General features: G+C 41.2%; 1 protein-coding gene across 1 annotated transcript; it reads right to left on the reverse strand.

Moving 5' to 3' along the window:
- Positions 1–3,099: 3,099 nt before the first annotated feature.
- Positions 3,100–59,376, reverse strand: ADAMTS5 (ADAM metallopeptidase with thrombospondin type 1 motif 5). The gene is made up of 8 exons (XM_040227668.1): positions 58,085–59,376; positions 45,768–45,900; positions 33,204–33,371; positions 23,179–23,462; positions 20,904–21,087; positions 20,145–20,320; positions 17,813–17,988; positions 3,100–10,066 (listed from the first exon to the last, which is right to left on the reverse strand). The coding sequence occupies exons 1-8, from the start codon at positions 59,198–59,200 to the stop codon at positions 9,499–9,501; spliced, it is 2,805 nt and encodes a 934-aa protein (XP_040083602.1). The 5' UTR covers positions 59,201–59,376; the 3' UTR covers positions 3,100–9,498.
- Between the last annotated feature and the right edge of the window lie 12,713 nt (positions 59,377–72,089).

The following is a 72,089-nucleotide window of genomic DNA, read 5'->3' on the forward strand; positions in this document are numbered from 1 at the left end:
CTTCCTACTTTTGCATTCCAGTCGTGTATAATGAAAAGGACATCTTTTTTGGGTGTTAATTCTAGAAGGTCTTGTAGGTCTTCATAGAACTGTCTAAGCTGGTCTAAACCAATAGCTTTTCCAATACTCCACACTATATTTCTATAAGTGCCATATCAAATTGCTATACACTTGGCAGCCTAAAACACCACAAGTTTATTATCTCACAGTTCTATGGTGAGATAATGATAGATGTTTAGACTTAGAGCTGGACCGTAAACAAGGCTGAGAGCTGAAAAATTGATACTTTTGAACTGTGATGCTGGGGAAGACTCTTGAGAGTCCCTTGGACAGCAAGGCAACCAAACTAGGCAATCCTAAAGGATATCAACCCTGAATGTTCATTTGAAGGACTTATGCTGGAGCTGAAGTTCCAATACTTTAGCCACCTGATGCCAAGAGCCGACTTATTGAAAAGACCCTGATGCTGAGAAGGACTGAGAGCAAGACGAGAAGGGAGCGACTGAGAATGAGAGGGTTGGATGGCATGCATCACCAATTCAATGGACATGAGTTTGAGCAAACTCAGGGAGATAGTGAAATACAAGGAAGCCTGGTGTGCTGCAGTCCATGGGATCACAAAGAGCCAGACATAATTTACCGACTGAAAAACATGATGCTCAGCTTGGCTCAGTTGGGTCTCTGGTTTCAGTGTAACCAGGTTGAAATCAAGGTGTCAACAGAGTTGCCTTCCTTTCTGGAGGCTCTGAGGAGGACTCTGATTCTGAACTCCATGCTGTTGCCAGTGTCTTGTAGGTGTAGAGCTGAGGTCCCTGTTTTCTTCCTGGCTGTCAACTGGGGGGTCGTTCTCAGCTTGTAGACTCTTTCTACACTCCTTGGCCTCTGACTCCCTCTCTCCATCTTCAGAGTCAACAGTCATGCATGGAATCCTTCTCATTCTTGGAATTTCTCTGACTTGCCCTTCTGCCTTTCTTTCCTGCCTTTAAGAGTTCATATGATTACTTTGAACCCTTCACCCCACCCCTGGTTAACCCAAGATAACCTTCCTCTCTTGAGTTAGAGAGGGTAGTAGCTTTAATTACATCTGCAAAATGTCTTTACAGCAGTATCTGGATTAGTGTTTGATTGAATGATCAAGGGATGGGAATTACGGAGGGACATCTTTAGAATTCTTTTACAACATGTCATCCTAGGAACTAAAGATCTGTCTTGGAGCTAAGGAGCTACCATCCATCTGCTTTGGTTTCCTTACATCCTTGTCCTTTTGTCTAAAATGTCAGAGCTCCCTGTTTAAAATATTTTCATTACCTGCTTTTCCCCACTTGCTAAGATATCTTTCACCATTTTCTGAATCCCTTTAGTGACGATTATCTACTTGGTTGCTATCCATTTCTTCCTTCTTCCCTTCATTTGGCAAGTATTTATTGAGTATTTATTTTTGCCAGGTAATTTCAGGCTAGCTGAGGAAATGGCAGTGAAGAAACAAACAAAAAGGCTGTGCTCTCAAGATATGTTTTGAGTTGGCCAAGAAGTTCATAAGATCTTGCAGAAAAACCTGAAAGAACTTTTTGGCCAGACAAATGTATCAAGAAAGGCCCCAGAGAATCTAGGAATTAAAGATGGTTTGGACTTTTCACATGCCTATAGTTCTGTTTTGAACCATCTTCTTTGTTCATTTTACTCCTAATCTAAAAAGTACCCTCCGGACCACTTTTACACTTTCTACTTTGCCTGAACCAGCTCAATATTAACGTGAAGGAGTTTGTAAGATTAAATACCAAGGTGCTTTTTCCCCTTCCAGCCATTTACTGGTTTTCTAAATCAAATTCTCTCTCCTTAAACAACAGTTCTTTGTACACTCTAAGCTCTTGTCTCTATTCTCACTGTTTGCCCAATTCTCCACAGTTTCCATGCCATTTTAATTGGAATTTTAGGATTGCTCTTGTTTTTACTCAAAGGCCCACACATCAAGTCATTTAAATTCTTCCCCTCACCCCCCACCCCCAGTTTCACGCATTCTTCCATGTACCCTGCAACCCTTCTCTCAGACTCCTAGTACTTTAAGAAGCCAATAACTGATGACAAATATCTAAGGTTATTATACTAGTGCTTGGTCCTTGGCAGCAGCTAGATGACCACTGACAATTGTTATGATTTGAGGGCCATCTGCAGTGTTGGTATCTTAAGACCAATGTCCTAAGGCTCATGGGGTGGAAAATCTGGGAGACAGTTTGTGAGATATTTACTATTGGGCCTGACACAAAGACGTGTTCAATAATCTTAAATTACAATATACCAGACTTTTAAATGTTTAAGTGTTTTAAATTATTTCTTTCAACATTATACATCCTACCAAGAAGAAAATTTAAAGTACAATTCTGAACTATTTGATAAGAGAGAGAAATTCAGTGTTTGCAATGTACACTAGTAATGATTTCAGTTTTAGAAGGAATTCATGTCCTTCAGAATCTTAATGCTATAAATTTGATACCAAATAAATAGCCTTTTGCTGCTGCTGCCAAGTCGTTTCAGTCGTGTCTGACTCTGTGCGACCCCATAGACGGCAGCCCACCAGGCTCCCCCGTCCCTCGGATTCTCCAGGCAAGAACACTGGAGTGAGTTGCCATTTCCTTCTCCAATGCATGAAAGTGAAAAGTGAAAGTGAAGTCGCTCAGTTGTGTCCGACTCTTAGCGAACCCATGGACTGTGAATGTTAATGCCTTTTACATTTCCATGCAGGCATTATTATTTTGGCTCTTTAATTTTATAGCTAGAATACATTTATCTTTATAAAAGTAAGGCTGAAGTAGGTAGGTTATGTTGCTTGTGGTTCCAATTTAACATCAGAAGTTTGATACTAGACAGATGTAGGGGCTGATGGTCTGGTAAGAAGAACTTGAAGCAAAAGTTCATTATAGTTTAAGATAGACAAAGTATTAAAGGCCTGTGCCAAAGTGAATGAGAGATGGTAGAAATTATACAGAACCTGGGGCTTCATTAAATCCTAGCTTGGTCCTATTCCTGTTATGAGAAAATTAAGAATAAATAGACAGTAGTTTCTACCTCTAAAACATATTATATGCCATACATACTTTAACCTATTTTACAATTTACATTTATTATGCCCACTGAAACCACAAAACCAATGTTTGATTTTACAGTTTAAAGTCACACATAAGGAAATGCTTTACAAAATAGATATTGTTCCTTAATGAAAACTATTACAGTAAAGGTCCCAAACATCTTATTTCAAGTGGTTTACCTGAATAACAGAGCTGTTGTGGAAGGTAGGCTACAAAACACAGTAATGCTTCCAATAGTTGTTTCAGGTTTGAAATATGCCAAAGCTGAAGAGACATTGTAAACAAGACCCGTCTTAGTTTTCCAAGATCTTTTTTTTTTTTTTTTTGACTTTCCAACAGCATTGTATTTACTGAAAATATGCCATCACTTCTGGAAAATTGAGAGTAAAAAGCAGCTTACATTTTACTGCTTGTATACAGCATGTAAATCTTCAATATTTTACTCTGCCTTGAAAGCATCTTTCAAGACTTAAAAATATCAGTTCTATACCTATTTTGGTTTATTACCTGACTTGACTCACAGACACTAATATAGAAATCAAATATCTGTGGCCACTGCCCACATCAAATCCAACATATTCCTGCAATCTGTTTAGTTATCTGCAGTCTGTTTACAAAGCACATGCATGATTTCCTCTGATGAACGATCTTATTAAAATGTAAGCAGTATTTGTCAACTCCTACATTTATGTTACGCTGGAGTGTGTAATGCAAAAATACCATCCAGAGACAATATAAATTTCTTAATACAAAGTCTAGTTTCACAAAGTCACACAGTATGATACTCTATCTTAGATATACTCAGCATGGGGTGAAATGTTTCTAATATGTTGTAAATTGTTACAGAAAACATGGAGATAAAATAGCCAAGTGTACAGACATAAAATACTGCAAAACTTGAAGTCCAGCCAAATATACACAAAAGTTTCTTTGTGAACTTGAAACAAGTTTGTTTGAAAGGAATGCTGATGGCTTAGTACATGATGGAATGTGACTCATCTAAAACTGGGCTATGGTGACCTGATGCTTTTCAAGTTTGGATGTCACCTGAAATAACCTCAATGTACATGGAGCTTCTGTCACTAAACCCTGCCAATGTGAATGACCATTAGGTACAATTTCCCAAACTTTGATTATCAAGTTGTGCCCAGCCTTGACAAAAAGACTTAAAGAGCTCTTTCTTTCTTGTAAACCAAGAAATCACGTAGAATAAAATAGTAACTCAGAAATACTGCATTTGGCAGTTGTGTCACTGAAAGTGCTAGCACCTTGATAAAGATTGCAATTGTTCACTGGATGTGCCAAAGGAAAAGTAAAAAAAAAAAAAAAAAAAAAATCCCTGTTTTATTTATAAATCACAGTTGTCCTCACAGTGTTAGACTTGGACCATTCTGCTGTGGCAGTGCCTTATAGCAAGATGTGGGCGGGTGTGCTCAGTCATGTCTGACTGTTTGGCAACCCCATGGACTGTAGCCCACCAGGCTGCTTTGCCCATGGGATTTTCCAGGCAAGAATACTGGAGCGGGTTGCCATTTTCCTACTCCAGGGGTCTTCCCAACCCAAGGATCAAACCCGCAATAGGATGATGGGCCATTATTAATTTTTTTCACTTGACCTATGGCAGTGCACATGGACCAGTTGGTGGAGATGTGAGATATGCACCACAGAAAGCAAACTTACTTTTAGTGTGAGAACATTAAGAGAGTGTAAGTTAATGTATATATATATATTTCAGTCCTATTCCATTTTAAAACCAACATATTCTAACAAGACATTCCTTTATCTTTTCTAGAAAATCTGTATTGACAACTATGATATCATGGCAATATGATAGCCAGATGGAATACTTTCCTGAACACTATGTATATTTTCATTTTATGAATCACTGATACATGGGTTGGTGTTTCAATATGTTCTCATATATTAATTGAGTAGAACATTCAGTGTGCAGTATAGATTGATGTGTTTAAGAGCTGTAACTTGAAAAGTCATTTCTGTAGTTCATGCTAGTGAAAGTGAAAGTGAAACTCACTCAGTTGTGTCCGACTCTTTGAGACTCCATGGATTATTCAGTTTATGGAATTCTCTAGTCCAGAATACTGGACTAGGTATTTCCCTTCTCCAGGGGATCTTCCTATCCTTGGGATCAAAACCCAGATCTCCAGCATTACAGGCAGATTCTTTACCAGCTGAGCTACAAAGGAAGCCCTGTAGTTCATGCTAACAGGGAGCTATTAGAAAGATTGCATTTTTCAGTGGGCTAGTTGATTTGCCCACTTAGTTGATCTACCTGTTTGATAACCTAAAACTACAGGTTGTTGTCAAATTAGAAAAATAATAGATAAAACATAAAAGTTCCTTTTCTGTGTGTCTATATGATAGATCACCTTGACCCTGCACTTGAATGGCCATTTCTGTTGTCAAGGTCATTCATGTAGAATAAAATAGTAACTCAGAGGTTACTTTGTAACTTTGAAATGTTAAAAAAAATATATAAGGTGTTTCTATGATTTCAAGTTTGACTATTAATAGATTAATATTAGTCACTGATCATGCAGATAAGATTTCATACTCAGCCATAAACTATTAGCAAAATCCAGCGGTTGTTAAGTTCGATCTTATTTCACAGTGAACTTTAAGTTATAGCACAAGTCCTGAACTTCTTTGGATCTGGCTACTGTCCTCTCCTAAACCATTAAAATGACCTTGTTAATAAAGGAGCCAAGGGGAGAAACATCAGAACCAAAGACTGATCTGATCAACTGTGTGTCCAAAGGTGCTTTCCCAAATCCTATTATCCCTCCAAAAGATTAACTTGTAATAGTAAAACATCATATCAACGGAGATCCAGAAACAGTTGTGACTACAGAAACAGTTATGCAGAAACAGTTATGACTATGAACATCTAAATCATTTAAATCTGATTTGTTTACTCTCATTTATAAATTCCTAAAGATGCTGAGAGGAAATGATATTAACGTTAAGAAGGGTTTCTAAAGCAGCAGAAGGCATTATTTTGCTTTATTATCATTGATATTATTTGGAGGTTGTGATATATCAACAGCTCCTTGTCCAAATTTGTCAGTGAAAGTGTATGGACCTGATTCTGAATTGTCTTAGCTTCTACTCGAAGCTTCCATGCTACCTATATACTCTAGTTTTAAACTTAGACCTTAGTTCCTTGAATAAATGTGTTTCTTAGCTGAGGTTTGGGAAGATTAGGAACCCAAAGACCTGTTAACATAACTACAAGTGATGAACACTACTAGCCATGGAAGATTAAACTTAAAATGTCCTTAGAAAGGAAAGGGACAGTATCAGAATAAGAATACATGAGGAATATACACATATACACCTGTTTCACACAGAAAGCTTTCAGTAAAAAAAAAAAAAATACAAAAGCAACCAGTGCCATATATTATGTAAACTCACAAAGTGTACTTTATACACAAACATGAAGCATAAATTAAAAAGTAGGACAACAGCAGAACATCTTAAATATAGAAGAATTTGCACATATTTTTGTTAAATAAGAATAAATAATTTTATCACACAAATTCACATACCAGTTGCAAAAACAATAAATTACTTTTTTTTTCAGTGCTGCAACTTTTTTTGTCTGTGATTAACCCCTTCATTCTTAATGTGCTAAAACTGTTTCCACAGGAAGGCAGAGGAAATTGAATTGGTTGAATAAATTAAAACAATGTCCTTAAACCTCTAAATAACAAGGTAGGGCTTCATTTGACATTTTCTGTTCCAGAAGAAATAAATTTTTTTTGTTCAGGGCTCCCTTTTATCTACTGAAACAATCTGGAGTGTTTAGTTTTGTGAGTGTGATTAGATTCTTACTAACCTGAGCATTTTCAGACAAACTCTTTTAAACTCTTTTTTTTTTTTTTTTAGGAAGTGGCTTCTAGCATCCTGAATTTTATACTCTTAATTCAAGATGCAACTACGGAAAAAATAAAGGCATAACACAACTTGAAACTGAACTAAATGACTTTACATATAGTGAGGATTTTCCCTTTGCTCATCATTCTCTGTGTCTACCCAACACTCCATTTCTCTAAATTTCAGTTTCCAGTTTATATATTTTCTCAGGAGTTTAGACATACATTCCTTAGTCAATCTACTGATACCCATACAAGAAAAAAAAAAAAAAAACTAAAAAAGCCCCTTAGATAGAAGCATGGAATAGTGGTTTATTTATTTTAAAGTCTCTAGGATTGCTCCTACGAGAAGTGTAAAACTTCGGTATTTGGGGAAAATTGGAATCATTGATAAATCATATTTTAAAATCTATGAATATAGTATGGAGAAGCAGAATAGGAGACAATCACGTTTGCTCTTCAATAATTTTTTAATGTTACTGCCAATACAACCACAAAAGATTAAAAAATTGCCATAGCTGAATTACTTGATTCAAGTTATTTTGAATATTGGAAAAAGTAAAGCTGGTCTGTTAATTCTCTCGGCATAGTCAAATGATCAGTGTTATTTTTATTTTTTCTACTGATGTGAACAGCTTTGCTCTCAGTGCCTCATATCTGGTACCTTCATCAAAAGGTTACCAGTCTTGTACAGGCCTCCATTATCTCACTGTTTCTTGATTACGAAAAAGGACCATGTCTAAACCAAAGTCAGCCTACAAAAACCCAAAAGATGATTAACACTTTTGATTTCTTGAGAAAATACTTGAAACACAGAGACATTCATTCCCTTGGTCTACTGGAATGAATGTGCTATGCAAGATCAATTACATAATTCTTTTATATTAAAAATATGTTATGACAAAAATAAACTCTCATGAGCTTAAGAAACCTCAAGTAGTAGTTCCCTAATATCCTTATAAGCAAATCTCTATAATAGGGCACATTTGGTAGGATTATTAGAAAATTTCATAAAAGCAAATTGTTTGTGCTATTTCACAAAGAAAAACCAAATAAAATAAAACCATGGCATAGAGGGATGTGGTTTATTGCCTATGAAGTTTCTATGCAGGTGATTGGAAAAATTTTTCATGTCTAACTATTCGAACTCACAATCTGCCTAAACAGGCTATGGAAATAGGAGCAAACTTTGCAAAGGCCATCACATTTCATCACTCACTGGTACAACCAAATGCTTTCTAACTGGGAACAATCTTAACAGTATCAGTATACTTGGATTTGAAAAATAATGCAAAGAATTATTGCCCATGGTGTGGAAACAGTCTTGTTAATATTAACCTTTTTTTTTTTTTTTTGGCACTAGCCACATTAATGATAACCACTTCTACATGTGGCTGACTACCAAGTCAACAAGTCCAAAACATCATAGGTTCAGAACCCTTGAACAAAGCAAACAAACGAGCGAAAACAAAACGTACTATAAAGGCTTGCTGGTAAGAGGTATACCACTGTTGACCGTGATTGAAAACTTTGCTGTGTGTTCAGTATGGATACGACACATTGTGAGATATCAGATAGGAGCCACAGAGAGAGAAAGCAGTTGTGAAAATATAACTTGAAAATATGGTGAAGCAGGTATTTTCTATTTGTTTGTTTTTACTTTTAAATTCTAACAGGAGGAAATTAATTTTCAGACCTTTGAATACTGATGCACACACAAACACTTCTACCTCCTCACGATACATTAATTTGTCTGGCTGCCTGAAAAAATACAGGCAGTTAGTGATTTAAATAAATGGACCCCTGCGTATATTTAAATGACTAGATACACTGAGACCTTTTTTTCTTTTCAGAATTTCTCAGAAAATGCTTGCTGTCAAAATGGTTTTTGACAAAAATTATATCTCCCGTAGTCTGAACGTATAACTAACTCTTTTTAAAACAGCAGCAAGTTCTTAATTTCCAGTAAAACATCCACAGCTCTTTCTGGAAACTGGAAAGAGTGGAAATAGCTGCAGACCTACTTTGGTCAAATACTTTTTTTTTTTATAGAAATATATATATATATATTTTAATAGAACCAAGTGATATAAAGTGACATACCAAGGAAGAATGTATTTACAAACAATAAAAATAAGCTGTTGTGTAAATAATATGCATGAAAATGATTATGATGCCTTTGAAGACATTCTATAAGAGGTAGGTGACGAGGGAGAGACTGCTCTGCCATCTTCGAATGTCCCCTGATTCTACATTCATCCGTGTTTCTGCAATCTCCTCGGCCCAGGGGATGTTCAAGAACTCGCAAGTGTTTCCACGTTCCAAGGTCACCACTGTCCCACGAAGCAGTGCACACCTTCATTTTGGTCGCTGAGGGCAGATTCTGCCCATAATTGGACTCCTCGTTGACGATGACACCGCAGGGTGTGACTTTCTGCGCTTTAGGTGGACCCTGTGTTCGCCACGCCAGCATCCACGAGCCATCCTTTCAGTCGTCCCGGCAGACGGCCATAACCACAGGGCTAACACTTCTTCAGCAAACACTGCTTAAACGCGGAAGGCCTCTGGGAGAGGAGACATCCCTTCGCCAGCTTCCGATTCCCGTCCTGGCACTGCACTGTCCTGGTGTGCCAGCCCGTGTCACAGGTTCGTGAACAGGCAAGCCAGGGGCCCGTCACCCACTGCAGCTGCGAGGTGGGCGAGCCCACTTTATTGCTGCCCTGGCTGGTGACAGAGTTTGCTTTTGGAGCGGACTTCTTGGGAACGAAGAAGCTGTAGCGGACATCAAGGGCTTTTGTGGGGTCTGTGGCAAGAATCTGCACGATGAGAATTTCCTTGGTGGCCGAGTAGCCCATCCCGTGCAAGAAGTCGTCCCTGTGGCTCCAACCGCTGTAGTTCATAACGGTCCCGTTGATGTCGATGATGGTTTCTGAAGTGGAGATCATGTACTTGCCATTGATCAGGTACTCACCGTTTTTCTTCTTCAGGGCTAAGTAGGCAGTGAATCTGGTCTGGTCTTTGGCCTTGAACTGGCGGACTTTTATGTGAGTCGCCCCTTCGGGGATCCTCACGACGTCAGTGTATCCCTTACTGGAAGCAGGGATGTCGGGCACCGGAGAGAGAAGGAACCAGGGCGGGGCGGGACCGGGCGGGGGGATGGAGAGGCGGGAGGAAGTAAAAAGAAAAAAAAAAAGTAAGAGACTTAACAAATAGATGCACAAACAGAATTTCTCTAAAAGTGTGGAAGACCCGGGTTTCATCCCTGGGTGGGTATCAAAGGGAATGGAGAGAAGGGAATGGATACACACTCCAATATTCTTGCCTGGAGAATTCCATGGACAGAGGAGCCTAGTGGGTTACAGTCCATGGTGTGACAAAGAGTCAGACACTAACTGAATGATTAACACTTGCACATCACCTTATCTTAGTGCAGTTTTAATGTATTAAAATTTAAAATTTTCAATTTATTAAAGCTTAAAATTGGTTTCAAACGTTGGTTTTCTTATAACAAGATAAAATTATAGTTAGACTATTATATGGTATACATTTCTTTAAACAACAGGATTTTTTTTATTTTTAAACTTTTCTCTTATTATTTTTGGCCACACCATGAGTCATGAGGGATTGTAGTTCCCTGATCAGGGATTGAACCTATGCCCCCTGCAGTGACAGCGCAGTCTTAACCACTAAACCATGAAGGGATGTCCTGTATACATTTTTATCATGATGTTCAAAATTTACAAAGCTACTCTATGTTCTTTTTGGCACAAAATGGGATACAGGTAAACAGAAACCAACAAAAATCTACCCTCAATTAATCTCACAGAAATCTTTCAATTAATGTTCCTCAAGCTTGTATACACATTAAGATCACATGTGGATCTTTGAAAAAGTTCAAAGCCTGCAAATATGAATCCTCATCTTTGGGTGAGAAAGAGCAGTACTTTTGGAGTTTCTCCCACTGTTCTAATGTGCATACTAGTTGAGAAACCATGGGGTTAATTATTTGTTAGACCAGAGGCAGCATAGAGGCTCTGATTCTGTTTCTACCCAACACTCTGGATTTGCTGGGGCAGGACAGAAAATAAAATATAAAATTCTGTAACTGAGTAACCACAGCTTACTGGTATCAAAAGGGGGGAAAAAAAGAAACATTAATGCCTTAGCAAATTTCCCAGAATTATTAGGGTCTGCAAAATTTTATGGTGGACTTACTGAGGCTTTTATGCTGAGCAATAAATGAGATAGATTTCTAATGATCCATCTTCTGCTCAGGAAAGTGGGCAAAGGTATAAGTATCTCTGATACCCATAAGTTTGCAGAAAAGGCTAGGATGAAAGTTAGCTGAGCACCAAGGCATTACACCAGTGCAGAGGAGGCATCTTTTGCCAAAATCTTTGTCTCTGTAAGTAATTAAACTAGTGTCTCCATATGTTTTAGCTTCCTAGCTATTTAAATATAAACAAATACTTTGCTTGTGCAGTTTGACTAATGTGTATGAAATTTACTTATTTACTTTCAAATTCTTACTCAAGTTTAGAGGATATGGGGCAACTGATCCATATATGGAAAATGCAAGTGTATTTCCCACTCAAGCATTTCCTCTGAGTTGGAGAGAAGGCTTAGTCCCAGGGAAGGCCCCTTTGTACTGGGCATCTGATCTTTAGTGATGGCCAGGCAGGTGGCAGAACTTCTTACTGTCCTGAAGAGAGAAGATGCAATGCTGATGATACGGCTTACCTATTCAATTTGGTTTATTAACTTTATTTATGTAGTACATTTTGGATTAGATTCTGTCACAGGATCTTTTTTATTTTTTTTAAGTGTCTAATAGTAAGAGATGAGATGTTTCTACAATAGCTTCAAACAAAGCCAGGAGAAAAATATTCCATCTTACCTAAAAAGGCTTTCACCTTGATGAGGGTGAAAGAAGAGAGTGAAAAAGATGGCTTAAAACTCAACATTAAAAAAATGAAGATCATGGCATCTGGTCTCATAATTTCATGGAAAATAGAAGGGGAAAAAGTGGAAGCAGTGACAGAATTTATTTTGGGGGCACCACCAAAATCACTGTTGACAGTGACTGCAGCCATGAAATTAAAAGATGCTTGCTCCTTGGAAGAAAAGCTATGACAAACCTAGACAGTATATTAAAAAGCAGAGACATCACTTTGCCGACAAAGGTCCATCTAGTCAAAAGGTATGGTTTTTCCAGTAGTCGTGTATGGATGTGAGAGTTGGACCATAAAGAAGGCTGAGCGCCAAAGAACTGATGCTTTCGAACTGCAGTGCTGAAGAAGACTCTTGAGTCCCTTGGACTGAAAGCAGATCTAACCAGTCAATCCGAAAGGAAATCAATCCTGAATATTCATTCGAAGGACAAATGGTGAAGCTGAAGCTCCAATACTTTGGCCGCCTGATGAGATGAGCTGACTCATTGGAAAAGACTCTGATGCTGAGAAAGACTGAAGGCAAAAGGAGAAGAGGGCAGCAGAGGATGAGATGGTTAGAATCACCAACTCAGTGGGCATGAATCTGAGCAAACTCCGGGAGATAATGAAGGAAAGGGGAGCCTGGTGTGCTACAGTCCATGGGGTTGCAAACAGTTGGACATGACTTAGTGACTGAACAACAACAACAACAAAATCATACATTACCGTGTGCAAAATAGCCAGTCAATGGGAATTTGCTGTATGACTCAGGGAACTCCAACTGGGGCTCTGTAACAACCTAGACGGGTGGGATGGTGAGGGAGGTTCAAGTGGAAGAGGACATATGTCTACTCATGGCTGATTCATGTTGATATTTGGCAGAAACCAACATAATACTACAAAGCAAGTACCCTTAAAAACAAATAAATTTTTTAAAAAGGAAAGCAGAAAAATTCAATGTGTAAATGAATTACACTGCTAAATCTAAACAAAACTCAAATACATGTTTGGAAAAAAAAAAAAAAGCCTATCGGGGAAGATGTATTAAAGTAATCTGCCCAGGTTCACTAGAGTTAACTAGGACATTTGACTCCCAATTTCTGCTCCTTTTACCACGTCTCTGTGCATGGAACCCTTAGCTCAGTCAACTGAATTTATTAACAGTTAAATGAAAATATGTTCTGGTGATGTTCAGAGTTTAAGTGATACCAAACAGAGTGTCAAGAAAGTTAAAGAATGTCGGTTGAGAGAATCAGACAGCACAGACTTTTTTTTAATTCTCGTTCTTGGAGTCTGACTCATACTCATGAGAATCAGTGGGAATTCAGCCCCGTGCAGGTCTCCAGACTGAGTAGCTCCAGGCACTGGGCAGTATGAAGATTTCTTGATGCTTCAGTAAAATAGGATTTCCTTTTATTCCTTATTTGTTTTCTTTCACCCTGATTGGTATCATTTAAATTCTGGGCATTAACCAGTTTCCTTGGTCACCATGAATGAACACAGCTGTTTTCATGTAAGTATGAAGTGTGGATGGCACGGCAAGGAATCTTCTTTTTTCTTTATACAAATATCCCCTCTTTTTTGGATTTCTTTCCTATTTAGGACATGAGAGCAACCTAAATGTCCAGTGGAATGGATCAAGAAGATGTGGTATATATATATATAAAGGAATATTACTCAGCCATATAAAGGGACAAAATTGTGCCATTTGCAGAGACGTGGATGGACCTAGTGAGTCTCATACAGAAGGGAGTCAGAAAGAGAAAAACAAATATTATATTAACGCATATAAGACTGAGCAACTTCACTTTCACTTTTCACTTTCATGCATTGGAGAAGGAAATGGCAACCCACTCCAGTGTTCTTGCCTGGAGAATCCCAGGGACGGGGGAGCCTGGTGGGCTGCCATCTACGGGGTCGCACAGAGTCGGGCATGACTGAAGCGACTTAGCAGCAGCAGTGGAATCTAGAAAAATGGTACAGATGAACCTATTTGCAAAGGGAATCTTCTTGTGTCCACGGCTTTCTCCATAGTACTAGGAAGAGCACCTGCCATGAAGGAATACATGCATTCTTACATACTGCACACGCTGTCGTGGAAGTGACATTTTAGCAGGAGTGGGGGAGTTAGATCCCCAAACAAAATTATGTGACTATATCTGTTGATAAGAGCTGTGGAGAAGAGAGGAGAGTAAGAAGACAGCAGAACAAGGAGGAAGGGGGAGAAACCCTCCAATTCATTTAAGGAAGTCACTGCCTGGGGGCGATAGGGGTTACATTTAGCAGACATTTAAAGGAATTCTAGAGGAAGCATTGGTTATATTGTCAAAAACTGTTCCAGGCAGAGGAAATAGTGCCCATGCTCCTGCCTGCCTTGTTTGAAGAGCGTTGGGAAGTTGGGAAGTCCAGTATGTTAGAGCAGAGCAAGAGAAGAGGCCAGGGAAGAAGAGACTCAGAGCAGGGCAGGGACCAAAGCTTTTGGCATCACCCAGGTTACAAAACAGCCTTGTACACTGACTCTAAGTGAGCTGGCAGTCACTGAAGAGTTGAGCCCAGGAAGGCCACCATCTGACTCAGGTAGGAAGAGACCATGAAGACCCATGGGCTGGAAAGCCACCCTTGAAGACTGCGGGATTGATACAGCCCAAGAGGATGACCACTGGATGGTGGTGCTTGTCCTCCCGGTGGTGAGGGGCAACCAGATTCTGGGACATACCTTGGAAGTAGGGCTAAGTGGATTTGCAGATGAATGGATGTGCGGTGTGACAGAACATGAGGTGTGAAAGACGGCTCAAAGTTTTAGACCTAGGCAGTTAGAAGGACTGAATTGCCCTTTAGGGACATGAAGAAAATTGAGAGGAGTGAATTAAAATTAGGATCATGTTCCTGAAGATTTTTGAACTTAGTGAAATATTTTAATATGCTAATCTCATTTGATCCTCACAGGAACATTTATTTGCAAGATAATTACTATTATTTCCATTCTCTAATTAAAATAAATAAATTTACATTAAAAAAATAAAAAAATAAAACCATTCTACTTTCAAGGCTGTTAATAGGAAAGAAGGTGAGTGATTCCTCAAGACCATGTGGCTAGGGAATTACTAAGTCAGAGCTGGATTGCAAATATTCCAGCTCCAAGATCAGGGTTCCTTTTTATCAGTCAACTATGTCAAGATAATTTATTCAGGATACTCAAACAGATCGTTTGCATCACATATTCTAATCTTGGTCAAATCAGTTTTCAAGAATTTATGGTGCATCCTGCTTGTTGCTATCATGAATACCTTCATCTTTTTGTGTGACAGCAAATATGTATTTATTTGCTGTAAACACATAAAAAACCTAAAAGCTAAATTTAGCTTAGGCTTGCACAGAGTTGGACACGACTAAAGCGACTTAGCAGCAGCAGCAGCATTATGAGTCTTATAAGTTGATGTAGGAAGAATGCATAGCATATAGTACATAAGCTATTAAAAAAATAATTTTATTTCTCTTTTGGTTCTGAATTTTTTCCCTTCCTTCTTTTTTTTCTCTCTCTCTTTCTGTCTCTTTCCTCTTTTTTTTTTTTTAACAAATAGCCTGTGCATCCTATTTTTACGATCTAAACTATAGCCTCTACTGTGGCATTCCTCAGTCATGTAAAACTGCATAAATCTTAAACTTTCAGAGTCCCAAATCCCTCATTTATAAAGCAAACATTAGACTGGATCTTTTCTAAGGTGCCTGCACCTTTGAAATATACTGAAATGCAGAATATAATTGGACTTGCAGGCTTTTTGACCCAGATGGTCCAACACCATTAGATGAATAATTATAATATCACTAGCAAACAAGATTAGGAATGAATATTTTAATACGGAATAAATTCTCAAGCCATATTTTTTTTTATCATAGCAAGGATTACTTTTAGTTTTTTTACATTATGATGGCATGCAATTTGTTTTAAGAAACGCTTCTTGTTGGCTTGGCTTGTATATTCCTCTCCAGTTACAGACAACACAGCACATACATCAAGAATACAGATGTACCTGATCAATGTATGTGTGTGAGTGTGTGTGCACACTCAGTCATGTCTGATTCTTTGTGACTTCATGGATTGTAGCTCACCATGGAATGGTAATCCTACTTTGTCCATGGAATTTTTCAGGCAAGAATATTGGAGTGTGTTGCCATTTCCTGCACCAGGGGATCTTTCTGACCCGGGGATCAAACCCGTGTCTCTGGCATCTCCTGCATTGGCAGGCAGATTCTCTACCACTGTGGCACCTGGGAAGCCCCATCTGACCAATACCACATAGCGTAAGGATAGTCTTGGTGAAGAGGAAAAACAATTCTGCATTCCTGCAGACTCTTTAGCTGACTCAGTCATCCTAGCTGAGAGTATAATATTTCATGCCAGAAACTGGTTACTTTCTAAACTTACATTTTTAAAGCAAGAGTGTAATCAAGGACCATGAGAAGGAGCAGGAAACAGATATTATGCTTCATAGAGTAGATAGAAACCAGGGTAATGCACTCAAAAACAGGCTTGCCCTCTACACCACTGCAGATCACTTACATTTTGGTTTGAGAAATGTTTTCTCAAGAAAAATACAGGCCAAAGAGAATTTATTTGTTTTTTAAAAAAAGTAGTTAAGATGGAAACCAGTCATCTCTTCCTAAATTGTGTTTCAGGAATAACAGATCTGCAAGGTATGGCTCAAGTGGAATGTCACAGATTTTTTCTTTGCCTTTTTCACACTCTACAAAACCTGGAGCCACGGCCATTGTGATTCCATCTGCTTTGAGAGGTGCCACAAATTTCCAGTTGGGATCCGTTTCACGTCCTTGCCTTCCCTTCTCATATTCATGAAGCATTACTAAGGAGAGGCTGGCTAAACCTCCTCTGAGACAGGCCTGGGACCTGGGACGCTTTGCTGCAGTGCTACAATGCTTGCACCTGGACATACCTCTCCTCCAGCAACAAAACTCAAAGAAACTGTATGGGATTAAAAATTAACTGCATGTGCGATCGTCTGTGTGTAGCTGGGGCAAATTCTGGGCCCCCAAAATATGAAGAGATCAAAAAACCCAACTGCCGCTTTTGAAGAGCATGGAGCAAAAAGCAGGGTACTGTGCCCGCCCCCCTTCACTAGACACCACCAGAAAGTGAAAGCGTTAGTTGCTCAGTTGCGTCCAACTCTCTGCAACTCTATGGACTATAGCCCACCAGCCTCCTCTGTCCATGGAATTCTCCAGGCAAGAACACTGGAATGGGTAACCATTCCTTCTTCTCCAGGGCATCTTCCCGACCCAGGGATAGAACCTGTGGTCTCCCGAATTACAAGCAGATTCTTTACCCTTTGAGTCATACCACCAGAAGGGTGAGCAAAATACTTAGGTCCCCCTTTCTACCTTCATCCAGTATAAAGAATGAGCTCTCCCTCCTCAGGGGAGCAAGCAAGCAAGGGAACATGTTTCTTGTTGTTTTGCTTCCCCTTGTATGGGCCCCAGTAAAGCTTTTCCTGAATTTCTTGTATGCTCTCTAGTCAATTTCTATTGCTTGGAGGAGGTCAAGAACCCTGGTGGGTAACACGCCCACAGATAGCTTAGGATGTAATGAGTCCTCCTTTATCAATTTTGTAAGAGTCTAAAGTCATGTGATGCAAAGAACTGACTCATTTGAAAAGATTCTGATGCTGGGAAAGATTGAAGGCAGGAGGAGAAGGGGACAACAGAGGATGAGATGGTTGGATGGCATCACCGACACAATGGACATGAGTTTGAGTAAACTCTGGGAGTTGGTGATGGACAGTGAGGCCTGGTGTGTTGCAATCCATGGGGTTGCAAAGAGTCAGACATGACAGAGTGACTGAACTGAAAGTCTTGTTCAGGTCAGTTAAGGGTGGTTCTCTCACATTACCTTTTTTTATTGAAGGTTCCAACCACCTTTGTGCAACTGGAGTTGTCTCCCCCACAGACACCACACTTGTCATGCTGCAGCTTCGAGCCAATGATGCCATCACAGCCTGTCCGCACACACTTGCCCCGGACACACACGGAATTGCTGTATGGCTTGCATTCTGTTCCATCGGTCACCTGAATGACGAGAAACACCTTAGGGATGGGAAATACTGGCTCTGCATACGTGATTTCTTTGATAAAATCAAGTTTTAATTTGTGACTTTTGAGTTTGATTGGAATAGATTTTATATCAGAAACTAAACTACCAAAAAAAGAAAAATAAACAACGCCCCCCCCACCCCCCGCAAAAAAGCCATAGTTTCCAGGAGTATTGAGTAGAAAATCTTTGCCGTATTGGTAGGAAGAAGAACTGGAGAACTGGGATAAATCAGGGTTGTGCCCTTTCTTTCTTCTTTCTTTCGTGAGCTTAATCTGAATGTGTTAGGAGACCCAAGGTCCTCATCTCCATTTCTGTGTCTGCGATAAGTCCCCATGGTATAGTCTTGTCTTTCTATTGATAGAATATTTGTTTCACCCAGTATGTGTCACTTGTGCGGAGAGAGGGAGAGCAGGATTTGAGCAGGCTCACGAATGTGGGCAACCTTTTTGGTTGCATACTTGTTATTACCATCATAAAATTGAAAATCTACCCTGGACACGCACAGCCTTGTCATGTTGGAAAGCCTTCCCTATTGTGTGAAATGGTGAGATGCTGAAATAGAGATGTGAGCATGTATGCTCAGTTGCTTCAGTCGTGTCCAGCTCTTTGCAAACCCATGGTCCATGGCCCAGCAGGCTCCTCTCTCCATGGGATGGTCCTGGCAAGAATACTGGAGTGGGTTGCCATGTCCTCCTCCAGGGATCAAACCCGAGTCTCCTGTGTCTCCTGCATTCACCACTGAGCCACCAGGGAAGCCCCATATAGAGACAAATTTGTGTAAAAAAGAGTCTGGGGAAGTCTGAGAAAAGTACTTACTGGAAGAGACTGCATATTTTTGAAAAAAAGAATTAGCATATATTGAAAAAGGTAGTTATAAAATAGTATATATATGACCTCTTAGTGGTTTGTGCATGTAAGTAACACACATAGTCATACAAATAAATGTGCATATTTTGTATTTGTGTATAAACAAAACTCTTGTCATATGTCTGTGAGTATATGAATATGTAGATGTGTGTTAATTGGGGTGGGATATTCCTCAACAGGTTAACAACTTTCTGGATGATTATATTTCCAGATGATGGTTTTTGCTTTTATTTTTTATATAATATTTTTAAAAGAAAATGTATTATTTTGCAATAAAAGATGAAAGTTTTAAAATGTACATAACTGGGACATTAACTTATTTTTCAATAATATGTCATAAATATCTGAAGATCTGTTACAGAGGTGGTTTTAAATATCACATCTATTTACAAATTGGATAAACAGTATTTTAAGCCATTGCATAATGTTGATTGTGAGAACTGAAACTTCAGTGATTTAGAAAATGCTCTTCTTTGGAAAATAAAGGATAATTTCACATGCATATATTATGATGTGTATATCTAGAGGGACATTGATTCATATTAAAAGCACAGGACATTTTGAAGTCTCGGTCAGGGATAATGATGTTGACATCCTGATTCATGAATCACCAATGGAATTCTTCAATAAAACATAGAAAAATAGAAAACTTTCTTGTTTTATAGTCCCCTTTACAAATATAATTTGTGCTAAAAATATGAAAAAAGTATTCTTTTGAGAAGCAGTCATTCCATCTAGTAGGGAATACAAACTTTAAGTATCCTTTATATTTATCTTTGCTTCCCAGGTGGCTCAGTGGTAGAGAATCTGCCTGCCAGTGCAGGAGATGCAAGTTTGAACCCTTGGTAGGGAAGATCCTCTGGAGAAGGACATGGCAACCCACTCTAGTATTCTTGGGAATCCCATGGACAGAGGAGCCTGATGGGCTACAGTCCATGGGGTTGCAAAGAGTCAGACACGACAAATTATAAATGTACCTAGGGAATACTATTTTGAAGTTAAGGTCACAACTCATCTTCTTGACAGAGTTACACTTTTTCAAAAAATAGCTTTTAAAACATTTACTTGTTCTGTTTACAAAATCCTTTTGATTCATTGTAGCAAGTTTGAAAATACAGAAATTACAGAGGTGAAAATAAAACCTTCCAAAATCTAGCCACCCCTCAAATAATGACTGTTTACATTTGGTATGTGCAGCCTCCATTCTACCAAATAATTTCCGCCAAGGGCACCCACTGTTTCTGGACGGTCTGTGAGCAGTTACCTTTGGAGAAAACACCACGTAGTAGCCAGTGCCCTTAGCTCTGCAGGTCAGTTTGCACACATCTCCAGGCAAGACACCGGCATATTTGGGAACCCATTCCACAAATGTTTTGACTCCTTTTGCATCAGACTGATATCCATTTTTGGCCTCACACTGCTCATGACGAAAAGATTTACCTAAAAATAAAAAAAAAAAGCACATTATTACTCTGTTCTGAAACTCAGATACATTCTTATTCATGTAAATACTCTCAAGGAGAAGATGCTAACTTTTTTTTTTTTCTACAGTCTCTTGACACACCAGTGTTGAAGGATTTTTATCCACAGAGTTGAAAATAGCAATTATTTTTTCCTACTCCCAGAATACTCAACTGTTTATGATAATAATTTAAAAACCACTCATGTATTTTTACTGATTTGCACACTGGTGGAACAGTGTGGAAGAAGATTAACAGAATATTTCTTCAGCCTCTCCTATTGGTGACTGCTAGAATAAAATCTTTGTTGTCTAGTTGCTAAGTCCTGCCTGGCTCTTTTGCAACCCCATGAACTGTAGCCCACCAGGCTCCTCTGTCCAGAGGGTTTCCCAGGCAAGAATACTGGAGCCATTCCCTTCTCCAGGGGATCTTTCTGACCTAGGAATTGATCCCATGTCTCCTGGATAGGCAGGCAGACTCTTTACCACCGAGCCACCAAAGAAGCCCCAGAATACAAATTACGCTTGACATATGGTCGCTGCTGACACTTGGGAGCAGCGTACCGTTAGCCGGGCAGGGCGTGACGCTGCACGAGCGGTAGATAGCTCTCTTCCCTGTGCAGTAGCGGCCGTTATTCCTGGGCGCTGGGTTATTGCAGTGGCGGTAGGCAAACTGCACTCCGCCCCCACACGAGCGAGAACACTGGCCCCAGGACCCCCAGGACCCCCAGTTGCCGTGGCTTGATGTCTAAAATAGAAAACAGGAGATATTTTACTCAGAAGGGTGGACAATTTTCAAAATGTACATTTAGAAATCACTTGCATGCAATGACTCGGTGGAAACGTCATCACAGATAAAACATGATCATCTCTGAGTTTCACATGGTCACAGATGTTGAACACTCTGAAGTTGCAACGTGATTCCAATTCTAAACAATCCACCTTTTCTGCCTCCTGCCCCCCCAGCACTAGAGGATCTGAATGGGTGTGTGCTTGGTCACTCATTCTTGTTCAACTCTTTGTGACCCCATGGACTGTAGCCCACCACCGGCTCCTCTGTCCATGGGATTACTCAGGCAAGAATACTGGGGTGGGTTGCCGTTTCCTCCTCTGGGGCATCTTCCTGACTCAGGGATCAAACCTGCATCTCCGGCACTGGCAGGTGCATTCTTTACCACTGAGCCACCTGAGAAGCCCAGAGGGTTTGAGTACTTCACCTGAAGTACTGAGCATGCTGCAAGGACCTTCTGATGCTGTGTATTTCCGTCAGTCACCACCGAATCATGGTTCACTTTGTGTTCACTCTGACTTTGCATCTTTAAAGAACTGTGTGATGCTAAAGAAGCTGCATGATCCCAGGTTGATTACTCTTCCATCGTTTCTCCCTCTTGAGTGCTCAAGTTCTGCAGTCCCTTTGCAGACATCACACAGCCCATCTGTCATATGTAAACGTATCTGACCTGAGCTTGGCTTCATAACACCCAGTAGAAAGGAAACCGGACAGATACTAACAGCACCCAATCACATGGACCAACCACAGGGAATGAAGAGCCCTGTTATGACATCCCAGGTTGATTCCTCTGGAAACGCTGCAGCAGGAAGCTGAGACACCAAAAGGAAAATATTAGTAACTCCTTTGTCAAGGACATTCTTGAAGAACATCCTCTGGTTGCATGGTTCATGGTGTCTGTGTCACGGTATCTGAGACTGGTAGCTTGGGTGGTAAGCCTTGAAAGGAACAAGGAATGAGCGCATGGCAAAGGTCTTCCAGGGACTCTGAAAATGTTGCAAGTGCTGCTGCTGCTGCTAAGTCACTTCAGTCGTGTCTGACTCTGTGCGACCCCATAGACAGCAGCCCACTAGGCTCCTCTGTCCCTGGGATTCTCCAGGCAAGAATACTGGAGTGAGTTGCCATTTCCTTCTCCAATGCATGAAAGTGAAAAGTGAAAGTAAAGTTGCTCAGTCGTGCCCAACTCTTAGCGACCCCATGGACTGCAGCCTACCAGGCTCTTCTGTCCCTGGGATTCTTCAGGCAAGAGTACTGGAGTGGGTTGCCATTGCCTTCTCCGGTTGCAAATGAGAAGGAACCAGTGCTTTGCTTGACAATGAAGGTGGTGGGAGCTGACCTGAAGCTGGACTGGGTGTACAGAGAGGGAGGTCCGGTGCCTTCCTGCAGCAGGTGTGGCTACTTTAGTTCCTGACGTTAGATGACTTGCCATTGCCTCAGGTGGTTAAAGAATCCGTCTGCAAGGTGGGAGGCCCAGGTTTGATCCCTGGGTTGGGAAGATCGCCTGAGGATCAAAATGGCAACCCACTACAGTGGGTTGCCTGGAGAATCCCACGGACAGAGGAGCCTAGCAGGTTGTAGTCCATGGGTTTGCACAGAGTTGGACAGGACTGAGCAACTAAGCATGCAGCAGGCACACCATGGTGGGGAACAGGATCATTTTGGAGCTGACCAAGTATGCCTGAGGATCATCTGTCAGCTCTCCTGTGATTCCCTTCCTGAATTTAAACAAATGTATTCCAATAACTTGAAGAGCAGTTTGAAAGCAAACTCCCAAGTGGTGACTCAGGGGCCCTACTTGTGGTCTCAATGAGACAGAATCTGGGCTCTCTACTCATTTATTACTGGGTATAACCCGAGACTGGCATTTTCTCCAGTAATTGACAGCTGAGGATGACTCCTGCAGGTAAAAGAGGAAGTGGTAAATAGATCCCTCAAGGAAAAATATTTTAACTAGGAAACAGAGCCTTCTGGGGACAGTCCCCTCCACGTCACAGGAATGTACTTCAGCCCTTGGGGCTCCGGGGCTTGCGTGACAAGAAAAGCACTTACCGAGTAATATTTTTTCTTGGTTTTGTCTACACACTTGCCCTGCAGGCAGATCCTCCCTTTCCCACATGGCGTTCCTTCCACGGCCGGCAGCTTCTTGGTCAGACACACCATCTGGCCCTGGCGCACCACGGCACACCAGAGGCGGGCACACACGTCCATGCCGGGACACACCGAGTACTCTGGCCCGAAGGTCAGGTTGCACTGCTGGCTGGCATCGTAGGTCTGGCCCGGGAGCTCCTCGGGCCCCGGAATCTGTTTGTGTGGTAGGTCCAGCAAACAGTTACCTACAAGAACAACCAAGATTGGCCACTGTTCTGTGTTTCTGTTTCCAACTTTGAAAATGATGGATCTAAAGAAGCAAGACTCCAGCTGGTATGGAGACACATTGCATCCACAGATCCCTGGCGAGGGGACTCTCTGGACGAGGCTGAGCACCTCCATGAACTCGCCAACACCCACCAGGATTTCTGATGGATGATGTGCCCTGGGGTATCCATAATGATGGTATCATAATGATGGCAGTGAATTTTATTTGATTAAATAAAATTTTGCAATAATTAGTTGTGAAAATAACCATGGTGCTGAGGGACTAAAAGAAACTGGGATGGACCTAGCTGAAATCAGAAAGTGGGTATAATAACAATGTGTGTGCTGTGCGCTAAGTCACTTCAATCATGCCTCACTCTTTGCGACCCCACGGACTGTAGCCCGCCAGGCTCCTCTGTCCATGGGATTCTCCAGGCAAGAATACAGGAGTGGGTTGCCATGCCCTCCTCCAGGGGATCCAACTGTGTCTCTTATGTCTCCTGCACTGGCAGGTGGGTTCTTTACCACTAGTGCCACCTCGGTGTTACAACAGCAAAAACAACAATAACAATAAAGTTGTGTTCACAACTTTGAGAAACAGAGTTTGTCCTTGCACCCTTTCTATGCCCCTTTGTCCACTACCAACCCCAGTTCTTACCTCTTTTTCATGCACTCATCCCCCATCCATGTTACCTTTCCATTAGTTCCGTAAATAAAGAACACTGGTCATTGCTGCACTCAATAAGCATCTGCTTAGCATGTACCGTGTTCTACCAAACATACCAGATATTTGGAAATACAGAAAAATGACTCAGATCCACCCCTCAAGGGCTCCTGATAAACTGAAGGAAGCAAAGTAAGTCAAGTCTTTCTCTTAGACTGAAAGAATTTTAATGAGGAGCTTTCAGGCACCACGCATTGGAGCAGCGGGAAAAGAAAGGAAAATATCTCTGATAACTTGGGACTGAGCCCATTTTGTCACTCTTCACCTCCTTTTCTCTCCTTGTGTCGGTTGTTGAGTGCAACTGGTATTTGTTGGATCTTTAGAGTACACAGTGATGGGGGGGTCAGACAGGGAGTGGGGACTCAGCAGAAGCTGACACACAGACGGTGCAAACTCAGAAGCTAAAATACACGTCGCCTTCCCCAGAAAGGTTCCCTAAGAAATTCCTCCTGAGTGAGTTAACTCCGTTAATTTCCTCAGTTTGTATAGGAGCTTACATATTGTCTATCAGTTTCAGTATTTTTCTATTTACTTGATTTTAGGATTTACACACTGACTGCTACTGAACGAACTTGCAATGAATTGCAACGAATGAACTTCTTGGCCAACACAACAGAATCTGCTACGTAGAATTCTCGTAAAGATTGAATAAACTGATACATTTAAAGAACTGAAAAGAGTGTCCTGCTAGTTCACTTCAGTCGTGTCTGACTCTTCGCGACCCCATGGACTGCAGCTTACCAGGCTCCTCCATCCATGGGATTTTTCAGGCAAGGGTACTGGAGTGGGGTGCCATGGCCTTCTCTGACACACTGATTATTTACACACTAAAAATGATGAATATTTGTTATACACTGACACTCTTTTTGGATTTCCCTGGTGGCTCAAAAGGTTAAAGAATTCACCTGCAATGCAGGAGACCCAGGTTTGGTCCCTGGGTTGGGAAGATCCCCTGGAGGAGGGCATGGCAACCCACTCCAGTATTCTTGCCTGTAGAATTCCATGGACAGAGGAGCCTGGCGGGCTATAGTCCACAGGGTCACAAAGAGTCAGACACGAATGAAGTGACTTAGCTGGACACTCTTTTCAGTTCTTTAAATGTATCAGTTTATTCAATCTTTACGAGAATTCTACATAGCAGGTTCTGTTGTGTTGGCCAAGAAGTTCTTTTGTTTTTTCCCATAGATGTTATGGAAAAACTGGAACAGAATTTTTGGTCAACTCAAGCATTATTTTCTGTATTTTGCAGATAAGGAAACCGAGGAACTTGAAGACCTAAGGATCAGTTACCTAAGGTCTCATAGCTATTAGGGCTTTATGCTCAGACCCTGCTCTTCTTAACATATACAAACCTGACTCTGCTTACCATGTGGACAGGCTGCTTATTTTATTGCTAAAGGGCAGGCATGTGTATGAATCCTTTAAACAGTAACACCAGGCCTAATGGTAGAAACACCCGGTCTAAAGTCTAATTCTGGCAAAACACTAAATGGCTGAATGTTCTTGGCCAAATTAGTTCACCGTCCCTAATTTATTTTCAAGATCTATGAAATGTTGATGTTCTCACTGTGACACTGGAGGGGCAAAATTAGCTCACAGAGCTATTAAGGGGTGATCAGAAAAACATAAAACAATCATACTGGTACTATGCCCAACATATTTAACATTTCAGATTTATTTCGAGTTATTCTTTTTATCCAACAAAAGAAAACCATGTTTAAATCCTATTTTCCACTGAGAAATGGAATATTCAGCACATTTTAAGTACACTGCAAATGTTTTTACAACTATGCTCAAGTTTCTTCAAAGCGAATACCTTGAAATTTGTCAATCTGTGATGGAGGCATTATATGAAAATGAATAAAGAGCAAAGTTCCTATTTAACTTCTAAGCCAGAACTTTTGAAGAGGTAAAGCTTTTTAAGGCAGGCCAGAAAAAGCATTAAAACCTCCTATCCAGCCAAATAGAACTTTGGGAGGAAAACATCAAGTTAAAAGAAAAACATCAACAGCAAGTCAATAGGAAGGAATGATAGTAAAACCTCACTAAGCTTTGTTTAGAAGATAAAATGAGATGAGGCCCTTTGGACTCCAGGAAGAGCATTATCTTCCTTGCTACATAAAAAAGAGCCTTGTGTAAAGCAGAGAACGCTTAGTGGATTGATGATGGTAGAAGACTGTCAATAGATTTCTGAGGCATCAAGAATGCTTTTCAGATCTTCAAAAGTACTGTTTGACGAATCTTTTTTTTTTTCACTGAAAATCACAGACTGTAACACTGGGTAACTAAATATCACCTGGGAAGTATTTAACACGCATGGGTGCCTGTGGCATGGGTCGACATTGCTTTTCCCCAAGTCAAAACAACGCATCACCTCCCCATGGATACGTCACTGACACCTTTCAACCTCCCTGGCAGATGACTTGTGAAAAGAAACGGACAAGGCAATTGGAAATTGACTTACAACAAAGGAGGCTTCAAGATGTGGTCCCTCTTTGTTTAAGCTCATGTATGCCTCCTGCTCAGTCGTGTCTGACTGCTTGCCACCCTTTGAGCTGTAGCTGGCCAGGCTCCTCTGTCTGTGGGAGTTTTCAGGCAAGAATACTGGAGTGGGTTGCCAATTCCTTCTCCAGGAGAATCTTGCTGACCCAGGGATCGAACCCGTGTCTCCTGTGTCTCCTGCATGGCAGGTGGATTCTTTACCCACTGAGCCATAACATATTTGCTTGACTATTAAAAAGAGACCAAACATATTTAGCTCTGTGGTTTTCCCTTAGAGGTCATTTGGAGATGAGCTGTTCTTGCTTAAAAAAAAAGCTTTATTCAGATTTGCCTTTTACTTATGACTTTAATGTTCTCAGCATCAGGATTTGTTGCTGCATTAGCTTCTGATAACACTGAAATCTACAGTCGATCGATTTCATCTATATGTTGACATGTCATTTGGCGATAAAATAGGTATAGACAGCAATACCAAACGGCAGACTGGGGCCAGGGAAGAAGAATAAAAAAATCAAAATACAGTTTGATTCTGAATCTCATGATATGGCATATTTAAGATCTGAGTAACAGTGGATTGGATATACATCTTTCATCTAAAAAAAATGTGTACAATTTGAGGAGGGGTTAGCAAGGAAATTGATCAGTCTTTAATACCGTTTATATCGACCTCTAAAAGTGTTCAGTCTATTGCTGACTTTTCTTAATCTCTATTACTTTTATTCTCAACCAAATCTTTACATATTTTAAGATTTATCTTAGCCTGAAATCTTATCTGGACTTCGCTGCCAACATTTTGTCTATTTTGCTCCATAAAATTGCCAAGTTCTTTTCCCCTTTTCTTTCCCCATCTCTTTTCCTTCCTTCTTTCCTTTTGTCTTAACATTCTGTGTAAAAACAATGAAAATGTGTGCATATTGCAAATTTGTTTTCACTATCCATGTTAAATTAAATGCTTTAAGTAAGGTGAAAAGTTTAAAAAATAAGACTTAGTGATTTGCAATGAACAAATAAAGGGAATAATGTGGTCATATCCCATGGCCATAAAGTACACTTTTGGGTGATGGAAGGTATGCCAGGTCTCCAGGAAATGGAGCAGAAAAATCTTTCTTTTTAATATCTGAATGGTGTCACTATCTTTCATATTAATGACTAATGAAAATTATCAGATGAAGGTTGGTTGTTCTTTTTCTCCCCACCCTCCCCCATTTCTAGCACTGTAGTTATTTCTGTCTTCTCTTCCTTTTCAATACACACAATGAAATTAAGAACTGACCCAAACAGAGAATTCCCTGAAGGCCCAGTGGTTAGGATTTCATGCTTCCACTGCCAGGGGCCTGGATTGGATCCCTGGTTAGTGAACCAAGATCCTGCAAACCGAGTAGAGTGTGCGTGCACACACACACACACAAAGTGGCCCAAATATTCTTGGCCTAAGAGAAATAAATTAATATTCTTAATGAAACTCATTCAAAGAACCCTCATAACACTCGTTTCTTTATCATCATTTCCCTGGTCTTGCAACTCTTCTTCGAGGTCTTTATTTGAATGTCTAACATTAAAAGAGACACTGATGCATCATGGGTTCAGTGATGGATAAACTAACTTGTTGCTTGTTGTTTAGTCCCTAAGTCATTTCTGACCCTTTTGTGACCCTGTGGACTGTAGCCTGCCAGGCTCCTCTGTCTATAGGATTTCCCAGGCAAGAGTATTGGAGCGGGTTGCCATTTCCTTCTCCAGGGAATCTTCCTGATCCAGGGATCAAACCTACATCTCTTGCATTGGCAGGAGGATTCTTTACCACTGAGTCAGTGACTCAGTAGTCAGTTGCTCAGCCTATAGCCCTCTAGGCTCCTCTGTCCATGGGATTCTCCAGGCAAGAATATTGGAGTGGATTGCCATTCCCTTCTCTAGCAGACCTTCCCGACCCAGGGATCGAACCCAGGTCTCCTGCATTGCAGGCAGATTCTTTACCATCTAAGCTCAAGGGAAATCACTAGGGAAGCCCTTAAACTAACTTGGGCAATGATAAAGGCATAGCCATTACTGTGCCAAAGTAATTCACAGTAATTCACGAGGTCTGTTTGTGAAACTGTGAGAAGCATTAGTACACTGTTTAGCAGATGTTATTCCAGGGAAATTTCGATTAAAAATTCTCTGTATTTGAGGATGAAGATTAGCTTTATAAACAGGTCACTGTGGACTTAAAATTCATGTCTCACTTGCAGACTCTGTTAAAGAACATATTTACTTTGAAAAATCAAGAGGCTACCATAGTGGGCTTTGAATTTCATAAGACCCTAAAAACCAAATGTTAAGATCGTATTACGACCTCTACTGTCTATACTTACAAAGGGTTAAGAGAATGGCTTTTTAATATCACTTTTTCTCCAAAGCTGTGTGTTCAGTAAGAGGCTGCAAATTAGTTCTTTAAATATGACTTTTTCAAAGATGTCTATAGCTTTTCCTTAGCAGCCTGTGTCTTGGGTGTGCTTGAGCTGTATCTGCTTTGGCAGTGGCCCTTTCTCATCACCTGGCACTGGGTACTCAGTGATCCAGAGGACACGGCTATTATTTTTGGCTTCAAGATTATTAAGCATTTGAGAAAGGAAATTTAATAACTTGCTTTTGCTAAGCAATTTCTCTGCCAGTGCTTACCTTTATTTTTGAGGATCATACTCCTAAGCCAATTTGCCTAGAGCTAGGTTGTATAAACACTGCAGAAAGTTACAAGTATCTTGGCCAGGCTGGGGTTGTGGGTCCCCCATAAGACATGACTTCTTCCTTTCTGAATCAGAAATTTGCAGGCCCAGTTATTTTAGAGTGTGCAAACTGAATTGTCAGTCATAACCTAATTGCTGTGCATTTCTTGTTGGAACTAAATCAGAAAGCACTCAATATTAATAAATTTAAATTTGGCAGTGGTAGAGTGCTACACATGTCTAGCTACTTATGGCTAATAATTTTAAAAACAAATGATACAAATTAAATTGTACCCTAAGAACTCATTTCTCCAGCATTGCTGGAGGTGGGAAGGAGACAGGTAAGCAATTATATAAATGGATTTTCTATGTACTCTGCATGCGTGTGTGCTAAATCACTTAGTTGTGTTTGACTCTTTGTGACCCCCTGGACTGTAGCGCACAAGGCTCCTCTGTCTATAGGATTCTCGGGGCAAGATACTGCAGTGGGTTGCCATTTCCTCCTCCAGGGGATCTTCCCAACCCAAGAATCAAACCCGGGTCTCCTGCATTGCAGGCAGATTCTTTACCGACTGAGCTATGAGGGAAGCCCTAAATTGTTAGTAGCCTAGAAAATCAGAACAGAAAAACAGAAACATTTCATTCCTACTGCATGTGAACGAATGGGCTCTGCATGCAAATAGTAGATGGAAAAGGAAGATTTGATGATATGGTTTCATGACATCAGCTCAGTCTTCTAACAAAGATGTGTGTTTGTTTGCTTTTGTTTGTCTTTCCATTGCCTTGGGCTTTGACAGTCCCCTTGATTCTCTTCTAAGCTCTGAAGTTGAAATGTCAGAACGGCCACCATCTCAAAATCCCGCTGACTAATTCCTATCACCACACTCTTAGTTGAACTGATCTAAGTCAGTTTTTGGTTTCACTCTAAAAGTTATTAAGGTATTTAAAGTGACGCTTAAATGACAGTGCTACATAGAGTATTGTAGCTTCGATTCTGTATCTGTTTTTCAATGAATGCTTCCCTGGTGGCTCAGCGGTAAAGAATCCGCATGTGACACAGGAGACTCGGGTTTGATCCCTGGATCGAGAAGATCCCCTGGAGAAGGGAATTGCTATCCATTTCAGTATTGTTGCTGGGATAATCCCATGGACAGAGGAACCTGGTGGGCTACAGTCCACGGGGTTGCAAAGAGTCGGACATGACTGGAGCATGCATAGGTTAGGTTTGAAATGAATATAATTGATCTTACCACTGTGTCACAGCTACAGTGTCTTTCTTAGACCCTCATCATAAAATCAGTTTTCTTTTGGTGGGCAGAGCGGGGTTGAAGGGTTAGCTAAAACACAAAACTGCTTACTCAACACTCAAAGGTGAAAGACTATAGGTTTTGATGAAACAAATGAATGAATGACTATATTATGAGAATTTCCTGTCCAATAAATATGGGTAATGAAATTTATTTATTTACTTAACATATAGATGGGAAAGTTAGATAAGATTTTCTCAGTGCAAATGAATGAGACCTATTTCTAGTAAAAGTACGGTTTGGTGGTTATCTACCAGGAGATCCTTTGGAGCAGATGTAGGAAGATGTATAAAATTTGTTGTAAAAATTTTAAAAATCTGAGTGTAGACTCCTTTAAATACAGAAATGAGATTTAGAAAGTGAAAACAATACTGGAAGCATCTTTACTGCATGGAAAGTAAAATCATGAATTCCACAAACATGAAATAAATGAATCATTCCAGAAATATGGCAATAAGGAACAAGATTTTGCACAGCATTGTAATTAGCTGACCTAATACTTATACAGGAAAAAAAAAAAAAAAGTTGGTCCCATTTTAGCCATAAGTATTTGCTGCCTTAGCAACTAAATCTGTTCATTTAGTGATTCAAAGTTTAGCTCAACCTTTTGGAATGTATAATGTGGGATTCTAAAATAAAATTTTAATGTTATTCCATATTCACAAAAGCTGAAAAAAAAAAAACAGTAAAAGTAACAATAAGAGTGGAAACTAAGATTCCACCTAAGAAGAAATGTTATTAGATATGGACTTGATCAATGTAGGTAGGCAGATAATTAGGTAAGCATTCATCTCAGGACTCTGCATTTACTCAGCATTTTAAACTGAGCTAACTAAACAGAAAATTACCACTTTATTATTAGTCTAGGATAAACCTAACACATCGATTCTTGAAATTGTTTCTAAATCTTTGAGATATTAGGCCATCTTTTCAACTAACAAAGTACATTTATTTTGTGTTAAGAGAAATTTTAAAGCAAGCTGGGTAGGTACTGTTTTCAGGAACAGGAAATTTAAATAGTCGAAAGTAGCTAAAGCATTATCAATTCACTATTAACATAGCAAAAATGAGTTTGTGAACATTTTGGCGACAAGACAACAAAAGGCTATATAGTAGAATTTCCTTTTGTCTGAAAAGAACTGAATTTACTAATTGTCTTGTAATTATGTAGCCAAAGCTCAAGAATACAAACTCACTAAGAAGTTACAAAAATATCAAGCTATAATTGCTATGGAACTAGGGGAAAACAGTTACCCCAGATTCTCTTTATCCAGCTTTGAACCATATCCTGAGATAAATTTGTGAACAATTATCATGATCAAGAATTTCTGTCCCATTTACTTCAACCATCAGTTTTAGAAAGAAATAAATTTTAAGAGGAAAGAAAAAGGAACGGGAATGTGTCCACCCAGGTGGCACAGAGGGTAAAGAATCTGCCTGCACCTCAGGAGGTGCAGGGGAGGTGGGTTCAGTCCCTGGGTTGTGAAGATCCCCTGGAGAAGGGAATAGCAACCTACTCCAACATTCTTGCCTGGAGAATCCCATGGACAGAGAAGCCTGGTGGGTTACAGTCCAAAGGGTCGCAAAAAAGTCCATAGTGTCAAAGAGCAGGGACGGACTGAAGTGACTGAGCACGCACACACGTAATATAAGAAACTTGAACTCTGTGGTCTCTGAAAATCTCTTCCAAATTTATCTCATCTATTCGCTTGTTTCCAGTATTTTAAGGTAATAGGGATGCTAGGAAATTAGCAATAGCTTGTTTCAAAGATTACTTCAGGGCCAGAATTATTATTTCTAAAAACTGTGACTTCCTTGGTATTTTGATATAATTTACAGCACTAATCCTAGATTTAATAGGCCTTAATAAAGTTATGCTGTGCTCTTGAACTCCATTTAGAGGATAAAGCCAAAGATTTTCTTTTGAAGTTCTTAAACTGTTTTCTCACGGTTCAGATTGATTTTCTATTTCTGTTTCTGAAGCTTTTACTCCACTTGCAGGAGAACGGGCTGCCAGGGTGAAGCCAAGTCTTGTAGGGAATGTAGATCTATACAGCTTCCTTTCTTGGTTTTATGCTGCCAGAAAGAGAATCTGACAGAATGGTCACTTACATTCTAACCATACCTTTATAATAAGCGTGTAACAAATAATTCTGAGAGTCCTATTAATAACAGGAAAATGAGATATATGCCAGCATTCTCACAGGAGGCTGGTGTGGTGAAAGAGGGAATAAAAGCCAGGCTTTCAGGGCACTAGCGAGGCCTTCTGTGTGGTCTCCCACACTGCTTCTCTTTGAACTTGGCAATTCAAAAGCAAAAAATACCATGGCTATAATGCCACCAAGGATGTTGGCATTCCATACGAGTAGACAGACCCCCTTGTTCCTTTTCCTGACACTGTCTCAGCAACCATTGTCTTGGAGGGCAAGGTGAACACCAGGAGGATACAATGAGGTGTTGTTTCTGAGCCTGTGGAACTGTACCTACCGTGGCCATCATCCAGAAATTCTGTGATGGTGGCTGAGGTGCATTTGGACCAGGGTTTGGATGCGTCAATGCTGGTTAGGATGGAAGACATTAAGCGCTTATCTTCCATGGAGCCAAAATTTTCTTCACAGAACTTGGAATCGTCATGGGAGAGGCCAAGCAGATGTCCTAAAAGACAGGATAGATGAAATGCAAATAATGAGTGATTTTTGCGCATCTACTTTTCTGTGGCAATTAAACTAGCACTTGACTCTTCTCTTCCCAATTGTCCATGAGTTCATTTTAACTGCTTTTTCACACAGAGACTGGACTGCCCCTAGGGAAATTAAAGCTGCATGTCATCAGAGCGGCCACTTTTGGTGAATATTCTGGGGAAAACTGAAAAATTACACGAGACGAGATGTTCCCATAATCCATCTGGATCACACATGCTCAAGAATATGTAGAAACAGACCTTATTTAGAATCTAGAATTTGCAAGGCAACTGTGGGATTATGTCATAGTCCTCACAACATATTATTTTGAATGCTTGTTAATTTTCCATCTTCTGTGCTCAACTATAAGCCCCATGAGATCAGAGAGCATTCCCTACCCCGCCACTCTCCACTAGCCACTGCTGGAAAATCTATATTTAACTCAATGTTCTGCAAGTTACAAACACTTAATACATAGTATTTGAAGGTCAGGGACTTCCATTTTCTTGGCCACATAAATAGGTAGCCAAATAAGAGATGACTAGAAGAGAAAAGAAAGAAGTGAACTTAGTAACTTCCTGGTTTCATGCAAATGTTAGCTTGCTTCACCCTTTCATTTCTTTCAGTTATTCAGTGAGTTGTGAATGTTCACTAGTTCCGCAAGTAAATGCTATATCTTGAGGATATACCCATTTGCATTTAAGAAATGCCTAAAGCACCAGTATGACTCTCACCAAGTGTTAGCCCTTGGAGAGAAAACAAATACTGAGAAGGGAAGTGATTATCTAAAACCACTCAGGTGGTGTTTGTGCTTAAGTTTACCAAACACACTCTCTGTGACCCCACACTGGTGCTCTTGTTCTACCATCCTAGGTATTATTCCACAGAGTACATAAGCCCATTCTTACAATGTGACTAAATTTTTTTATTACATAGGATTAATTTTTCACATAGTCTAAACGTATAATACATTATACAATACATTTAAAATACTGTGGTTTTTTTTTTAGTTTTTATTTTTTTTAATTGGGGGATAATTGCTTTACAATGATCTGTTGGTTTTGGCCATACAGCAATGTGAATCAGCTCTAAGTACACAGATACCCACTCACTCTTGAGCCTCCCTCCCACCCTCCTATCTCACTCCTCTAGGTCATCACAGAGCACCAGCCTGAGCTCCCTGTAGTTATACAACAACTTCCCACTAGCTATCTAGTTTACACATGGTGGTGCATATACTTCAGTGGTAAAATTCAGATTGGAGAGATTCTAAATAGTAAACAAGACATCCTAGTAGTGTTTTTTGCAAAGCTTTTTAAAACTCTACACAAACCACCAAAAAAAAAAAAGAAAGAAAGAAAGAAAAAAAGTGGAAAATACCATAGAAAAGTGATTACTGCATTCTCCTTGGGTTCCTGAATACCAAAGGCAGGAACTTTGGCCATTCTGCCAAGAAAAAGTCCAGTGTGCAGCAGTAAAACCCAACAGAGATGAAATTTTTCACGCCAAATTCCAACTACTTGGGGCCAACTTGTTAAATCACTAACACCTCATAATAAAATTGTCCACTGAGCAGCTGGTTGCTGTTGTGGTTGAAATTAAGTGGCCAGGGCTCAGTGACCTTCTAAGCTTTGCATTTTGATGCTATTTATACAGTTATTTATTTCAATAGCATTTACTCAGCTAGTTAGTTCTCTGCGGGAAACCCTCTTACCACCACTCACGTTCTATTTGGTCAGCAGCATAAACTCACAGTGTAGTTCATAAAATATCTTCCAAATAATATGCAAAAGAAGATTGGCAGGAGCTCGTCCAAGTTTTGGGTGGTATGTTGAGTTTCACCGCACCCACAGAAAAATAGTACCTTTCATTCACATCCTATTCAAAACTGCTAGAAGTTACTTAGTACATCAAATACTTGTTGAGAATGTAGAAGGTTTATCAGTGAACACTGTGGGATTAGTGTGGAGGTTTCATACTTGAGTTTTTCCCCCCTTGGCATAGTAGAGAAAGTAGCCCAAGGGAACCTCTGTATTGTGAATCTAGGTTTTATACTTCAAAAAATGTGATCTTTTTCACTCTATTTCATAAGACATTTATATTTATTTAATGGAGAAATGGTGGCTTAGACAGTAAAGAATTTGCCTGCAGTTCAGGAGACCCAGATTGGATCCCTGGGTCGAGAAGATCCCCCGGAGAAGGGAATGGCTACCCTACTCCTGTATTTTTGCCCGGAAGTTCCATGAACAGACGAGCCTGGTGGACTACAGTCCATTAGGTCACAAAGAGTTAGACATGACTAAGTGACTAGCACATTCAATGGAATAATAGTCTTTTCCTCCAAATGTAGCTAGATAAAAGCACTATTCATATGCATGTGTATTATTGCCTCAAGAGATACTCACTTCATCTGGATGCTAAATTTTAGATATTTCATTTAAATACAAGCCACATGGTAAACACCAAATTCACTTTGAGGGGCCGAGGAAAGTACCTCTATTTTCTTCTTTTATACATAATGGTGATGCCTATGTGCTAAATATCAATTATGAAAGCAAAGCAATTTATTTTAAGAAGCTCTGGTCTTTTTAAATGAATCTTTTGGCAGACTCTTTGGCCTCTGAATTGCTAATTTATCCATGTGATAACTTGTTGCTGAAGATACAGGTATACGGTCATTAGAAAAGACAGCCACTCTGGGCATGAACAAATCGGAGGTCCACTTTGGCAAGAGCTGAAAGGAGAAGTGAATTTTATAAGATCTCCCAGAGTCAGTCAGAAAGGGACTGCTTGCAGGTCAACTGAGAGAGACAGATTCCTCGGAGCGAGGATGAATGTCCTGTTCTCCATGAAGAAAGCCTGTCAGCTGGCTGGGAGAGGAATGCTCTCCCCAGGACAAGGAGAATCACGGGCAATGTGAAGACCGTTTCAGCACCCAGAGAAACAGGCAGCCAGTGCTACAGGAGCTGGATCCAGGGCACAGCGAGAGAGACCCATGTGACTTCCCTTCAGAAGCTGGAGAGGGATTGAAATGGAAGAACAATGTGCAGGACGTCTGGACACTCTTCAGGAGAGACGTGACAGGCATACTAAAGGCTGTGGACAGCCAAAGAAATGGCATTCTCAAATGTGATTCCCCTCATCATTAAGCTAGGACACCTAACGTCAGCCTGAAATCACCCTGTGTCTTTGAGCCCTAGAGTGCCAGGATACAAATAAAAGCGTAAGTTATTTTCAAGGGACACTTGCATTAGAAACCACATGCTTATTAACAGAGAAAAGCCTGGAACCTAGGAAATTTTGAATGTTCTGTCGCAACTGACAGCAACACATTTTAAGTAGATGTTGTGAAGGGCTTGACCAGAATTTATCATGATGTCACTGATGGCCTTTTCCAGTGAGAATCTGTTCCTAAATCATCCAATGAGATGTGCAAAATGACAGGCATGGATTAGAGCTGAATCGCTTCTCGCACAAGCAGCCTTGAGCAGGATTAGTGAAGCTGAGATTTAAACACATGTGCCCCAGAGGATAAAAGTGTCAGAGAAAATGTTGACATCTCCTAAAATAATGTACCGTTTTCATCAAAAGGATTTTTTATGATGAGTTTTTTGAGCAATGCAAACCAGAGTTAGTTGAAGGGTGGGCTTCCAGGTGGAGCTGGTGATAAAGAACCTGCCTGTCAATGCAGGAAATAGAAGAGACACACGTTCAATCCCTGCATCAGGAAGATCCTCTGGAATTGGAAATGGCAACCCACTCCAGTAATCTTGCCTGGGAAAATCCATGGATGGAGGAGCCTGGCAGGCTATAGTCCATAGAGTCTCACAGAGTTGGACACAACTGAAGTGACTTAGCACAAGATCGAGGAGGAGTCCGGGAGATAGGATCCAGAAAGTCACAGAGAAAGGCAGTTCTTTCCCTTGGAAAGACACAGACACTTCTTTCTCTAGGCCAAGTATGGGAAAAGAGTGAATTCAAGATTCAAGGCAGTTTTGAAAGGTAAGGGAAGAGATTTGAGGAAGTTCTACCAAGCTCCTTTACTAAAACAGGATGTGAAAAATCCTAGTGAGAGGGCAAGGCTGATATGGATTAAGGACCACAATTCAAGATCTGGGTTTAAAGGAGAGGTTCCAAAGTCTTGCTTCAAGGAAGCATTAGCATTTGTATATGGAACCATTTGTAATCAGTAGACCTGCAAAAGATTGAAGAGCAGTTTGTTTGCCTTAACTAAGTTAAGCAACCTATTTACAATGCTATCTTTCTTTGTGAATCTTTAATTCTTGAGTGATGTAATTGGGAGCCACTTCTCACGTAAAATCCAAACACAGTTACAGACCAAACACTGTTAGGCAGTGGGTGAGTTTGTTAATGGCATTCATACACTAAATTTCTTTAAAAAGCATTACAGAAGTCAGAGTGAAATTTACAGTGATGTGGGGGTCCAATTCATTATTTCCCCAAGTGATGCAGCCCTTACAACTGTATCTTGATGTTTGAAATCATTAGTAAAAATCCAGGTGTAAATTATAAGGGCTTCTGTAGAAAATACCCATCGATTCTTAATAGATATTAAACCATGTCATAAGCATGACAGTCCTGCTAATGAGTGCCCATCATACAAAGTAACCTCAGGCAAGAGTTTATTTGAATTATGTGGAGGAAATGAGTTTCGGGTAAATTATGTCAAAGCAAAGTCTGTAGGGTAAGAGTCTGAGTTATAAGTGTTAGCTCAGAAACAGCAAACTATTAGTCACCTGGTAACTTTTTTTGGACAACAATCATTTTTTAAAGTTGGTACATAGGCAGAATTTCATTAAATCAATTTCATCTTGGATATTCACAATGTAGATTTTAAATAGCATCTTGCCTCCTTAAATTCACGCATGAATTTGGTGTCAGAAAATCCAAAATAAGGGACATCCTGGTGAAGACACATTACAGGAAAATGCTGGTTTAGCTTCTTATTCAACTCAGGTATTACTGTACAACCAGGGCTGATTTATAATATTAACCTCAGGAAGGAAATCGGGTTGTTTTTCTAAACTTTGGTCTGTAAATTAAACAGAACTTCAAGCTCTTGTGTCCTGACCCCAAACCGGCCAATAGGCAAGGGGCCACAGCATCACATCCTAAAAAAATGTCACAAAAAGCTCTGTCATGTGTTTACTTAAGAAAGCCCTGCTCATGAAGCATCTGTTTCTTAATGAGGTCATGTTTTTATTTTTACCTAATTTTCCAGCTGGGATTATTAAGGTTCAAGAAAGTCTTGCCAGGGGTTGGAAAGGGAGTCAAAAACTCACAGGGGATCAGGACCTAGAATCCTTGGTGAAGGAAACCAGGAGCCCCAATAATTGTATCCTACGCATCTATTCAAATGCGAATCCTTAAGAGAAGTGGTAAAACTCTTAAACTCCCATTTAAAAACATTTGTGTTAGTTACCCAGACCTGTCTGACTCTTTGTGATCCCATGGATTGTAGCCTGCCAAGGTCCTCTGTCCATGGAATTCTCCAGGCAAGAATACTGGACTGGGTAACCATTCCCTTCTCCAGGGAGTCTTCCTGACTCAGGGATTGAACCTGGGTCTCCGGTATTGGCAGGCAGATTCTTTACCATCTATGCCACTAGGGAAGCCGTAAACACAAAATGCTAAATGTTATATCAGTGATGTAATTTAGAAGGGAGAAAATAATTTTTTTTCACCTTATAAATAGCTGTGTCGATATTCTTTTGATTCAAATTCAAGACTATCTTTCAAAAGGGATCCTAACAAGCCATTCTAGCATAGTGTCCAAATTTTGGGCTCTGGAGCCAGATAAATTGGATTTAACTTTTTCCCAAGCAGTATACCTAGTTGTTGACCTTAGATCAGTTTAGAGACTTCTCTGTGTGTCAGCATCCTCCTTTATTGGGTGACTCATTAATAGTACTCACCTCATGGGATTTTGTGAGGCTTAAAGGATATAAAAGTTGCAAAGTGCTTAGAAAATGTGCCTGAGAAATATAAAGGCCCAGTGATTGTTACTGAACTTTATTGTTCTCACTGATATCTTGGGTTTGTTATAATTTTAACTTACAAGTAGTTTAATCTTATGTAGTTTTTGATAAATTCTGATTACCAGATGCTAGATTACTAGTGTCTGATTAGTAGACATTAGATTACTAGTGTCTGATAATCAGACACTCAGTTTGGGAGACAAGGGAAAATTTTCTAATCCTAAGAAGGAAAAAAAAAATTACACATTGTGTGTGATATATTTATTTTATATTACCTTCAACTTGTTGGCTTTCCATACCCATGGCAGACAACCCATAGGCTTTCCCTAGAGAAATACGAACTGGGATTTGATTTCAAAACAAACCAACTGATACTAAAACTACATCTTTCAATGCTGCCTCTGGACATGGAGCAAAGACCTATTCCCACCTTTCATCTAGGGGCCAAGAAAGACACAGTATGGCACTGCTCCAAACCGGACAGAAAAAAAAATGCTCAGTTCATGTTGATTAAAGCTATGGGTTTTGAGGGTAAATACCAAGTTTAATCCTGGCTTCCTTTCACCTCACATCTCACAGCCGGTCCTGACATCTGATTCTGTGTACTTGGCTTTGGTCTATGGTGTTTCCAGGGCCTCTGCAGCCTTTCAAAACATGGCCTCGTTTAATCTAATCGATGGCGGGGGCAGAGTCACACGCACATCAGCAGAACCAGAGCACTAGCTCAGACCGCAGCAAAACACAGGCAGCCATACTGTTGTGTTTCCACCGCTTCCTAAGTTTCCAGCTGACTATCTGGCCCTGACTCTTTGAGCGGCCTGATTTTAGCTTAGGAAGCATTTTTGGAGTCTTTCTTGATGGCGAGATTCACTTAGCACATTTTATAATTAACCACTCTAAGGCAGAGCTTCAGCCTGTTTGCAAACTACGGATTTCATGAGTCTAAATAAAATCAGATGGCTCCCCTAGCACATTAGAGGCTGGCCCAACATCAATAAAATTATTATGTTGGAGAACCATGTGTGCAGCAGGTGAAATCATTATTACAAGCCCATAATAAAAGTTTGACAAGTTAAAAACATAAACTCTAAATGTAAACTTACATTCACTTGAAACTTGCTACAGTTCACATTTGGATTGTAAAACAGCTATAGTCACATTCTTACCTCCACCCACAGTCCAGGGATGGGAACCATGCTCTTGATAGTTTAAAAAATTTTCTCAAAGATCCTAACACTTTACTCGATGTTGACCTTGCTACAAGATAGCAAGAAGGCAGGCAGTAAGGCAATTCTTTACTGCCTAGGCAGTGTCTAGATGCATCAAAATCTATTTTCCAGGAAGCTGTATTGACATCAGTGGACTGTGTCTCCAAAATCTAGCTTTCTGTTAGGAAGGAACAGGAAAGCAGGAAAAGAGAAGTATTCCCATTCACACGTGGCACAAGAAGCCTCACTTCTCAGAACTGTTCATTTAGGTCACTTCATTATGACTTTAACATCATGGACAGAAAAAGTACAAGATAAAGACTTAAGGCTTGCCTCTGTCTTACATGATAATTCTCAATGTAGAGACATGTTTCAATGGACTGAGTGAAAGAGCAAGTAAAAGTGAGTAAAAGAACAACAACAACAAAAAACTTTGGGGGACTTTGCTGATTACCCAGTGGTTAAAGAATCCACTTTACAATACAAGGGATGCGGGTTGGATCCCTGGTCTGGGAAACTGTGATCCCACATGTCTGCAGAGCTACTGAGCCTGCACACTTCACAGCCTGTGGACCCTGATGAAAGATCCTGCACAAAGTAACTAAGACCCAAGTAAATAAATTATTAAAAAAGAACAAAAAATGTTATGTTCAACCCTCAAGACTGTGTTTTAAACCCTTATTGTACAGAAATAGGAAGTAGTGACTAGAGAATGCCATGAGAAGCTAAACCAGTTAATAAAAGTGAACTTTCATGCAGAGTACATCATGCAAAATGCCAGGCTGGATGAAGCACAAGCTGGAATCAAGATTACTGGGAGAAACATCAATAACCTCAGGTATGCAGAAGACACCAGTCTTATAGCAGAAAGTAAAGAGGAACTAAAAAGCCTCTTGATGAAAGTGAAAGAGGAGAGTGAAAAACCTGGCTTAAAACTCAACATTCAAAAAACTAAGATAGTGGCATCCAGTCCCATCACTTGATGGCAAATAGATGGGAAAACAGTGGAAACTGTGACAGACTATTTTCTTGGGCTCCAAAATCATTGCAGATGGTGACTGAAGTCATGAAATTAAATGACACTTGCTCCTTGGAAGAAAAACTATGACCAACCTAGAGAGCATATTAAAAACCAGAGACATTACTTTGCCAACAAAGGTCCATCTAGTCAAAGCTATGGTTTTTTCAGAAGTCATGTGTGGATGTGAGAGTTGGACCATAAAGAAAGGTGAGTGCTGACGAATTGATGCTTTTGAACTGTGGTGCTGGAGAAGACTCTTGCGAGTCCTTTGGCCTGCAAGGAGATCAAGCTAGTGAATTCTAAAGGAAATCAGTCCTGATTATTCACTGGAAGGACTGATGCTGAAGCTAAACCTCCAATACTTTGGCCACCTGATGTGAAGAACTAGCTGATTCATTGGAAAAGACCCTGATGCTGGGCAAGATTGAAGGCAGGAGGAGAAGGGGATGACAGAAGATGAGATGGTTGTATGGCATCACCGACTTGATGAACATCAATTTGAGCAAGCTCTGGGAGTTGGTGATGGACAGGGAGGCCTGGCATGCTGCAGTCTATGGGGTCACAAAGAAGTGGACACAACTGAGTGACTGACTGAACTGATTCTTAATTATACCTTTCATTGCTGATAGATGAAATAAAGTAGAAAAATCATGGGAACATCCTGGAAATTTTCTCCACAGCTTATGTTTTGTGCACAGAAACATATTTACCATACACACGAAGCAAATTGTTCATTTTGGAATAGACTCAAGTGAATTCAAAACACTCTGGCAAAACTGAGGTTTCACAGCGGCATCACCATATGTAGCCTGGATATAACCTCCAGATCTGGAAAGTAGTAAATGTCTAGTAAAAAGGGAGGAAATTACATAGAAGAACAGAGTAGAATTAGAATCCGGAGCATAGTAAACTCAGGCTGATGGCTAAAAACAACAATCTAAAAATAAAGCGCTGGAAACAGAACAGGGAACTCCATGACCCAAGATCACACTGGCTGCAAAGGCAAAGCTCTGTAATCGTATACAGATGATTAGGAAATATTTTGTAAGGTTATCTTTGCTACAATTTTTAAGGCTCATACTTTATAACACGTGTTCGCAATATTTAGGCGAAAAGTGAAATTAAAGAATAATAAAGCAATTAGAAAACAAAATGAATGAAAGCCAGATTCCTTATGAAAGGGAAATTAAACCCATATTCCCCTATCCCCAGACCTTACATTTCTCAGATTAGGCCATATGTGACACATAAAGAGAAATGAAGTAGGCACTGTTTTATTGGAGAATAAATTACAGAGACTTCTAAAGAAGTACATAGAAATGGTCCAATCAAGAAATTAAAAGGAACATGGAGTGTAGTCAGACAGCAAAGATTTAGGTTTGATTTTTTTTGCAGAGAAACCCACATTCCTCCCACATTATTCTTGTAGAACCATGTCCACTTAAAAGAAAACTTCTTATTGTACATAAACAGTTTTAATAAAACACCTGTTCTCGTTAGCATCTGGCTTCCTACCTCTCTGCTGTATCTGCCTGTGTAATCCCTTGGTGTAGGAACTCAGGAGGGCTGAGAAAGGTGGTGCTAGAAGGTTCTTCATTCCAATTCGGTTGCTTTGAGGGTCCATGAAACTTCAAAGAAGCTGCATTTACTGCCACTGTGGTTCCCTTACAAAGAAACCTCCCAGATGCTGTCAATGTGTGAAAATAGATCACTAGTTGGACCATAAAGAAGGCTGAGCACCAAAGAATTGATGCTTTCGAACTGTGGTGCTGGAGAAGACTTTTGAGAGGCCCTTGGAGCAAGGAGATCTAACCAGTCAATCTGAAAGGAAATCAACCCTGAATATTCATTGGAAGGACTGATGCTGAAGCTGAAATTCCAATACTTTGACCACCTGATGCAAAGAGCTGACTCATTGGAAAAGATACCGATGCTGGGAAAGATTGAAGGCAAGAGGAGAAGGGGGTGGTAGAGGATGAGATGGCTGGATGGCAACACTGCCTCAGTGGACATGAGTTTGTGCAAACTGTGGAAGATACTGAAGGACATGGAAGCCTGGCGTGCTGCAGTTCATGGGGTCCAAAGAGTTGGACACAACTTAGCAACTAAACAACAACAACAAGAGGATTGAAGGAAGAAAGCCCATCCTTCAAGGAATCTGAACTCTCTTTTTTAGAAGGTCAATATTAGGGCTTATGGTGGTTGATGCCACAATTCCACTTTGTTGCTTATCCCTCATCATTCCTTAACCAGCATCTGCCTACCAGGGCTTAGAACTTTCCTTATGGAACTTCTCCCATTCCAAATAATGGTGATTAAATACAGGTGTACTTTTAAAATCATCTGGGTAATTACAATGCTTTTGAGCATTTGAATTTATTCTTCTTAGCTTTGCTGAAAAATCAGAATATTGCCTTGAGTGGCTCTTGTGTTTCTCCCACTTACTCACTTGTGCACATAAATATATATGTAATAAATATTGATGAAAGACTGATGTTAGGCTGTATTTTTATCAATCAGTTTAATAGGCAAGAGTGAGACATAGATGAAGGCATAATCCCAGCCCTGAAGTTCAAATGGCAGCTGTGTTTTAAAAATATTTGCAGCTATATGAGGTCTTCTAGCGACTTAGCAGCAGCAGCAGCAGTGCAGTCACCAGAGAGCCGTCTCATTCATTATTGGTCTGCCTTCTAGAGAAAAAACGGGGACTCGCTGTCTGAATCTCTTGCCTGAGATAAAACCGAGAACATGGAGATGGAGCTGGGAGTCCATCTCGAAGCTAAAGAGGCTCAATTAACAAAGTGTTAAATTGGATTGTGATCAGTGATGCTATTGGACAGTTATTTACATTAAGATGTTATGTTTGTTTGTTTGTTTTTTTGCTTAGGTGGTAAGAAGAGTGTCAGTTAAGAAAATTAAGATCATGATTAATACATATTAATTGGAATTTAACTACTGATTTTTATTTTCCTGCTCTAATAAATGGACTTATGCAATTGCACTTTTGATGTGAAGTTAAGTCTCCAAAGAAAACATAATGGCCAAAAATCAGCACATTGTGAAATGTTCTTTGCCTACTAAAGTGGAAGAAAAGTTTTAATTTCTACTTTAAAATTACTGTGTTAGCTTAAGAAAACTACATCTGTTTAAGAAAATACAGCAAAAGGTACAATAATTTGCACCATACTTTGTCTCCAAAAAGACAATGCTAAAAGGTGATACCTTTAAAAAGTAAATCAATTAGTTAATTAAAAAGCAAAACAGAAGTGTATATGAATACAAATAACAGCTGGTATCTATAATTTACCTAACTTGGTCCCTGAACTAATTCAACGAAACAGGCACTATTATTTCTATATTTCAAATATGAAAACTGAAGCTCAGAGAGTTTAAATTATCAGACCAACAGGACACAGGCAGAAAGTACTTTAGCAAGAACTGAGCCCAGATGTATCTAATTCTAAAATCTAATCCTAAATACTGAATTAACTTCTCATATGTCTAGTAGCCTCGGTCAGTGATTACAAAACACATATTCCTAATTGCTGGGATATTTGTCATATTTAGTCTAACATTTCCAGTTTCAGGATTGAAATGAGTTTATTAATGTCACCAGGTAAGGAACACTTTACAATCAACCCTGGTGACAGGTTTTGTTTTATTTGCTTTCCTTCTTAAAAACAAGACTGGAATGGTGACCATAAGCTATTGATTACCTTTGCCAGGAGTTGATGTATCACTGACAGTGGAATAAAACCTGATGAATTTCTGTGTAAGTTGATTTGCCCTGGATGAGTCCACAGAGTAATTTCTAAGACAAACATCTCTGCATTCCATTGTCAACTGTGACAGATTTTATCTCATCAGGTCCTGGGTGGACACTTTACAAGACAGGGGCAGTAGTAACTTTCTCTTAAACTTTTAAATGGCACCAACAGAAAGGAAGTCTCCACCACGTGTGCCTAACTTTGGTTTCCGTCCCTCTTAGGAGTTAACCCTAAAAGTGCAAATATAAACAAATAGAATCCCCAAGGGTTATCCGAACCAGGAGAAATCTGGAATTAATTGCCAAGTATGCCGGTTCCTGTTGCAGCTGTTACAAGTGTTTGATTTGGCCAGGGAAGAGAAAAGACGCTGCATACCAATTTCGTGAGCCACAGTGAAGGCTGCATGGAGGCCATCGTCTTCAATCACTGCACAGCTGCGCTCAGGAGAGCATATGGTCCCAACGTCTGCCATTCCCAGGGTGTCGCATGAATGATGCCCACATAAATCCTGCCCAGGAGAAAGAAAGAAATCATTAAAGTCAATTTACATCCAGAAGGAGCCACCTTGTAGAACCACTTGCTCACTCCAAATGTCAACACTGGGATTTGTTTATGGTATCACCTGCTCAGCTCTGGAAATGGTCCAAAGACAAACTAATGGCATTGACTCTGCTAAGCTTCTCCGGGCCCCAGAAACACAGAAGGATGATGGGACTCAATTACATTTTAAAAGATGTCCAGGACTGTGGCTTGTCCAGTACAAAAGTAGCCACAGTCTTAACAAAGCTGTATCATGTAAATGTAGGCACGTATGTTATGAATCATTTTCACATAGGGTCATGCTTAAGAAAGCCTTAGTATTCTGACCTAAATTCATGTTAAATGTATCAGAAGTCAAACATAATAATTTATTTTCCACCACAGGGGCAAAACTGCAATTCTGCCACCTATTTATGGAAGAATATAAATTTCTCAGTCATTTGGATAGGAAACTAAGTTTTAATGTATGAGGGTAATTCCTCAAAAGATCATCTCAATTTCCACATCCAGTGGTAATTTCATAGATTGTTTCTTCAGAAATGTATACAATCTTTCCCATAGCGTTTAATGTAGTGTTTCTTAATCCGATCAATCCTCAGAAAATATAGGTAACATATTGTGGGTGCTCAGTCACTCAGTCATGCCTGACTCTTTGTGGCCCCACAGACTGTAGCCCACCAGGCTCCTCTGTCCATGGAATTCTCCAGACAAGAATACTGGAGTGGGTTACCATTTCCTCCTCCAGGGGATCTTCCCAACCCAGGGATTGAACCCAAGTCTTTTGAGTCTCCTGAATTGGCAGGCAGAATTTTACCACTAGTGCCACGTGGGAAGCCCCTGTAATATATTGTATTTATATAAATGAGTATATGCATTTGTCTGGTGAGAAGTTGTATAGCTTATAAGAGTTTCTCAGAGGAGAACACGATCACATCTCACTAATGGTTGTGAAAGTTGCTCAGTTGTGTCCGACTCTTTGCGACCCCATGGACTGTCTCCAGGCCAGAATACTGGAGTGGGAAGCCCTTCCTTTCTCCAGAGGATCTTCCCAACCCAGGTCTCCCACAGTGCAGGATTCTTTACCATCTGAGCCACAAGGGAAGCCCATTACTAATGGTTAAGATGATCAAATTAGATGAAAGAGACACCAACAAGACAATTTTAAATTATGAAGCATAAAGAGAAAATAGAAGCCAAAATTTATGATATAGATTTGTAATGATAAACTTTCTACTAAATGTTATTTGAATATTACTGGACATTAGCTTTTCTTGTATTTGACTCCTGTTTTCAATGAAAATGAATTGAGAGTATGTTTATTTCTGTCAAAGAAGCCATAAGTGAATAACAGCAGAAGAGTTTTATAAAATATTGATTACTATGAAAGATGACTGTTTACTAATTGAAATTGTTCTTTCTATTGCAGTTATTATCTTTGTGTCTCGAACTACCACAATGTCTGACTTTCAATGGGAACTCAACAAACATTTGCTTAATTGAAGGTGAATTCTGACATATAGTCAGATGCAATGTAGACCTCACATGCCTTTATTTTTTGTTCATTTATATTTTGATGACATAAGCTAATATTTTTATTCTACCAGGATGAAGAGAAAAGATGTTTATCTTATGTGGGTTTTTGCCTTACTGAACATTGTCACACATGTTTAATATGCTGTATGCTAACAAGACTGCAATAGACTCCAGGAAGCCAACAGGAGATGTTACTACTATATAACCAATGCCGCCTAGTTAACGTCTACATGCTCTTCTAACTCTTCTCTATTTTGCTGCATGGAAGTCCAGCCAAGGTGAATAATATTTAAAAGATATACGCTACAATCTCCCTAGTACTTTTTCAGATCCTTATTGTGTTCCATATGAGATCCCAGCTGTGATGAACTGTACTGTGGCCGCCATGTCATTACAACTTCAGACAGTGGAAATCTCAGCCAAGTAGCTTTGGTGAATCGAGTCACCAAACCAACAATAGCCTCCCAAAGTCTGCTGGGTATCCTCATATGCCATCCTGTGGGATGTCAAATTACTACTGTTGAGAACAAATTAGGAGTTTTTAAAATTGAAATTAGAACACACGTTTGCATAACAATCGGTCTTTAAGATAATTGTATAGTAGAATGCATGTTTTAATCCATTTTTTCCTCTGGTCATTTTAGTAGCTTTAAGACCAAAGACCCAGGTCATGGTTTAAGTGAATTGCTGGACACTGTAGGTTATTTCTGCACATGCAAATTTTTTTTAAACCAGGATTTATGTTTACCTTCAAAGTTTGGGGTTATCTTCTTCAAATGTCAAAATCTAAGAAATGTTTCCCCTTCTTAGGCTTTACTTCATTAATAAGCTTGGATGAAGAGTTACAACTAATGGAAATGACCTCTTGTTCTACACAGAGTTTAATGTGGATTCTTCATCTCTCTCTGTTTACTGATAATCAATTGCTCATTAGAGCCCATCAACCCTCCTTGTCATCCTTGAATTGCATTAAATGCATTTGGCTCTTTGCCATGGAAATTTGTACATGTGACAAAATTATGAACAAAAGCAGTTTTTTTAAAAAAAAAAATCACATTGATTAATCCCCTTGACTGCATAGCCACAGTCTTTATTTCTGTAACTGTAATTATGTGAACTGGCAACCTTTCCATTTTACTTACACAGTTTCAAATCATGGCAGCCCAGTAATGGTGTCTTCCTCAAGACTGACAATGAATGCCTGTGCTTCTCTGTGATCCAACGTTCACTCCAATCCACTAAAAACTGAACTTGTGCATCAAATTATTAATATAACACATCAAACTCATCTCTATTTTCTGATGATGATTTATAACAACATTTACAGGTGCAAAGCTTATTTGAAGTTTATAGGTGTTTTTGTTCTTTTAATTCAGAGCAGGATTGAGACAATAGCATATCTACCTAGCTACCTGTCTGTTCATCCATTCATCTATCTTTCAAAACTGGAGGTAGGAGATACTAAAGGAATGAAAATCACAAAAGGTATCCACATAAGAGTCAAACGAATTAGAGTGCTGACAAGGATTTTTCTGCTTAGTGTAAATCTGAAGGTAAGTTATATCTGTTATGTTAAAGATGGTTCTTTTTAAGCAGGATTTATTTCATGATATTGATATGTCTAGACAATGACGCAATGGAAGATTTAATACAATGTAAGGGTTGCAAGAGCATGCAGAGATTTAACCAGTGGGCTTCTGGGGTGTTCCTGGCTGGGGGACAGGACTGGGACACTGTACCTAAAATAGAGTTGAAATGGTCAGCAAGACCAGAGAAAGCTTGACAGAGAGGTCATTGACATGGTGAGTGGGGGTGGCCATTTACAATATCATGAATATGGCAGTATCTGTGATTCATCATGGAGTTTAGAAGGACTCACAGTGTCCCAGACCTATTCTCGCAGATGCAGCGGGGAGCAGGGAGCCAGCAAAGATGCTACCTTGAAATGCAGGTGCCTAGAAGCTAATACAACTTGGAAAATCAAAGTGATTGGTACTGGGTGGGGAAAAGGAACTAAGTAGACGTGAATGTGCAAACTGGAAGTAACAGCAAGAGGTGTAGGGAAGACTGGTCTCTCAGGCAGCACAAACAAGCTGAGGGAAGGAGGGCAACACGGAGGCAGATAAGAGCGGATTTGATCACATCTGCAGAACAGCAGCCAGAATGAAGGCAGAGTGCTTTGTAAGGGGGAATCTGGAGTTAACTCAGTTAACTTCAGTTCAGTTCAGTTCAGTCGCTCTGTCATGTCTGACTCTTTGCGACCCCATGGACTGCAGCACACCAGGCCTCCCTGTCCATCACCAACTCCCAGAGTTTACAAAAACTCATGTCTATCGAGTCAGTGATGCCATCCAACCATCTCGTCCTCTGTCACCCTCTTTTCCTCCTGCCCTCAATCTTTCCCAGCATCAGGGTCTTTTCCAAATGAGTCAGTTCTTCACATCAAGTGGCTAAAGTATTGGAGTTTCAGCTTTAGCATCATTCCTTCCAAAGAACACCCAGGACTGATCTCCTTCAGAATGGACTGGTTGGATCTCCTTGCAGTCCAAGGGACTCTCAAGAGTCTTCTCCAATACCACAGTTCAAAAGCGTCAATTCTTCAGCACTCAGCTTTCTTTATAGCCCAGCTCTCACATCCATACATGACTACTGGAAAAACCGGCAGAGTAACGTCTCTGCTTTATAATGTGCTGTCTGGGTTTCTCATGGCTTTTCAGCTAGACCCCTACCTATTGTTGATCGGCTGGTCGTTGCTGTTGAAGTGCTCGACAGCTGTGGAGAAGTGATGCTCAGCTTTGCTTCTCCCAGCGTTTGTAAAAGTATTTTCTATTAAATATTTATACAGATATTACCACTGATAAGGAAAAGCTTGGGCTTCCCTGGGGGCTCAGTGGTAAAGAATCTGCCTGCCAATGCAGGAGATGAAGGTTCGATCCCTGGGTCAGGAAGATCCTCTGGAGGAGGGAATGGCAGCCCACTCCAGTATTCTTGCCTGGAGAATGCCATAGACAGAGGAGCCTGACCGGCTGTAGTCCATGGGGTTGCAAAGAGTTGGACACAACTGAGCCACTGAGCACACACATGAGGACAAGCCTGGAGCTCAAGGGAAGGGCAGAGAAGAGGGTTTGCGTAGCCTTGCGTGTCTGCCTATCTGCCTGCCCAGTTCTTAATGAAGGAGAATTATTGATAGGAGAAAGGGGTGTGGTACATATTATGGCCATCAGTATAACTCAGATACATGCTCATTCATCATAATTCATATTTTTCCTGTGGGATCCTATTCTTTTGAGATGTTTTTGATGTGGAGCCTTTTTAAAGTCTTTATTGAATTTGTTATAATACTGCTTCTGTTTTATGTTTTGGTATTTTTGCCTCTACGAATGTGGGATCTTAGTTCCCTAGCCAGGGATCGAACCGACACCCCCTGCCTTGGAAGGTGAGGTCTTAACCACTAGACCACCGGAGAAGTTCCCCTGGATCTGATTCTTGAGATGTCATTTCCCTCTCTGGCTATCTAAATGGCATCCCCCAATAACAGAGGGTCTTATGTGGACCTCAGCAGAGACTTCATTATTTGGTTCTGTTAAGCTGAACAAGACGATGGCCCATGTTATGCAATCTCCATCTGCTTCTGGACATAGCTAGGTGACACAAAACACAGAGAGCCCTGCTGGATTAGGGACCAAGGGACCTGGGTACACTTATTCCTAAAACAATTACTGTGTGGTTACAACCTGCCAGACACTGTACTAAGTGCTGACAGTATAGTGAATAAATAAAACAAGATCTGATCTCAACGGTTAAGAAACATGACATGATTTAGACATGTCAAGAGGGAGGCAGACTGAACAGACTATTGAGGGATTTCAGAAGAGGAATGACACACTCTCCTTGGGGAAATCAATGAAGGTGTCTCAAAGGAGGTCACTGGATCTTGAGGGATAGAAAGATGTCTGACAATGTTAAAAAAAAAAAAAAGTGAAAGTGTTAGTCTCTTGGTCATGTCTGATTCTTTGTGACCCCATGGACTATAGCCCACCAGGCTACTCTGTTCTGGAATTTTCCTGGCAAGAATACTGGAGTGGGTTACTATTTCCTCCTCCAGGGGATCTTTCCAACCAAGGGCTCAACTCACATCTCCTGCAGTCCCTGAATTGGCAGGTGGGTCCTTCACCACTGAGTCACCTGGGAAGCATAATCTTTATCTCTATGGTATCTGGTGAGATTCAATAATCTACAGGCGCAGTACAATACATACGAAACGCACTGAGAAAGATATTCCAGAAAAGGAGCTGAAAGTGATGGATAAGACACCTGGTGACCTCATTAACTTGCCTGTCTCTCACTGCCACATCAGATTGGTCATAGTGAGTCCCAAATGTCTCAGGTAGCTGTCCTCTCTTTCTCGCTTCTTTCATTGTTCCTTTCTATCACTTAAGGCTTTTAAAGGGTCCTTTGTCTCCTGTGAGATCCCTACCTATAGGCCACAGTAAGTTACCTTTTAGCATCCTGATGTGCTGGGTGCTAAGTGGCTTCAGTCCTGTCCAGCTCTTTGTGATCCTATGGACTGTAGCCAGCCAAGCTCCTCTGTCCATAGGATTTTTCAGGCAAGAATACTGGAGTGGGTTGCTACTCCCTCCTCCAAGGCATCTTCCTGACTCAGGGATCAAACCTGAGTCTCTTGTGTCTCCTGTGTCTCTTGAATTGGCAGGTGGGTTCTTTACCACGAGCACCACCTGGGAAGCCCCTGTCCTTTCTTTCATACCTAAAGTGAAAGTGAAGTCGCTCAGTCGTGTCCTACTGTTTGTGACCCCATGGACTGTAGCTTACCAGGCTCCTCTGTCCATGGGATTTTCCAGGCAATAGTACTAGAGTGGACTGCCATTTCTTCTCCAGGGGATCTTCCTGACCCAGGGATCGAACCCGGGTCTCCTGCATTGTAGACAGACGCTTTACCATCTGAGCCACCAGGGAAGTCACCTAAACCTTATTATATTTCCCAGGATTGCCATGCTGCCTGTGGGCAACTCCAAGAAATAATTTGGTGTTTCTAGAATGCCTATATCCTCCTTATGGATCTGGTTAATTCTCTTCTTTCTGACAAACTGAACTCAGATGGGTTAGGCTACCTTCTAATGTATTCCCATGACATTTAATGACCACATTTATTAAAACATCATTACACTGTATAACAATCATCTACTTCCTTTTCTGTTCCCTACATTAGGATTCTTAGGAAAAGGGCCATTTTTCAAGCCTCTGAATCCCTCTTTGCCTATTGGAAATATATTGAATGTTTGCATAAATTCATTGTAATAGTTTTATGTTAGAGACCGCTTAATAGGACAACTTCCCTCTCAGCCATTTGTCAGCTGTTACTGGGAGAAGGTTACCTCTGTTTCTCTTTGTATGCATGTCCTAATCTGTCAAATGATAATAGGATCAGATGCATGCAGATTGTTGAAAGAATTAACTCTTACATGATTTATGACTATGAATAGCATCTTATGAAATGCTCAACAAAAGCTGGTTGAATCCTAATAAAATCTATCCATCCTTTGAGGACCAAGTCAATTCTTCATTTACAATAAAGCCTGTATAAAGATCCCGTCTCTTTCCTTTCTCAGCTTTTGTTTGTAGCTCAGTTGCAGCAATTATTAGAGCTTTCCTAATATTAGAGTGATATATGCATATATGTGAGCTTCCCAGGGAGCGCTAGTGGGAAAGGCAAGCTTGCCAGTGTGGGAGAGGTGCATTTGATCCCTGGATTGAAAAGATGCCCTGGAGGAGGGTGAGGCAACTCACTCCAGCATTCTTGCTTGGAGAATCCCATGGACAGGCTATAATCCACTGCATCAACTGAAACAGCTTAGCTTGCAGGCACAGCACATATATATACACGTAAGCCACAAAGATCCGTATAGTCATAGCAATGTTTTTTCCAGTACTCATGTACAGATGTGGGATTTGGACCATGAAGAAGGCTGAGCACTGGAAGAATTGATGCTTTCGAATTATGGTGCTGGAGAAGACTCTTGAGAGTCCCTCGGACTGCAAGGAGACCCAACCAGTTCATCCTAAAGGAAATCAGTCCTGAATATTCATTAGAAGGACTGATGCTGAAGCTGAAGCTCCAATACTTCGACCACCTAATGCGAAGAGCTGACTCATTGGAAAAGACCCTGATGTTGGGAAACATTGAAGGCAGGAGGAAAAGAGGGCAGCAGAGGATGAGAATGGATATGAATGGAGCAAACTCAAATGGTGGATGATGGGAGATGGTGGAGGACAGGGGAGCCTGGCATGCTGCAGTCCATGGGGTCACAGAGAGCTGGACATGACTTAGCAACTAAATGACAACAATAGGCATGTATCTGCTTCCTCTCCCTTGGTGACAAGCCAGAGTGGGCAGGGATGAGATATTTTCTTACTCCTTTCAACTCCCTAAATATGTGTCTCACAAATAGGAGGTGCTCAGATGCATGAGCTGAATATAAGAGAGACGACAGTGAAATATATCCTCTGTGTCATGGTTTATTGTCTCTGATCTAATGGCTTTTGATTTTGTGGAATATTCTTCACAACTACTTAATTTGGACATAATTTATTTACAACATTATGTTAGTTTCAAGTGTGCAAACTAATTATTCAATAGACACATATATTGCAAACTGATCGCCATAGTAAGTCTACTTAACATCCATCACAAAGTTTTTCCCTTGTGATGTAGAACTTCTAAGACCTACTCTCAGCAATTTTCAATTCATAATTTATTATTTAAATGTCAACTTGAGCAGCTGAAGCTGCTCCTTGTCTTCCCATTTTTGAGTTATTTAGCTTTTTACTAGTTAGAATTGACCTGTTGGCTATGATTCTTTGAGAAGGCTTCCCTTGTCAGTTTAAATGGGATTTGAACTTAAATGTGTGATAGAATCAGTTAATCTAGCCTACAAGCAAATAAGAAAAAGCTCATCCTTCTCCCTCTTCCAAGCTCCCAATCTTCTTTTAGGGCACCCTATTATGATAACCTTGCAAGAAGCTAGCTAGTAATTCTAAGTGGAGTCCCCATTACAATGTAAGAGTCCCCCTTATAAGGCCTCACAGCATTATAAGGCAGAATGTAGACTGGCAATTTGGGATTGACATGTACATACTGCTATGTTTGAAACAGATAACCAACAAGGACCCACTGTGTAGCACAGGGAACTCTGTTCAACATTATGTAATAGACTGAATGGGAAAGGAATTTGAAAAAGAATAGATAGAAGTATTTGCATAATTGAATCATTTTGCTATATACCTGAAACTAACACCAATATAAAAATACTTAAAAAATAGACCAATTATAGGAGCAAGGTGTTAACTGACAGACAATTACTTGTTAACTGGCACACTGATGATTCATGAAAATGAATGAACTGTTTCTATTGCATAGTCTGATAGCTGGTTCAGTTTCAATCCAACTCTTCCAATCCATGAAAAAGTCAAGCTTTCACTGATGTGATGCAGAGGGCAGAAAATATTAAACAAACAATTTCCCACTTTGTTCTCAAGCAGGCAGGTGTTTAATCTCTCTAAAAAAATTGCATGGCCCCCAAAGTGGGTTTAGGAGTTTGTCTTTAAAGAAACTATCTTTAAAAAAAAAAAAAAGAGGAAGAAAGAACCAGAAAAGGATTCTGGAAGGCAAAAATAAATCCTAGGGTGATCGGATTTCTACTGTTTGATGGAAGAAGTGGTGTGAATTCCAGTGTAAGTACCACTCTGGGATGAAAACTGCTCCTCTTGCAAAAAAAAAAAAAAAAGTGACTGGTGCTAAGTTTCTCTAATTAGGACAGCACCAAGTGCTGGGTCCTTCACAGTCCTAACAGTGAAGTCTGTTAGTTTGATAAATGAATTACCAGCAGTATTCTGCTGACTCCTAGACACAGCATTTAAGGTGGCCTCGGCTAGTCAACAGGGGTGGAAAACATATCCTCACACATTTGCTTCATGCCTGAAAAACAAGCAATTTAGGAGAAGACATCTGGACACAGAATTTGAACAGTGCTCAGAGCCCATCAAAACATGGATTTCATGGCTTGGCGTCTGGCTGCTAAGCAACGTACTTCTTACATTCAAAACAGAGTTGTAAAAGTGGGATCCTGGTGCCAACTCCGGGTATTTCTCATTGAAAAAAAACAGCCATGAAAGTTTTTCTTTAGCTCCCAGATATCTGATTTCCATGAAACTGAAGATCTCAGATCATTTCTCCTTTAGTTCCCTTGGTTTCCATACTCTGAAGTATTAACCAGAGACTGACATTGTATTTTAAAGTGAATGCTATGTAAAAATCTTGCAATATTCTTCTCAGCCCCTTAATTAATTGTGCTTTTTAAAATTAGATGCATATAATCATGATAATATGCTTTTCAAATATTTGGTTCTCATCAACTTAAATGTATATACCAGAGAGCCAGCCACCAGCTAAATGAGATTTACTTTACTGCTTCTGCTTGGCAAGGAGGTCAGGGAGGGCCCATGTAAAATATTTTCCATGTGTAGACTAGCTTGAAAAATGAAAGTCCTTATAGTACTTATTAAAATGAAGATAGATGTTAATTTATTCCTTCCTTATCTATTAAAAGGTACTAATATATTCCAAAGCTTGGAAAATAGGAATTGTTAACTACTCAAATCAAATCCAGAAAAGGCAACAGACAAATCATTTAGAATCACTGACTAGTTTTACTTTTTTTCTTTTTATTCTAAGACACAATTAGGAAAATTATAGGGCAGGAACTAGGGAGTCATGGGGTCTATTTATGTTTATTTAAAAAAAATATGGAATCTGCATTTGTATTAAAAATGAAAGTGCACCATAACTATGTTCAACGGGAACACTTTGGAGTATTATGCCTACAAAAGTATTTTTTCTTCTGTCTTTGGAGAACTTCCTTCCATAAACTCTCTGAAGCCTCCTTCTTGGCAGCCTCTAGTGATGTAGCAAAGCAAGAAATCCAGACACGGAAAGTTGCTTACCAAAAAAAAAAAAAAAAAAAGACCTGGAAACCAAGTAAGAAAGGGATAGTTTTACAGGAGAACTTCACTTCATATGGAAGGCTACAAAAGTGAATGTTCTTCCGTTTTAAAGATTAATGTTGTGCAGAAAAATTAAAGGATGGTGTCCAGGAGATCACTTAATGAAGAGAAAGATTTTCCATCTTGCAAAGCACCCTGTACTGGCGGCGTCTCCCTAACTGCTGCCCTCCAGTGTCTTTATTTACATGTGGTTTACGTTTATGTCCACCCCATGAACCACAAGTGTTTCTTCACTCCAAATTTATCGGCACTTTTCCTTCATACCAGGAGTGCCTTAGTAAAAATAGGAGAATAAGGTGGTGGAGCTGTGTGATTCTGAAACATCCTGCAAGCCGTCATTGAATTTCCTGTCCTATTTCTGTTCGTTCCATTTTGTACCATGATTTTGCATAATATTCCAAAGTTTCTAATCCTTCCTCTATCCTGGATGGATCTCAAGCACTTAAAGAATGTGCTATCAAGGTCCATTCTTACCAGACATCTGAGAGCATGACTCAAAACTGCCAATCAGAGGACAGCTGTGAAAACGGAGGCTCAGAGCTCCCAGCAAAACCAGCAGAACCAGCTCAGACTCTGTATACAAATGTCACACTTTTGTGGTGGTCTACAGAGGTACTGGGTTACTCCCAGAACCTTTGTGTCCATAAAGATCATTTTTTTCCCCTCCCATTACCTCTGTCCTTAAAAGAGGGAAATCCTGGAAAAACATTCCTTCATGTCTTGACTCTCTGCCCAGATCTTTCCGCTCTGGGACTTCAGAAACATTCATCCAAAACCCAAACATGCGAGTTGGATGTGACCCTTGACGGGCAGCTGTGGACAACCTAGCAGTGCTTGCTGCGCACTGAAGAACCAGGCAAAGGCGTTGCTAAGGAACCTCACAAGACTGGTTTCTATATCCTGCTGGCCCTCCCTCCTCTCTTCCATCCAAGGAACCAAGTTTCCACCAAGGTGGATATGTAAGAACTCCATTAGAAAGCCAGATGAGAAAATGAATCCTTCCTTTAGAAAGTCTTCCTTTGACTTATGTCCCGAAAGAGGTTCAAGGAAGAAGGTTGGGCATTTACAGAGGAAGACGGTGGATAAGAGTGCCTACAGTGAATCACCCATCACAGCCCTTTCCATCAGATTAGCCAAGGTTCTACCTTTGGGTTCACTGCAAAGTAGATGACCCCTGATTCCAAAGACAGACTCAGCTTTCCCCTTCTCCCCACGGAACCGTGCACATTTCCCCAAGCATGCTAGCCCAGCCCATTTTATCCTCTTGGCACCTCTATGGTACCAGAGCTCAGATTGGAGACATCCAACCTGATGAATTGATGTCTAAGCCCGACTCGGTCATTTAAGGTTTGATTTGCTGCTGACTCTATACTCTGAAAACACAAGCCCAGTGGGAGGCTGTCATGGTTTCCTGCAAGGAGCACATCAGCAAACCCACGAGGCCAGGCGGTTCGTGGGAGAAAGAAGGCTGTCAACAAGGCCGTCCCTTTGACCTACCTCCTTATTGCAGGGCTTGAACCACTCACCCAGGCGGGACCTACCTCCCGAGTAAACAGGATGGCCGCGTCATAGTGCTCCTCGTGATCTTCCCCTAGCTGGTTGTGCTGGTGCTGCCACTTGCAGAAGTTCTTGAGCGTGGTGGCCGCGTTCTTGCTCACCTCCAGGCTCTTGTCCTTGTCGCCCAGCACCACTACCTTCACCACGACCAGGCGGATGTGGTTCTCGATGCTGGCGTGGCTGTACAGCTTGTTGGCGATGGAGGCCAGGGTCAGTAGGTAATGCTGGAGGCCCCGGCCGTACATCCGCGCCATGGATGCGTCGGCCACCAGGAGCAACTCCACCTGGCGGGCCCGGGAGATGGAGCGGCGCCGCCGCCGCCACCACGTCCGTGGTCCCGGACTCCCGTCGGACGGGGGAGCCGACTGGTCCGGGAGCTGCTGCGGGGCCAGAGCCCAGCGTCCGTCCTGGCGGCGGGGCGCCGGGGGGCGCTCGCGGGCGCCTGGCGGGGACGCGTGGGTCTCGCAGCTGGTGCGAGGAGGCAGAGCCTCAAAGCTGAAACCCTCGCGGGTGTAGACGTGCAGGATCCGCGCGGACCCGTCCCCATAGACGCGCGCATCGTCCTCCGCCTCTGCCCAGGGACCGCGCAGCAGTGGCTGCAGGGTGTAGCGCGCGCGCTTGACCGCGAAGAAGCCGTCGAGGCCGCCGCAGAGGTCAAAGACGGCCAGCGAGCGCGGGCTGCCGTCCACCGTGCCCCGATAGAAGCAGTGGCCCCGGTGGCGCCGGGTCGCGTTCGGTCCGCCTCCTGCGGGCACCAAGCCAGCGGCGCCCACCGAATCGTCCCTCTCTAAGTCCAAGAGGAACCGCCGACCTCCCGCGTAGACGAGGTAGCCCACCTTGCCGCCGCCGGAGTAGAGCTGGTCGATGTTCTGCACGAGCCCGCGGCTCCCGCGCTGCGGCGCCAGGGGGTGCGGGCGGCCCGGAGGCTCGGCCGGCTCCTGCGCCTCCTCCCCCCGCCGCCCGCGGGGCTGGGCGGCCTCAGCCACAGCAGCAGCCCGAGGCTGCCCAGCTTTATCCTGGGCAGGTGCCGCGGCGGGGCCGGCGGCCGCCGGGGGCAGGCGGAGCGCGCATAGCATCAGGGACGCCCACCCGAGCAGCATAGTGCGCTGCCCGCGGGGAGGGGCTGCGCGCCAGGGGACACTTGGTGGGTTATTTGTTAACAGCTCAGGAAGTTACCGGGGCGGGAGGTGGGGATACACATACACTTGCTTGCAAGGTTGAGTCTAGTGTCGGACGGAGGGGGAACCCGGTAGCAGCGCCAGCCTGTCCCGGCCGCGATGCCAGCGTGCGAACTTTTCTTTGTTGCTTTGGAAAATGTTTGGATTCGGGCTCCGGAAAGAAGAGGAAAGAAAGAAAAGGGGAAAAAAAAAAAAAAAAAAGCCGGTTGCGGATATTCAGTAAGTACTAGAAAAGGGGGGAAAACCCAAACACGGCCAGGATCGGGGCACCAAGAAAAGTCAGGAAGGTGCCGCGCACCATGCGGGCGACTGGTGCAGGCTTTCCTCCAGGTTCCTTGCTGCTCCCGACCTGCCGGCCGCTGGGTTCCCAGGTCCGGAGCCGGCTTCCTTTCTTATTTGGGGGTCTCCTTGACTCTACTGGAACCGGCCGGAAGGGAAGAAGAAGAGGAAAAAAAGGCAGAAAAATTAAAACAAAAATGCCACGGGCGGCCTGCGGCAAGCCAGCGAAGCGGCGCGTCTGGGTCCCTTCGGATGCGGTGTCTTCCTGCCCGCCGTCATCCCCAGTCCGCCGCTGCGAGCGCCGAGAGCAGCGCGAGCGCTGTGAAGATGCGAGGAGGTGAACAATGAATTTATAGCGGCATGCCATCCTGCAATGGCAATTTCAACAATTCGTCACTGCAAGCTGCCTCTTAAAGGGAGAGCTTCCCCCACCACTCCCACCCTTCCTGGTCCGCGCCTAATCAGATGGGGGAGGGCGGGCCTGGGGTGGGGTGGGGGGGTTGATCGAGGAAAGGGCGACCGCGGAGGAGGAAGGCACCCGGCGAGGTGGAAGGAGGGAGGAGGGAGAGAGCAAGGGCGAAGGGGGAGAAAAAAGTATTTGAGGAAGCAAAACAGAAGATTTCTTTGGCTTCATTTAAAGCCACAGCGGCTCGGGGTTTGTCTGATATTTCACAACCAATGGGGTTGGCTAACCTCGGCTTACCTCATCTCCAGAAAGGGTGTTTTTGGTGTGCTTTTCAAGTTACTGAGACGTTTCAAGTATCTCCCTGCCTCCTTCTCGCCTGCTTTTCTTTCCCTCGGTAGGAAGTTCCTGCCGCAAGTTTTTTTCCCCCCTCTCGTTGCAGGCCGGTGCGCGCCGGCCTCGCAGACCTTGCAGCAGCATCCACCAGCCAAGGGCTTTCGGCTTCCCGTGCCACCCCCTCGCCCTGCGCTCCCGGTACCAATCTCCTCCCTCCACATTCCCCAGACTCTTCGCTGTCGCTTTCGGATGCCCGCTAGGCTAGGGTTTCGGGTGACTAACTTCTCCCAGCCTCCAGCAGAGGGGCCGGGCAGCTGGCGCGCCGCTGCGGTGTCCCCGGGCAGGGCCGCGGGAGGCCTGGGAACTCCTCGCCTTTGTGTGCGAGCCGCGCGCTCCCCCCTTTCTCCAGCGCGCGTTTCATCCGCGCCCGCAATCTGTGCCTCAATCCCAGATGACTGGAACTTCCTTTGCTTTGCTTTCTGACGGCCAGGTTGAAAGCGTTAACTCATTTCCTCCCCCATAAGATTAAAAAAATAATGTACCCACACTTCACTTCTTCCTTCAGCTAAAATGATACTTACATGATAAATACCCATGAGTGAAGTGACGTGAAAGTTGCTCAGTTGTGTCCGACTCTTTGCGACCCCATGGACTTCTTCCATGGAATTCTCCAGGCCAGAATACTGGAATGGGTAGCCTTCCGTTTCTCCAGGGGACCTTCCCAGCCCAGGGATTGAACCCAGGTCTCCCACATTGCAGGTGGATTCTTTACCAGCTGAACCACCAGGGAAGCCCATGAATACCCATATTTATCTTTATTTCTCTTAAAACAACCACTCACCACCCTTGGTCCTACCATACTATCATTCTCAGAAATTCCTTGTAGGAGAAAAAGAAGACTGTTTTTTGGGAGGAAGGGTGCCAACTGATGTTAGTATGTGAGCAGCATTGTGACTGCAACTTTATTTGTCCCTCCTCTTTCTTTCCTCAAATTATTAACTCTGGCAGAAAAAAAGAAAAAGAAAAGAAGGGAAAATCCAATGACTTTCTAACCACTCAGTTCAGTTCAGTTCAGTTCAGTTGCCCAGTCATGTCTCTTTGCGACCCCATGGACTGCAGCATGCCAGGCCTTCCTGGCCATCACCAGCTCCCAGAGTTTACTCAAACTCCTGTCCATTGAGTCGGTGATGCCATCCAACCATCTCATCCTCTGTCATCCCCTTCTCCTCCTGCCTTCAATTTTTCCCAGCATCAGAGTCTTTCCAAATGAGTCAGTTCTTCACATCAGGTGGCCAAAGTATTGGAGTTTCAGCATCAGCATCAGTCCTACCAATGAACACCCAAGACTGATCTCCTTTAGGTTGGACTGGTTGGGTCTCCTTGCAGTCCAAGGGAGTCTCAAGAGTCTTCTCCAACACCACAGTTCAAAAATATTTATTCTTCGGCGCTCAGCTTTATAGTCCAACTGTCACATCCATACATGACTACTGGAAAAATATTCTAACCACTACTGATAATGATTAAAAGGTCTACTGTAGGGACAAGAGCATCTTCCTTCCCCATTATTCCTAGGTGAATTAATGAATACATCAGTGAAAAATGAATCTGCTTTCTACCTTAAATTCATAGAGGATGCATGCCAAGGATAGCAGGGGCACCTCTGTGTAGGCCAAGCTGCTGATGGTTTCTTGGATCTTTGCCAAGAGATTTAATCACTTTTTCAGGGAATCAGGAGGGTTTTGAATTGGATTCAGGTCCTCGGAGGAGCAATGAACCTGTGAATGCCAGAATTGCCCAGCAATGATGCCCACTGCCCTGTGCCTGGAGCACCCTCTGGAGTCATCGGAGAGGAGGGGTGAAACACGTTCTGAGAATTAGCTCTCACTTTTAATTGTAATGATTATAATGATCCTTGGGATTTCTGGACCACTCAATAACCCCTAGTGGATTCTGAAATACCACAACATCTGGGAAGAAGTTACTATTGCTGAAAGTCATTGCCTTTAAAATTTTATTTTTAAAATTTTATATTGGAGTATAGTTGAATCCCAGCTGGCGCAGCACTAAAGAATCTGCCTGTTAATACAGGAGACGAAAGAGATGTAAGTTGGGAAGATCCCTTGGAGAAGGAAATGACAACCCACCTCAGTATTGTTGCCTGGAAAATTCCATGGAGAGAGAAGCCTGGCAGGCTACAGAGAATGGGTCGAAAAGAGTAGGACGTGACTGAGCACACACATGCACATGTAGACATATACATAGTTGATTAAAAATGTCGTGTTAGTTTCAGGTGTACAGCAAAATAATTCAGTTATACTTACACATGTATTTATTCTTGTTCAAATTATTTTCCCATTTAGGTTATTACAGAGTATCAAGCAGAGATCCTACAGAGTAGATCTTTGTTGGTTATCTATTTTAAATGTAGCAATGTATACATGTCAGTCTCCCAGGCTAACCCTCCTCCAGCTGTTATCCCCTACTAGACATAAATTCATTCTCTAAGTCTGAGTCTGGTAAATAAGTTCTTGTGACATTTTTTTAAAGGTTCTTCATAAAAGCGATATCATATGATATTTGTCTTTATCTCTGACTTAACTTCGTTCAGTGTGATAACCTCCAGGTTCATCCATGTGGCCTCAAATGGCATTATTTCAGTCTTTTTATCCATTCATCTGTTGATGGACCATTAGGTTTCTTCCATGTCTTCAGTGTTTTAAATAGTGCTGTGAGGAACATTGGGGTGCATATGTCCTTTAGAACCTTGCTTTTCTCTGGATATATGCCCAGGAATGGGGTTACTTGATCATTAGAGACCCTCCATACTGTTCTCCACAATAGCTGCGAAATTCAAATAAAAACTACAATGAGATATCATCTCACACCAGTCAGAATAAGTGAATAAACCTTAGTCACTCAGTAACGTCCAACTCTTTGCCATCCCATACACTGTAGCGCACCAGGCTCCTCTGTCCATGGAATTCTCCAGGCAAGAATACTGGACTGGCTTGCCATTTCCTTCTCCAGAAGATCTTCCCAACCTAGGGACTGAACTCTGGTCTCCTGCATTGCAAGCAGATTACTTACCATCTGAGCCAAAAGAGAAGCCCCCTCACCACTCCCCCACCCCCTGCCACTCCACTCAGAACAGCCATCATCAAAAGTGTACAAACACTAAATGCTGGAGAGGGTGTGGAGAAAGGGGAACCCTCCTATACTGTTAGTGGAAATTTATATCGGGCCATTGCTTTGTAATTCCACAATCCCTCAGGCTCTCAGTCTAAGACCAATAATACTACCAGTTGAATATTTTGAGGAACTGCAGACTTTCAAGATCAGGAAATAAAGGGGACAACCTAGTTTTCCTCCTCCAATAGTCTTCAAGTTTGTGCTGGCCAGTCTCTCTTCAGTGGTTATTGTCTTGTGCCTTTAGATAACATTTGCTGTTATTACTATTGCTATTACCAATTTCAGTAAAAAACAGTTCAATATATCTCACTAAGTACCATCTCTAAAACAACTTGGACTCAATAATTTTAACCTTTTCATCATGGTTAATCTCAAAGGATCATTTTGATAGAGAGGCATTTTAGATGACAGTGGTGTACTTTAATTGACTATAATCATTTGCATTCACAGATTTCTTATTTATCATTTAAGGAAATTCCAAATGAATTTTCTTCTTAGTGAATATTTTTCTCCTCTTTCCAAAACACTGCATTTCTCCTGTGAATCATGTCTCTGAATTTTAGGCCTTCAGTTTTAATTACATAATGATATTTGTACTCATGTTGTTGTTTAGCTGCTAAGTCATGTCTGATTCTTTGCAACCCCCTGGTTGTAGCAGGCCAGGCTTTCCTGTCCTTCACTATCTCTCAGTATTTGCTCAGACTCACGTCCGTTGAGTCAGTGATGCAATCCAACCATCTCGTCATCTGTCAACCCTTTCTGTTTTTGCTTTCAGTCCTTCTCAGCATCAGTGTCTTTTCCAGTCAGTCGACTCTTTGTATCAGGTGGTCAAAGTATTGGAGCTTCATCTTCAGCAACAGTCCTTCAAGTGAATATTCAGGGTTGATTTCATTTAGGATTGACTGGTTTGGTAGATGATTTAAATGTTTAGAGATATGTTGAATAACAGAATAGAAACAGATAAAGCTCCAAACATAATATCAAGTAATAAATTTAAATATAACCAAATATTTACAAGGGCAGAAACTAATACAGCTTGTAAATACAATGAGTAAATTCTTACACATTCAGAAAACTTCTACTTAGATATATTTTTTTTTCTGTGAAAGTAACTTGGGCACTTTAGGAAGTTCCTCTCGTAACAGTTTTAAAATGTTACTCTTGTGGATTAGGATGAAAATTCCAGAAATGTTCCAGAAAAATTAATGTCTGTCCCTTCAAGGAACTAATTTGCACTGGATGGAAGTAGTCTGGGTTTTTGTTTTCATTATTTTAAAGTAGAAAGAGAAAATATATGAGGCATCACATTTAGGGGGACTAATTGTTACTTTATTCTTTCATTATTCTAAGTAACAGTTTTATTTTTTTTAAATTAATTTATTTATTTTTAATTTTTACTTTACAATTCTGTATTGGTTTTGGCATAGATTGACATGAATCCACCACAGGTGTACAGTTTTATTTGTGCATATTTAATGAAAGGTGTCTACTACATTTCTAGAGTACATGAACACCCCTGATGTATAATTTCACATTTCCCCAGAGGAGAATAAATGTTCGACTCCAGAATGTTATCAGTTGGAAACTAGAGATTTTGTAAAAGTCAAGACCAAAATGAGCTGCCAGTAAGCCAAAAGTCCACTAGTGGCCAGCTCTCCTGAAGCTAAAATCCCTTCCCTCGTAATTTGCTGCTCAATCCATGTCTCTTAAAATCCACCCAGTGTAACAAATACCTGCCAAGCACCCACTGGAGGTTCTGTGGAGACATATAAAGATGAATAAGCCATGATTAATATTCAGAGATGCTAACCATTCAGAGAAAGAGCCAACTGTACCAAGGAATACTTGGAGTGCAAACTGTAAAATGCAACCAGAGAGGGGGAAAAAAAGCAAGAGAACAACTTCTGCAGGTGCTCTCAGCTGTGTATTTCTAGCACAGCTTCCCTGCAAAGGATGTGTATGTTCTTGTAAGTAATATTTTCTCAGATTTCCATTTGCTAAAGTGTTATTTCCTCCCCTTCCCCCATCTATGATTTTAATGCTAAGAGTGAGGAAATAACGGACAATAAAATATTCCCCTCCAGCCAAACACCTGCTCCTTACCTCCCAAGTTGGAGAATCTCAGTCTCTCAACTCTGTAATAGTTTTTCCCCTATTATGGTCCCTACCCTAAAGGTCTTGCTGTATTTTGAGGTCCCCAAGTGTCATGTTCCCTAGTGGCCAGATGCTAGAAGCAGCAAGCAGACCAGCTCCACTGCTGCTTGAGGCCCTGTATGCACATTTTAAAGATTCTAGGTCACCCTTCTTTGCAAGTGCCCCTCACCTCTGCAAATTCTCAGAAGATCTGCTTCAAAAGCAAAGATTATTTTAGATGTCTCATATAAGTGCTATCATGCAGTGTCTGTTCTATGACTGGTCGACTTCATTTTACCTCATGTCCTTTAGAGCTTCCCTAGTGGCTCAGACAGGAAAGAATCTGCCTGCAAATGTGGCAGACCTGGGTTCAATCCCTGGGTTGGGAAGATCCCCTGGAGAAGGGAATGATAACCCACTCCAGTATTCTTGCCTGGGAAATTCCATGGACAGAGGAACTTGTTGGATTACAGTCCATGTGCTTACAAAGATTTGGATATGACTGAGTGACTAACACACACACACACAGCGTCCTTCAGGTCACTGGTGTCATGCACACACAAGAGTCAAATTTCTAAAATTGGAGAGAAGAATGATGATGCTCGGGTCTGGCAGGAGGGGGAAATGGAGAGTTCCTCTTTAAGAGTGTAAAGTTTCAGAGACTACTAAAATCTGGAGATCTGCTGTAAAACGTTGTGCCTATAGTTAACAATAGGGGCTTCCCAGGTGACTCAGTGGTAAAGAATCTGCCTGCCGAAACGGAAGATACAGGAGACTTGGGTTCCATCCCTGGGTTGGATAGATCCCCTGGATTAGGAAATGGCGAAGCACTCCAGTATTCTCACCTGGGAAATCCCATGGACAGAGGAGATGGTTGACTATGTGGTCAACCAATGACCATGTGGTCGCAGAGTCAGATGCAACTGAGCACACAGTTTTAACAATGCTACGTTGTACTCTCAAAGTTTATTGATGGTAGATTTCATTAAATATTCTTAACATGAAACAAGGTGAAAACCTATTTAGAAATGGGGAAGGGAGTGTATATACTACGCTAGCTCTGATATTAACCCCAATTTTTTTTAAAGGGGAAACTCTTACTTAAACTATCTTCTCTTTTTTCCTAGGCCTTTACCTCCCTGTCCATTTTCCTCCCACAATCCCCAATGACCCGCCAGTGCACAGGCACAATCCTGCACATATGAGACACGCAACACGCATCAGCTTGTGCAGGCACGTGCACACACCCTCTACCGTAACTCAGTTTTCCACGTGGGCTGTTCTGCCATGACCAGAGCATAGCAAGTCTTGAGAAAATGGGAGGAGGTATTAGGTCAACTCTTCCTTTCCCCTTGCACAGAAAACAAACCTTGAGACCTGCATTGCAGATTTTTTTTTTTAGGGAAATATGCCACATTCCTGATAAAACTCAAAATCAGTTTCTTTTGTCTCTGCCTAGGACAGATTACAGAACAGTCTATCTGCTCTGATGGATAGCATATGCTTCAGAATCAGTGTTACTTAATTTGATAAAAAAAAAATGTTGGGGAAAGCTAGATTTTCATCTTTCTCACACACAGAAATTTTATACAGTATGAAAGTCTTCACGTGAATAATGTACATGTGTATTATTTAAGACATACAGGTGCTATCTGTAAAGTAAAACCGACAAGTCAGTTTTATGCTGACCAGCTGTGAAATGTTGTTTTAGCTTTTCTCACACAATTATGTGCATATTACTTGCTTTTATGAGTTACTCCAGTTCTTTTTTTTTCCCTTTATTTTCCGGAAATCATCTCAAAGTCAAACATTACTGGAAACACATGGAAAATCAGGAATTTCCAGCCTAGAGTAATTTGAAACATTTGAGGTTTTAATTTTTTCCTCCATGATGACAAATATAAGCAGAAATTTCAAATTACTTAATGAGTAGTAGTTGCCATTGTAATTGTAGTAGCTAGGAATTGTTTTCCATAAGCCTACAATTAGTTTTTATTTTTTTAAGCTTACATGGTAACAACACCTTGTTCAAGCTCTCCAGTTTCTTGATCTCCCTAGAAACAAGTCAATCCTTATTAAGCTTATTTGCCTTATTCTGGTCCGTCAGGTAAGAATCAGAAGTTAGTCCAAAGTTATTTTTTCCTGCCTCATTCACCCCTGGCTAGTAAGGAAATGAACACAGTAGCTATCTAATCAGTAAGCGTACCTTACACCCATGATATTGGGATCACTGAAAGTTGCTTAGATTGTTTGAGAAGAGATACATGGTATCATTTTTTTTCATGACTGTCCATGAACTAACACAAAGCTGTCCAAAACATTCCTTTCCTAGGCAGGTACTAGCAGATGGATGGAGCAGTTATCCTGGATATGACCCTACATGAGATGGGAGTTCAAGTAAAAAGCTTGCAGTGTTTACTTATTTTCTTTAATTTCGCACGTGTCACTCTTACTATACTCCTCTACCCAAGCCCTTAATCATGGAGTTAACAGGAAGTAACAATGTCACTGTTATTCACTGCCTGCCTGACTGAATAAAGATTTTACTCTATCAATAAGTTCCAGGAAGGAACCCTTTACATGACAATCACCATCAACTCTCCCTCTTTTTTCCTTCCAGTTGGCCCATCCTGGACATGTTGGAAATTCCCCTTTCACCATTACTGACATGCCTCAGGGTCCCAATAAGTTTCAATTGCTCATCTTTGAAAATAAGAGCAGATGCGCATGATGAGACAGCAGGAAGAGAAGAGGAAATGAAATTTGATTGAGTTTCAGTTGAGGGACCCACTCTTTACCCACATTTTCCTGTATTTGTCCCCAAAGTCAGAATCTTACCTTTGCTCCTCTATTTTTTTTTTTTTCTTTTCTTTTTGGGATCTTCTTCCAATCCATCTACACTCTTTTCAGTTTAGGTTAGTGATGAAGTAAGATTCCGCTTGTCCTTCAGGCATGTGGGTGATCACATTTTCTTGAAAACAGAACTAGATGAGAAAGACTGAGGCAGTGATGCTCTCCTTCATGAAATTCAAACCTATGTTCAAATCATCCTCTAAATGGAGTCCTCACCATATTTGTCCACAAACAAACATTATTAGAGTCTTGACGGTCCATGCCAGTAGGTGACTCGAGTTATACCTGAAAGAGTTCTTTTGACTCATGAGTTTAGAACTAATTACTAGTAGTTGGTTGTGAATTACTAAACACATATTTACGATGAGCTGTATATAATCTCTCTAACCTATATTTCTGTATCTCAGATCCTCATTTATTTCTGCCAAAGCAGTAATCATACAGGTCATTATTTTATCCATCTATTTGCCATGGACACAGAGCCTGGTGGGTATAGTCCATGGGGTTTCAAAGAGTCAGATATGACTGAGGTACTAGCATTCTACTCACTCTTTGCTTGATATATCTTTTAGAAAAGTGGGTTGAGAAAAATGAGGCAGAGAGAACGTAAATGAGGTAGAGGCCTTCATAGCAAGAAACTATAAAGTATGACATAAAGAAAGCTTCTCACATGGGTCAGACTGGACATTATCAAAAAGTTTACATAAAATGAATGTGGAGAGGGTGTGGAGAAAACGGAATGCACTAGCACTGTGGGTGGGAATGTACATTGACACAGCCACTATGGAAGATGGTACGGAGATTCCTTTAAAAACTAGGAATAAAACCACCACATGACCCAGCAATCCTAGTCTTAGGCATATACCTTGTGGAAACCAAAATTGAAAAAGACGTATGAACCCCAATGTTCATTGCAGCACTATTTACAATAGCTAGAACATGGGAGCAACCTAGATGACCATGGACAGATAAATGGGTTAAGAAATTGTGGTACACGTACACAATGAAATACTACTCAGTCATAAAAAAAGAATGTGTTTGAGCCAGTTCAAATGAGGTGGATGAACCTACAGTCTATAAATAATACAGAGTGAAGTAAGTCAGAAAGAGAAAGATGAATATCATATACTAACACATATATATGGAATCTAGAATGATGGTACCAATGCGTTTATTTGCAGGGCAGCGATGGAGAAACAGATATAAGAGAACAGGCTTATGGACATGGGGGAGAGGGGAGGAGAGGGTGAGATGTATGGAGAGAGTAACATGGAAACTCACAATCAGTTCAGTTCAGTTCAGTTGTTCAGTCATTCAGTTGTGTCTGACTCTTTGCGACCCCATGAATTGCAGCATGCCAGGCCTACCTGTCCAACGCCAACTCCCAGAGTTCACTCAGACTCATGTCCATCAAGTCAGTGATGCCATCCAGCCATCTCATCCTCGGTCGTCCCCTTCTCCTCCTGCCCCCAGTCCCTCCCAGCATCAGAGTCTTTTCCAATGAGTCAACTCTTTGCATGAGGTGGCCAAAGTACTGGAGTTTCAGCTTTAGCATCATTCCTTCCAAAGAAATCCCAGGGTTGATCTCCTTCAGAATGGACTGATTGGACCTCCTTGCAGTCCAAGGGACTCTCAAGAGTCTTCTCCAACACCACAGTTCAGAAGCATCAATTCTTCTGTGCTCAGCTTTCTTCACAGTCCAACTCTCACATCCATACATGACCAATGGAAAAACCATAGCCTTGACTAGGCGAACCTTTTTTGGCAAAATAATGTCTCTGCTTTTTAACATGCTATCTAGGTTGGTCATAACTTTCCTTCCAAGGAGTAAGCGTCTTTTAATTTCATGGCTGCAGTCATCATCTACAGTGATTTTGGAGCCCAAAAGAATAAAATCTGACACTGTCTCCACTGTTTCCCCATCTATTTCTCATGAAGTGCTGGGACCGGATGCCATGATCTTCGTTTTCTGAATGTTGAGCTTTAAGTCAACTTTTTCATTCTCCTCTTTCACTGTAATCAAGAGGCTTTTTAGTTCCTCTTCACTTTCTGCCATAAGGGTGGTGTCGTCTGCATATCTGAGGTTATTGATATTTCTCCCAGCAATCTTGATTCCAGCTTGTGTTTCTTCCAGTCCAGCGTTTCTCATGATGTACTCGGCATATAAGTTAAATAAGCAAGGTGACAATATGCAGCCTTGACATACTCCTTTTCCTATTTGGAACCAGTCTATTGTTCCATGTCCAGTTCTAACTGTTGCTTCCTGAGCTGCATATAGGTTTCTCAAGAGGCAGGTCAGGTGGTCTGGTATTCCCATCTCTCTCATAATTTTTCACAGTTTATTATGATCCACACAGTCAAAGGCTTTGGCATAGTCAATAAAGCAGAAATAGATGTTTTTCTGGAACTCTCTTGCTTTTCAATGATCCAGCAGATGTTGGCAATTTGATTTCTGGTTCCTCTGCCTTTTCTAAAACAGGCTTGAACATCTAGAAGTTCACGGTTCAGGTATCACTGAAGCCTGGCTTGGAGAATTTTGAGCATTACTTTACTAGCGTGTGAGATGAGTGCAATTGTGCGATAGTTTGAGCATTCTTTGGCATCGCCTTTCTTTAGGACTGGAATGAAAAACTGACCTTTTCCAGTCCTGTGGCCACTGCTGAGTTTTCCAAATTTGCTGGCATATTGAGTGCAGCACTTTCACAGCGTCATCTTTCAGGATTTGAAATAGCTCAACTGAAATTCCATCACTGCCACTAGCTTTGTTCGTAGTGATGCTTTCTAAGGCCCACTTGACTTCACATTCCAGGATGTCTAGCTCTAGTTGAGTGATCACACCATTGTGATTATCCTGGTCATGAAGATCTTTTTTGTACAGTTCTTCTGTGTATTCTTGCTACCTCTTCTTAATATCTTCTGCTTCTGTTAGGTCCATACCATTTCTGTCCTTTATCAAGCCCATCTTTGCATGATATGTTCCCTTGGTATCTCTAATTTTCTTGAAGAAATATCTAGTCTTTCCCATTCTTTTGTTTTCTTCTATTTCTTTGCATTGATTGCTGAGGAAGGCTTTCTTATCCCTTCTTGCTATTCTTTGGAACTCTGCATTCAGATGCTTATATATTTACTTTTCTCCTTTGCTTTTCACTTCTCTTCTTTTCACAGCTATTTGTAAGGCCTCTCCAGACAGCCATTTTGCTTTTTTGCATTTCTTTTCCATGGGGATGGTCTTGTTCTCTGTCTCCTGTACAATGTCACGAACTTCTGTCCATAGTTCATCAGGCACTCTGTCTATCAGATCTAGGCCCTTAAATCTATTTCTCACTTCTACTGTATAATCATAAGGGATTTGATTTAGGTCATACCTGAATGGTCTAGTGGTTTTCCCTACTTTCTTCAATTTAAGCCTGAATTTGGCAATAAGTTCATCATGATCTGAGCCACAGTCAGCTCCTGGTGTTGTTTTTGCTGACCTGTATAGAGCCTCTCCATCTTTGGCTGCAAAGAATATAATCAATCTGATTTTGGTGTTGACCGTCTGGTGATGTCCATGTGTAGAGTCTTCTCTTGTCTTGTTGGAGGAGGGTGTTTGCTATGACCAGTGCATTCTCTTGGCAA

Source organism: Oryx dammah, unplaced genomic scaffold (assembly GCF_014754425.2).
Source record: "Oryx dammah isolate SB20612 unplaced genomic scaffold, SCBI_Odam_1.1 HiC_scaffold_2, whole genome shotgun sequence".
Lineage (NCBI taxonomy): Eukaryota > Metazoa > Chordata > Mammalia > Artiodactyla > Bovidae > Oryx > Oryx dammah.

What these genes read in the sequence shown, in the direction of transcription:
- ADAMTS5 (XM_040227668.1), bottom strand. Translation starts at nt 59,200, where the DNA reads ATGCTGCTCGGGTGGGCGTCCCTGATGCTATGCGCGCTCCGCCTGCCC. An exon ending in CCAAGAAAAAATATTACTCG is followed by an intron (nt 21,088 to 23,178) that starts GTAAGTGCTTTT and finishes TTTCTATTTTAG; the next exon opens with ACATCAAGCCACGGCAACTG. An exon ending in ACGTGGTGTTTTCTCCAAAG is followed by an intron (nt 17,989 to 20,144) that starts GTAACTGCTCAC and finishes CTCGTCATTCAG; the next exon opens with GTGACCGATGGAACAGAATG.